Source organism: Enhydra lutris, unplaced genomic scaffold, assembly GCF_002288905.1.
Source record: "Enhydra lutris kenyoni isolate GAN:26980312 unplaced genomic scaffold, ASM228890v2 scaffoldscaffold64, whole genome shotgun sequence".
Classification (NCBI taxonomy): domain Eukaryota; kingdom Metazoa; phylum Chordata; class Mammalia; order Carnivora; family Mustelidae; genus Enhydra; species Enhydra lutris.
Window position 1 is genome coordinate 7,429,427 of NW_019154148.1, and position 71,729 is coordinate 7,501,155.

General features: G+C 44.9%; 2 protein-coding genes across 7 annotated transcripts in view; both read right to left on the reverse strand.

The window, feature by feature from the left end:
- The window catches only part of LOC111158877 (collagen type XXIII alpha 1 chain), a 308,540-nt gene extending 289,373 nt beyond the window's left edge, over positions 1-19,167 (reverse strand). The window contains exon 1 of the mRNA XM_022521174.1: positions 18,883-19,167. Coding sequence (XP_022376882.1) covers positions 18,883-19,167 — 285 coding nt within the window. The remainder of the gene's footprint in view (positions 1-18,882) is intronic.
- Positions 19,168-21,891: 2,724 nt separating this feature from the next.
- On the reverse strand, positions 21,892-56,983 carry LOC111158860 (CDC like kinase 4). Of its 6 annotated transcripts, XR_002641382.1 has the most exons (15): positions 56,858-56,976; positions 52,599-52,759; positions 51,737-51,803; positions 48,975-49,032; positions 47,619-47,841; positions 46,400-46,490; positions 45,937-46,003; positions 40,782-40,898; positions 40,525-40,691; positions 40,236-40,330; positions 39,845-39,974; positions 36,374-36,456; positions 32,644-32,723; positions 31,922-32,012; positions 31,166-31,829 (listed from the first exon to the last, which is right to left on the reverse strand). XR_002641382.1 is itself a non-coding variant. In XM_022521157.1 (13 exons), exons 2-13 carry the CDS (start codon positions 52,757-52,759, stop codon positions 31,689-31,691), a joined length of 1,446 nt encoding a protein of 481 aa, XP_022376865.1. In that variant the 5' UTR covers positions 56,858-56,959; the 3' UTR covers positions 31,166-31,688. The 6 variants fall into 6 exon arrangements, 2 of the variants coding, with proteins under 2 accessions (XP_022376865.1, XP_022376866.1); XR_002641385.1 differs by lacking the exons at positions 46,400-46,490; positions 48,975-49,032; positions 51,737-51,803 and adding an exon at positions 21,892-21,902 and having other exon boundaries at positions 31,291-31,829; positions 56,858-56,983; XM_022521157.1 differs by lacking the exons at positions 48,975-49,032; positions 51,737-51,803 and having other exon boundaries at positions 56,858-56,959.
- Positions 56,984-71,729: the final 14,746 nt, after the last annotated feature.

Here is a 71,729-nt window from a genome sequence, read left to right on the forward strand (position 1 = left end):
GACCAAAACTGGAACAACTTGGCCACAAAATAAAAAACACAGTATTGGATTATTAGCCAAAGAATAGGTTAGAAACCCATGAGTCCATCCTGATATAAATGACTGAATAAATAAGCGGGAAGAGACAAATCTTCCAATAATATATGTAGATACTGCCCTCTCCAGGAGGTGGAGCTAAATTCCCTTCTTTTTGAGTGAAGGCTAGATTCATTTCCTAAAAGCAGAGAAAGGAAAACTGACTTTATAACGTGGAAATCTGGCAGATACTACGTTAACCAAGTGGTCAAGGTTCATGTCACCAGTGATAAGTCATGCGACATCGTGGACCCCTGACATGACACCATGACAATGGCGATCTACCTCAGTGCTATTCTTCCCAAGCCTTCAGAGCCCAGTCTGATCATAAGAGCCACCCAAACTGAGGGACCATCTACAAACTACCTGTCCAGTATGTCCAAAAACTGTCAAGGTCATGAAAAACAAGGAAAGGCTGAGAAACTGTCATAGACTGAGGAGACCAAGGAGACATGACAATGGAATGCAACATGGTATCCTGGGTGGGATCCTGGAACAGGAAAGGGACTTCAGAGAAAAACTAGGGAGTTCTGAATAAAGTCTGTAGTTCCCTTTTTAAAAAATGGGCAAAAAAGAAATCATAATGTCCTGGGGCTCCTGGGTGGCTCAGTGGGTTAAGCCTCTGCCTTCCACTCAGGTCATGATCTCAGGGTCCTGGGATTGAGCCCCACATCGGGCTCTCTGCTCAGCGAGGAGCCTGCTTCCCCCTCTCTCTCTGCCTGCTTCTCTGCCTACTTGTGATCTCTCTCTCTCTGTCAAATAAATAAACAAAATCTTTAAAAAAAATCACAAAGCCCTTTAACACCCACTAAGATACAGCTTTGTTATTTTCTATAACACATCTATTTTTTTGCATTAAGGTGAAAGTCACACAGCATAAAATTAAAGTGAACAATGTGGAAGCGAACGGTTGGTGGCAAGTGCAACCACCCCTTTACCTAGCTCCCTCTTTCTAGTTCCAAAACATTCTCATGACTCCAAAAGGAAATCCTGTGCCCGCTAAGCAGCTGCTCCCTGTTCCTCCCTCCTCTGAGCCTGTGGCAGCTGCCGATCTTTCTGTCTCTATGGAGTCACGTATTCTGGAACTGAATGACATAATATATGACATTTTGTATCCCGTTTCTTTCACTTAACATAATGTTCTTGAGATCCATACTCTGTAGCAATGAATCAGCTTCATTCCCTTTTATGGCTGAGTAATATTGCACTGGGTGTCTATACCACAACTGTTTTATCCATTCATCTGTTGATGAACATTTGGGCTGTGTCCACCTTTTGGCTATTGTGAACTGTTCAGCGGTGAACATGAAGGTCTGTATTTGTTGGAGTACCGTTTTTAATTCTCCTGGGTATATACCTAGAATAGAATTGCTGGGTCATATGGTAAGGCCATACATTATGTTTTGAATGCCTACCAAACTTCTCCACAATGGTGGAACCATTTTATATTCCCGCCAACAATGTATGAAGGTTCCAGCTTCTCTCCATCCTCATCAACAGATCCTAGTGTGTGTTGAGTGGTATCTCACTGCAATTTGATCTGCACGTCCCGAATGCCTAATGATGTTGAGTATCTTCTCATCTGCCTGCTGATCATTTGCATGTCTTGTTTAAAAACATGTCTGTTCACATCCTTTGCCCATTTTTAAATAGGGTTGTCTTTTTGATGTTGAGCTATAAGAGTTCTTTACATTTTTCTGGATACTACATCTTTTTTTTTTAAAGATTTGATTGATTGATTTGACAGACAGAGATCACAAGTAGGCAGAGAGGCAGGCAGAGAGAGAGGAGGAGCAGGCTCCCTGCCAAGCAGAAAGCCCGATGCGGGGCTCGATCCCAGGATCCTGGGATCATGTTCTGAGCCGAAGTCAGAGGCTTTAACCCACTGAGCCACCCAGGTGCCCCTGGATACTACATCTTTATTAGATATATGATTTGCAAATATTTTCTCATATGATGTATCTATTATTAATCAGAATCCTAACCCTCTCCAACCAAGACACAATTTGGGTGTATTAAAATCATCTTAAAAATTGGAGGTGGGGGGGCGCCTGGGTGGCTCAGTGGGTTAAGCCTCTGCCTTCGGCTCAGGTCATGATCTCAGGGTCCTGGGATCGAGCCCCGCATCGGGCTTTCTGCTCAGCGGGAAGGCTGCTTCCTCCTCTCTCTGCTGCCTCTCTGCCTACTTGTGATCTCTGTCTGTCAAATAAATAAATAAAAATCTTTAAAAAAAAAAAAAATTGGAGGTGGGAAAAAAAAATGGAGGAGGTGGGAATGGACCCACGACTTCATGCTGGTCCTCACGTTACTCTCTGTTGAGATCTTGCTAGATTAATAGTGGGATTTTGTTACTAAGGAATTGGACCTGGTCCTTTTTTTTTTTTTTTTTTTTAAAGATTTTATTTATTTATTTGACAGAGAGAGATCACAAGCAGGCAGAGAGGCAGGCAGAGAGACAGGAGGAAGCAGGCTCCCTGCTGAGCAGAGAGCCCGATGCGGGACTTGATCCCAGGACTCCGAGATCATGACCTGAGCCGAAGGCAGTGGCTTAACCCACTGAGCCACCCAGGCGCCCGGACCTGGTCCTTTTTAGTTAATAGTAATTGTATTAGTTTTTTATTGCTGCATAACAAATTGCCACAAAATCAGCAGCTTCCAACAACACCTATTTACTAGGGTTTCTGCAGTCGAAGTTCTGGACACAAGACAGTTTGGTTCTCTGCTCATGGTTTCCTGAGGCTGAAATCAATGCATCAGCTGTGTGTTTCTTTCTGCACTCCTGAGTCCTCTTTCAAGCCCATGTGGTTCCTTGTGGTCTGTGAGCCCCATTCTCTTGGTGGCTGCTGGCCAGGGGCAGCTCTCAGTGTCCATAGGCTATGCACAACTCCTTGATTTGTGGTCCCCTCCACACACCCTCTCATGTTTCAGATCCCTCTGACTCCAGGAGGGGCCCAGTGCCTTCTAAGGACTCACCTGCTTATGCCAGGCCTACCAAGGATAAATGTTATAATGAACTCAGTCAACTGACTGCTAACTCAGTCCCGGGAGTGATCCTATCATAATCACTGGTGCTGCCAACACTGAAGGGGAGTACAAAGTGTGGACACGAAGGAGTGGGAATCCTGAGGGTTGTCTTAGAACTCTACCTGCTTGAGTAAGGTATCACAGTTAATAGTAATATGAGTATGCTGTGGTTATGTGCATATGTAAGCATATTTTCCTATAAATCTAAAATTACTCCAAAAAATTTTTAAAGCCACATCATGGATTTCTACTTTCAGGCAAGATACGGTAGCATAACTATATTTATCCTCCTGCATAAAATAGCACCATCAAAAAAACAAAACAAAACAAAAAACAACGAAAAAATCTGCAAATAAAACATAGGAAACACAGGTTTTGAAGACACTGATACCAAGCAGGAAAGGAGAGTGATCTCAGACAGAGAACAAGGGCTCCAGCTTCCTGCCTGGGGAGAGTTCCCAGGCTGCAGCACAGGGAGAGAAAACAGACATGGAGCCTGGCAGTCTTCTGAAGTTGGAGAGAGGAAGATGGAATGTCCATGATCGCCAAACTATGGAAAGAGCCCCGCTGTCCATTGACAGATGAATGGATAAAGACAATGTGGTGTGTATATATACAATGGAATATTACACAGCCATCAAAAAATGAAATCTTACCACTTGCAACAACGTGGATGGAACTAGAGGATATTACGCTAAGTGAAATAAGTCAACCAGAGGAAGACAATTATCATATGACTGCATTCATAAGAAACAAAAGGACCCTGGGATCATGACCTAGGGGAAGGGAAGGAAATGAAAGTAAGACAAAATCAGAGAGGGAGACAAACCATAAGAGACTCTTAACTCTGGGAAACAAAATGAGGGTTGCTGGAGGGGAGGCGGGTGGGGGGATGGAGTAACTGAGTGACAGGCATTAAGGAGGGCCCGTGATGGAAGGAGCACCAGGTGTTCTATGCAAATGATGAATCACTGACCTCTCCCTCTGAAACTAATACTACATTCTGCATTAATTAATTGAATTTATATAAAATAATTTTTTTTAAGATTTTCTTTATTTATTTGGCAGACAGAGATCACAAGTAGGCAGAGAGGCAGGCAGAGAGAGAGGAGGAAGCAGGCACCCCGCCGAGGTGAGAGCCCGATGTGGGGCTCGATCCCAGGACCCTGGGATCATGACCTGAGCCGAAGGCAGAGGCTTTAACCCACTGAGCCACCCAGGCGCCCCTATAAAATGATTTTTTTTAAAAGATTTTATTTATTTATTTATTTATCAGAGAGAGAGAGGGAGAGAGAGCAAGCACAGGCAGACAGAATGGCAGGCAGAGGGAGAAGCAGGCTCCCTGAGGAGCAAGGAGCCCGATGCGGGACTCGATCCCAGGACGCTGGGATCATGACCCGAGCCGAAGGCAGCTGCTTAACCAACTGAGCCACCCAGGCGTCCCTAAAATAATTAAAAAAAAAAAAAGAGATGGACCTAGGAGTCCAGGGATGCCAGACAGTTGGGGCTGCAGAGCAGAGGACCCAAGAGAACCAGAGGTCTGGGAGGGTTTTTTGCAGATGTTCCCTGGGGCCCTTATCAGTACATGCAGGAGGCAATGATGCGAGGCCAGGGGGAGAACCACCCAAAAGAACACAGGGAACAGCACCTAGCTCTTACACGGGACCGGGAAGGGTGCCCATTCCCCCAGCCAGATAGGTGAACCCCCTCATTCACACTCACAAATCAGAGTACAGCACCAAGAAGGGTCTTGCCCCTGAGATAGGGAGTAATCAGTCCTAGACTACACATGGCTCTGGTCCCAGCTAATGGATCCTAAAATCAGGACCCAAAGGATCTATTTCCAAACTGTAACCCAAACAGCTCACAAAAATTTACAGAAATACAAAAATATCAGGGGTGCCTGGGTAGCTCAGTTGTTAAGCAGCTGCCTTCAGCTCAGGTCATATCCCAGGTCCTGTGATCAAGACCCCCATCAGGCTCCCTGCTCAGCAGGGGGCCTGCTTCTCCCTCTCCCACTCCCCCTGCTTGTGTTCCCTCTCTCACTCTCTCTGTCAAATAAATAAATAAAATCTTTAAAAAAAAAAAAAGAAATACAAAAATATTCAACACCCAATGAGGTAAAATTCATAACATCCGGTGTCTGATAAGAAATTACCAGTGGGGTGGGGGAGCATCTAGGTGACTCAGTTGGTTAAGCAACTGCCTTCAGCTCAGGTCATGATCCCAGGGTCCTGGGATCAAGCCCCTTATTGGGCTCCCTGCTCAGAGGGGACCCTGCTTCTCCCTCTCTTTCTGTTGCTCTCCCTGCTTGTGCTCTCTTTCTCTCTGTGTCAAATAAATAAATAAAATCTTAGAAAGAAAGGAAGGAAGGAAGGAAGGAAGGAAGGAAGGAAGGAAGGAAGGAATTACCAGCAGGAAAACAGCCCTCATAATGAGCAGAAAAATCAGTGAGCTGAAACAGACCCACAACTCTCACATTAGAATTAGCCCCCGCAGACCATAAAACAAGGATTGTGACCACAAGGCACACATTCAGGGAGTTCAGCAGAGGTGTCAAAGATACTAAAATACCTACACTGAGATTCTAGAGTGAGAAGACAGGACAGAGGGGATTGATGGCAAGATTAGACATCGCAGAAGAGAAGATCAGTGAACCTGAAGACAGCAGCAAAAATTATCCAAAATGAACACAGAGAGAAAGAATGAAGGAAAAAAAAAAAAAAAGAAGGGCATCAGTGAACTTTGGGTCTTCAAGTGCACAGATAAGCAGAGTCCCCAAATTGAGGGGGAGAGAGAGAGAAAGAACAGCAAAAAATATTTGAAGCAGTGAGGGCCAGAACATTGTTCAAAGTTTGATGAAAAGTATAAACCCACAGATCCAAGAATCTCAGGGAAACTCAAAGACCATAAACATGACAAAAATCACATCAAGGCAATTCCTTCAAACCAGTGATCAAGGGAAAATGTTAAAAGCAACCAGAAGGAAAAGGATGCATTACGTGTATAGATAGAACTCCTGTTCTATTTATGCTGCTGGTGGGAATGTAAAATGATACAGTGGCTTTGCCCAACAACTAGGCAGCTTCTTGAAAGTTCATCATACACCTGTCAGACAATCAACCATTTCATTCCAAGGTCATTATAACCAAGAGACATGGAAGTGTGTGTCCACACAAAGACTTGGATACAAATGTTAACAGCAGCTTTATTTGTAATCGCCCCAAACTGGAAACAACCCAAATCTCCACTGAGGGGATAAACAAAGGACAGCCTCTCTGTATAATGAAATAGCACTTGGTAAGCAGGGGTAAGGAAAAAGAATGAACTAATAATATATGCAAAAATATCAACGGACCTCTTAATAATTATACTGAGTGAAGGAAACCAGACATCCTACCCCCTGAAAAAAAAAAGCATAATTTTGTATCATTCTTTTCATATAGATATAGATATATCCTTTTAACAAAAAAAGATGAAATCAAGAGTGAAAGAAATTAGCCACACCTGGGTGGCAGGTGGGAAGGGACAGAGTTCGAGGCGGGCAGGCAATACTTTTGAGGGTGGTGCAGATGTTCTCTACCTTAACTGCAGAGATGGGTTCACATCTGCACACATATGGTCACAAGGTCTCAAATCGTAATTTGAAAATATCTGGAGTTCATTATGTGTCAAATATACCTTAAAAAAATGATAAATGATAAAAACGAAACACTTTGGGGGCGCCTGGGTGCTCAGTGGGTTAAGCCTCTGCCTTTGGCCCGGGTCGTGATCCCAGGGTCCTGGGATTGAGCCCCACGTCCAGCTCTCTGTTTAGCGGGGAGCCTGCTTCCCTTCCTCTCTCTCTGCCTGCCTCTCTGCCTACTTGTGATCTCTGTCAGGTAAATGAATAAAATCTTTAAAAACAAAAAAACAAGAAACAAAAAAAAAAAACGAAACACTTTGGCCCTGGCTCCCACAGGCTTGGCCACCACCATCCCCTTGCCCTGGGGTAGGGAAGCAGGTGTCCTGGGGTCAGAAGGCATCACTTCACCCCACTGGGCTTGGGGGTTCCACGATGGGATCCTGACCTGAGCCGAGGCAGACGCTCAACTGACTGAGCCACCCAGGTGCCCCTCGTGCTCCCAGTTATGATTTTTCTAAGACACACATCCCTTCCTGTCAGAATCCACTTTCAAAGATTCACCGCACCAGGCTGATGGAACGAAATAACTATCCGCAGCTCTGGATGGGGAGTGGACAGTCTCCACCATGGCTTTCTAGAGACTGAGGGAGCCCTCAGGCTGCCCCCCACCCCCGGGGCAGGGCCTCCAAAGCCATCTCACACCCCAGCCCGCCTTCTCCCGCCATCCCGGTCACCAAGCCAGGCCTGTCACAATGCCCACACCGAGGTGGCCTGCTTCCCCTTACCCCGGCCTCTTGGTCACGTCCACGGGGAACGCCTGCGGTTTCTCCCGGCCTGTCATCTAATTCAACAGCATTTCGGGCGGCCCCGCGGTCCCCCAGAGTCCGTATGTTGAGGTGCTCAGCCCCGTACCTCAGAGTGTGACTGTATTTGGAGACCTGGCCTTTTAAAGAGGTGATTACGTGAAAAGGAGGTCAACTGAGGTGTGGCTGATGTCCTTCTAGAAGAGGAGATTAGGGCACACGCACACAGAGGGAAGACAGAGAGAGGACGCGGGGAGGGCGCGCTCAGCTGCAAGCCGAGGAGAGGCCTCTGTGGAAACCCACCCAGCCGACACCCCGACCTCCGGCTTCCAGACTCTACTTCTGTTGTTTATGGTCCCCTGACTGTGGTATTCTGTTAAGGCTGCCTGAGCAGATGAAGACAGACGGGGTCTCCCCAATATCCTACCCACCTGCTATGGGGACAGATGGCTGGGGACACAGCGGGGAGGCTAAAAGGACACGGACGCCTGGTCTGGGAGCAGAGTGAGGGCCCAGAGGCCACGGGAGGCACTGAGGGAGGATGGGGAGTGAGGGGACGCTGAGGCTATTTGGGAAGATGAACAAGAAGGATGCAGGGCAGCTGGGTCTGCCAGAGAGACCCAGCATTTCCAGAAGGGCCAGGTGCTAAAGAAGGGGCCGGGAGAAAGCCCAGGAAGGAATCGTCCCAGGACCACCTGCCTGGATGATGCATCTTTCTCTCTCCAGCTCACCCCATTAGAAGCCCTGGGTGTGAGACCTGCTATGGCTGGGGCGGGGGGCGGCAAGGGGCAACTTGAGGGCTCACTCATTGTCCTGGGAAGTGAGTGTCACTTCACCCTCAGGGAAACAGAGCAAAGCAGACACAGTCACCTTCTTTGCAGAGGAGGAAGTAGGGGCTTGGGTCCCCAGCCACCGCAGCCGGCTGGAGGCAGCTCAGACCCAGACCCACATATCGCTGCTCTGCCACCCAAGATAGGAGCTCGGAGGGCCCAGTGGAATGGGCTTTCAGGAGGACCCAGGTGGAACAAGCTCTGTGGTGCACACCTGCACAGACACGCCCATGTGCACGCCCACGTGCACACAAGCACACGCACTCACATGCATGCATCTATGTGCACATCCACATGTGCACACTCACATGCATCTGTATGCACACTCACATGTGTGTACACTCCACACGCACACATGCACCTATATGCACACACTCACACACAGGCATACTCATGCATACATATCTGCACACACTCACGTGCGTGCACACTCATTCATACATCTCCGTGCATGGTGTGCGTGCACACACTCACACGCGTGCACACTCATTCAGGAGTCTCTATGCACACACTCACATGTGTACACAAACATCTATATGTACACGTTCACGTGCATGCACACGCATGCACGCACATCTCTGTGCACACTCACACACATCTATATGCACACGCTTACACGTGTGCACGCTCACATGTACACTCATTCATGCATCTCTACGTGCACGCTCATGTGCATGCACACACATGCACTGATTCGTGCATCTCTGTGCACACTCACGAGCGTGCACATACATGCACAATCATTCATGCATATCTCTGTGCACATTCACATGCGTGCACACACTCACACATGCACACTTGCTCTCAAGTGCATACGCACCGTGAGAGCTACACACACTCTCGTGCCCTCCAGACCTCACAGCAGTTCACCCTCACACACAGACCACACACCCCAGTCCAATGGCCCCATGAACTAGCCCTTCATTTGACTACAGGACACCGTAGGGCTGAAAAGGCGCTGCGAACAGCAACGGAAAGGGCACCGTTACGTCAATGGACAGACTGCATTTTTGCGTGTGTGAAGATCCTCTGGGAGGCCCAAAGCTGGATAGGTTTTATTTAAACTGTCTCCTCAGAACCCCAGAAATCACTGTAATTGCTTTATGACTTGTTTCACAACGCAAAGTTGGAGGCAAAGTCCATTTTAGAAGCTGAAACTACCCATTTTGAAAGCACTCCCCCCCCCACCCCGATTTTGCGGCTACATCAAAAAAATAAAGATTTTCTCATTTACCGATGTGACTTGAAGCAGATGTGTGTGAGTCCTCTAATCCATCAGGTTAATCATGAGCATTTGGGGGGTGTTTGTGCCATGTTGCGTAACCGCAGGAACAGACTTATTATTTAAAGTGAATTTATTAGGTGTTTGGATGCCCTTTTGCAATGAAAAATCCATCTAATAATTTTCATGAATAATTAGGTTTTTATTTTGGTCATAAACATGAATGTGCGTGTGTGTGTGTGTGTGTGTTTAAACGAAAAATCTCATTCCACTTAAACGAGAAACCGGGGAGGAAAAAAATGGACTTAGGAAGCCAATTCGGTGCCTGGTTTTCCTCGGTAACCAAGCAGTCCGCTTCCAGTCACTGACGCAGACACCAGACCTGGGTTAATACCTTTTCCATTTCTCTGTGGCCTCTGGAGTCTGGCGGAATCCCAGTGTTGAAGGGACCATGGGGCCTCCTCTCCAACTGGCAGAGAGACATGCATGCGCCTTCTGGATCCAGGCAAAAGAAGCCTTCCGCTAGGAACAGCCATGCACGGGCCATGTGTGACGTCTGGGGCACTTTGGCATATCAGCTTGTTTAATCCCCACAGAAACCTCATGAGGCAAGTATTATAAACCCCATTTAACAGCCGGGCAAGGGCACCTGGTGGGGTGGGGAGCCAGTGCTCAGTCAGGGAGCGTCTGATTCTTGGTTTCGGCTCAGGTCCTGATCTCGAGGTCCTGGGATCGAGCCCCGTGTCAAGCTCTGTGCTCAGTGCAGAGTCTACTTGTCCCCCTCCCTCTCTCAAAGAAAAAAATTAAAAAAAAAAAAAAAAAAACAGATGGGCAAAACAGAGGTTTGGAAAAGCAATCATTGACCCCAAGTGACTCGGCTGGGAAATGGCAGAGCTGGGTTATGAACTCAGGTCTGCTTAAAGGGAAAGCGCTCCCTGCCCCCTACATGTCTGCCCCTTGCGGAGGATGTCCACGCTGGCAGAAAAGGCTGCTACTGCACCACCCATGATGACGGCTTCCCACGAGAGTCTACCCTAAGGCTGAGGGAAAGGGCTCGGGACCATGAGTCAGGTCACAGGTTCAGACAATCGCTCCTAGCTGGGGCCAGTCACTGCCCCCTCAGCAAAGGTGCAGCGCACTGCTGGGAGATTGGGGGGTGGGGTGGGAGGCTGGGGGGAGGCCGCAAAGTCCACGCAAACCCTTCTGCCCAGATGTGTACGAGAGAGGCCCTCAGTCACTGCCCTGCAGCCGTCCTTGGACACCCGGAGCATAGGGACAGGCCTTCCTTGAAAACTACATCTGCCAGTGCGGTTTTTTTTTCTCCCAGGGATTCTCGCTCCGTCCTGAAATCTGTTTCCAGGATGTTTTCTGAGGACCTGTGTCAACAATTAAAGATGAATCCTTACCCTACACGTGGGGACAATAGAATGGGGAAGGAGTCGGAGGTCGTGTGTGGCCTCCAGAGGGCACTCCCAGAAGCAAATTACACTTGCTCACAGAGTCTGGAACAAGTCACGGGGAGCACAGTGGGTGGCGAGGCCTGGCACTTCCCAAAAAGCTACTCCGGAAAGGGGTTGCCCCCAAACCGAAACGGCGGCCTGATTCAGAGCTGGGTGGTCGTTTTTTCTAGATCTCGTTTTAAGGCTTTCTTATTAATTGCCCTTTGCTTTCGACAACAACAAAAAATCCGAAGGAAATTCAAAATCCAACCAAAAGACAGACAGGATCCACGCTCGCCGTCATAAAACCTGACCTCACGAGGGTAGAGTCTGGGAATACCACAGGCGGATAAGTGAGCCTGGCCGGGGCAAACCAGGCAAACCAGGATATTCTAAAATTTATGAAACAAAAAATGAAGCCCCAAAGATATTCCTTTTTAGGCAGTTAACTTACATCCTAGAGAATAACAGGAGGAAGACACTTGCCCAGGGAAACCACTGGCCATTTTCCGTGCCGACAACAATGAGGAGGCCTAGATTCTTCATGGACCAAAAGACACAGATTCCATTGGTGGGATCAGATGCATTTGTGAAACATGACCATAAAGGTTGGGTAGCACCTGGAAAAATATTTTTTTTTAAAGATTTTATTTATTTATTTGACAGACAGAGATCACAGGTAGGCAGAGAGGCAGGCAGAGAGAGAGGAAGGGAAGCAGGCTCCCGGCCGAGCAGATAGCCCAATGCTGGACTCGATCCCAGGACCCTGAGATCATGACCTGAGCCGAAGGCAGCGGCTTAACCCACTGAGCCACCCAGGTGCCCTGGAAAAATATTTTTGACGTAAGGTCGGAATGCACACAAGCAAGATATCCATGGTTAGCTCTGGGGTTAGCGCTGGGTAGGTGTAACTCTGTCCCAGGATTGGGGATTGGATGGGGTGATGCAAAATGTTAAATAGTCCTTGTTTTAGGGTGCTGGGGTTATCAATAACAATCATGTGAAAGCAACATACACTTCAGGTTTTTTGTTGTTGTTGTTGTTTTAAAGGAAAGGCGGAAAGGGAAGGGTAGCCAAAATGGCAGGCTATTGGCCAACACTGGGTCTAACATCCTGGATATGGAGGTGGCCACAGTTCAGCAGTAGGGGCAGCTGGAGAGTCGGTGGGCGCGTGGCGAGGGGCAAAGACGGAAGGGTCTATACTGCCTTGCAAAGAGCAGGTTTGGAAGGATGCCGTTTTCTAGCAACACTTCCCAAAGCCTCATGTTGGGGTAGAGAATTAATTAGTGGGAAGGGAGAAATGGGGAGAAATCTGGAAGAGAAGAAGGCTTCTCTGAAGGTGTAGGATTGCATCAAAACCCTGTAGGGCCCTTAAGGTGAAGGGCAGGGGTTCTGGTGCCCAGAGCTCCACCCTGTGTTGAAACCTAATGCCCAGTGTGATAGTACTAGCAGGTGGGACCTTTGGGAGGTGAGGACAAGAGGGAGGAGCCTCATGATGGGATTAGTGGATTATTAAAAAGACCTCAGGGAGTCTTCCACTGCGTGAGGACACAGTGAAGATGGCCTCTGTGAATGAGGCAGCGGGCGTGGCAGGGGAGGGGCACTTATGCACCAGACCCCAAATCTGCCAGCACCTTGATCTTGTACTTCCAGCCTCCAGAACTATGAGAAATAAACATTTGTTTTCAAAACAAATGGCTATGCCATTTTGTCAGAGTAGCTCAAATAGTCTGAAACGGTGACCTCTGACCCCCTGTCCAGACCACTTCCTCTTCCAAGCAATCACACAAAATCGCCAAGGCACACGGTGCCAGGCAAGGCTGTGGCAACCTCCTAGCAGATAAAGTCCCTTTTCATTTATATTTTCTTTTTTTTTTTTTTTTTTAAGAAGTAGGCTCCACACCCAACACACACACCCCTCTGTGGGGCTCGGGAACGCACAACCCTCAGATCAAGATCTGAGCTGAGATCCAGAGTCCGACATTTCGTCAACCGAGCCACCCAGGTGCCCCGACAAATTCCCTTTCTAATTTAAGCCAGTCTGAGCTGGGGTCCCATCACATTGCTGTTTGAAGGTGCAAGAGTCCAGGGATGTGTAGAAAGGCTGAATCTAGTGGAGATTAGGCTCCTGAGGGGAAAGGAGACATCGAGCTCTGGGGACCATGGTTATAACTGAGCAAATTCTGAGGGGAATCTGGGGGCCACCGGGTGACATCAGGCTCCTGAGAAATGCCACACACACCCGCGGCTGGGGGTCAGGGAAGACGAAGAGGAGGGCTGTCTGGGCACACACCTAACAGGTACAGGTACGAGTCTGGGTGCAGCGATCTCCTTGTCCTTGTGGCCAAGCCAGCTCCTCCAGCCTCACCAGCTTCCTCTACCTGCTGCTGGGTGATACAGGTATTCCCATCCACCCAGTCACTGTGGGGTTAGAACAGCACCCACTGAAGGGTTACAGACCATGAACTGCCAAGAATGGGGCTGTGCCAGAGAGAATCCCCGAACACACCAACCTTGCCCTTGACTTTGGCTGGGGGCAGAGCTGGAGACAGGACCCCACAGGAAACAGAAATCTTGTGGCTGAGGAGTGTTCCCAAAGGGGCTGTGGGTATGAAAATGGTGGTAGGTCAGTGGATGACCACCTCCCCCCACCCCGCACACCCCCATCCTCTTCTGGGGTCACCTTCTACAGCACCCACCTGACTGGGTTGGTTGCTCCCCAAAACATTCCCAGTCCTCCTTCCTAACAAAGCCCCCATTCTCTTCCAGGGGCAACGTGCCCAGCCTTGGGGGAGGAATCAAGAACGGTCCAAGCCTCCTGTGGCAACCCCATTACCCTTGCCAGTGACAGGATGATGGCAATCATGGGCACTGGCTCTGGTCGATGGCCATACGGGGAGTCTTTTGAGAGGTGCTGGGAACCTCCCCCCCTCCCCAACTCAAACAAAAGAGAAAGCCTATCGACAAGAGGACTTTTTTTCCTGCCCCTCTCCCTTCTACCTCGGTTACTCTTGTGAGAAGATGTGAGCTCAGCCATCTTGGAACCATGAGGAAAAGCCAAGGGAATGGCAGACATGGATCGGGCCCCCACTGGTGGCGGAATCACTGAACTAACTCAGAACCGTTGACGAACTTCCAGGCTCCAGTGGTCATGCAAGATGATGCAACGACTGTATTGTGGGAGGCACCACGCTCAGCCACTCTGCCACTCACCATCAAAAGTGCACTTAGTGACCAACAACTTCCTCTATATTATTGTATTTGCTTGTCCCCGCATAGGTAGTTCTGAGCTGCCCATTAGGAAAGAGGATGCTGTGGCTCAGGAAGTTGAAGAGGTCAGGTGACCCACCTCGTAAATGGTAGGACCTGAGCCCTCTACCAGCTGGGATAAATTCATTCAGTTTTCGGACTATCCAAGCTCCGGAGCCATGCCTCAAACCTTCGAAACCAGTATATAAAGATCCGATCCAAACAGTTCCAAAATACATTTGTGAACGAAATGCCCTGACTGTTGGCGTTGGCTCATTCTAAACATGCTATTTTTTTTTTTTTTTTTTTTGAGAGAGATCACAAGTAGGCAGAGAGGCAGGCAGAGAGAGAGAGAGGAGGAAGCAGGCTCCCTGCCAAGCAGAAAGCCTGATGCAGGACTCAATCCCAGGACCCTGAGATCGTGACCTGAGTGGAAGGCAGAGGCTTAACCCACTGAGCCACCCAGGCGCCCTAAACATGCTATTTTTTAAGATTCATTTATTTGAGAGAGAAAAGAGATGAGTGGGGATGGGGGTGTGCAGTGGGAGAGGGACAAGCAGACTCCATGCTCAGCGTGGAGCCCAACGTGGGGCCCAATCTCACGACCCCGAGATCATGAACTGAGCCGAAACCACAAGGCAGACGCTCAGTGGACTGAACCATCCAAACACTGCTATGTTTTAGTACTCTGGTTTCTCTTCAGAGAGCATAAATCTTTCACCTTTTCCTCAACATGTTGCTACTTTATAAACTCTCCCAAATGGCTTCTCCCCCGCCCCCCAAAAAAACCCACACACACAAGGAGAAGGAAAGAGTAAAGGGAGAAAATGAGCATGCCAGGAAGTCACCGGAAAAGAACTTTTTGGTCTGGGAGCCAGGAAATGTCAAGGAAACAAATGTGGCTACGACTGACCCTCCCGTCTCCTGCTGTGCCAGTGGGATTCAAAAACTGGTTCTTTTTTTTTTTTTTAAAGATTTTATTTATTTATTTGACAGACAGAGATCACAAGTAGGCAGAGAGGCAGGCAGAGAGAGGAGGAAGCAAGCTCCCCGCTGAGCAGGGAGCCCGATATGGGGCTCGATCCCAGGACCCTGGGATCATGACCTGAGCCGAAGGCAGAGGCTTTAACCCACTGAGCCACCCAGGCGCCCCATCAAAAACTGGTTCTTTATTAACGCGTTCACCTAGAGTGGTCCTGACAAGTGGCAGGCCGCCGCAGAGGCCGAAAAAGCGGCATGTGATTCTGGGTTTTACGGTAATTTAACCAATACATATAGTAGTCGATGGTAGGGGCAGAAATTCTTGTCTTCAAACTGATTGGTCTGGACAATGGAAGACCAAGATCCAACAATAAATCCATTGTAAGCTGGAAATGCTCTCCTCTGAATACGGCTAAATATTTCTTTAATCCTTGCGTTAAATTTGTTACTGGAGTATGAAAGCTATTTTATTTACTCTAAAATTTAAGCTGGTGTAATAGTGTAATTATAGGTGTAACGAGTGGGGGGGTGATTACTCGGGAACCTATTTAAGGCACTTTAAAAACATAATATTAGATGCCTGCTGTGCATTCATATTTTGGGATCATAAGGAAGATATTATCGTTAATGATTTTTTTTTTTTATATTCTGCAAACCGTTTTTTTCATTTTGGGATCATGGGAAGGGTCTTTAATAGTCCCCAGTCAGCATGAATATTCCTTTTTTGTAGCTTGTCTATCTACATTATCGGGCACATCAGCCAGTCCCCCAAAAAAAGTTATGTCATAGTTCTGTTCCCAAGGGAACAAAGACATCGGGTCCCCTATTAACAGTGGCTTTTGTTGGCTTATTTTTGTAATTTTTTTTTTTCCTGACATTAAAGTTGTGTGTGGTTGGCAAGGATTTCTCTTCCTCAATTTGGATGTGGTTTCTGCCTCTGAAACTCTGAAAACAAGCTTGTTGATAAAGGACAAGCTGCAGGCATAACTACTTCAGCAACAGACTCCAAAGAGGCTTCGCTGGAAACAAATCGGAACTGAAAGCCATGTTCAAGTTCAAATGTTCTTCCCTTCAGAGATTTTCAGCTCAGTATTAATTTGTCCTTCCTATATAAGGGTTCAAGAAAAGTGCCTTTACATCTATTTAAAGCCAATTACCGGGGCACCTGGGTGGCTCAGTCGGTTAAGCGCTGTCTTTGGCTCAGGTCATGATCTCAGGGTCCTGGGTTCGAGTCCCGCACCTCCTACGCACACCCCCTCCCCCGGGCCTCATCTGTGCCAGGGGCTTACATGTCCCATCCAGTGACACTGTGAGTAGAACAGCTTGTTGCAGGAACAGACTGGTGCCCTGGGAGAGAGATGCCTTCTCACAGGAGTCCCCAAATAGCCAGAAGCTCAACTCCAAGTGCACTGAACCGCGGCATCTCTGAATCTTCATCCTCCAACCTGTGCGTCAAGCGCATCCGCTCTTCAACTAACTAAACCCAACTAAGCCAAGTTTAGTTACCTAGGAATACAGCCTGCCCACGGAAAGTCCTGCGTTCACGCTAGCCTGCGAGATGCCCTGATGAATTTCAAGTGGAAATCCCTGGATGTGAAATTTGCCCTTTGCCTTTCTAACCGAGAGCAGAGAGACTGGGACAGAGACGGAGAGACTTGAAGTCTCACCCAGGTGGTATCAGTGCCACCCGAGGGGGTCAAGAATGAAGCCCCTGCAGTCTCTCCTCTCCGATCCTTAATCCTCAAGATCCAGGACTTGGGGAAGCCACCCTTTTCAGCAGTGGTTGCTTTGCCAGGACATCGGCCCCGTTCCCACCACCATTAACCTGGACACAATTTGCAGGTTCCTTGTAAAAAGGTTTTACCGGGATTTCTGATGGACTCAGTCTGGGCTTGCGGTTTATTTTTATTAAGAGGGTTCTCCTCGGGGGCCTGGGTGGCTCAGTGGGTTGGGGCCTCTGCCTTCGGCTCGGGTCATGATCCCAGGATCCTGGGATTGAGCCCCGCATAGGGCTCTCTGCTCCTGCTTCCTCCTCTCTCTCTGCCTGCCTCCCTGCCTGCTTGTGATCTCTCTCTCTGTCAAATGAATAAATAAAATCTTTAAAAAAAAAGGGGGGGTCTCCTCTTGGAAAGAACGGCTCTGGTTATTGCACTAACAGATAGTAATGTTCCTGGGCCTCCATAAATCAACTCAACACCCTGGTCTCTAGGGACTTGCCAAAAAGATAATGGCCTGCAATTATGGAAGTCTCAGCACTTCAGTCACCAGTGGGACTCCGGGGAGACTTCCAAAGTCTGGGGGCACTTTCAAGACGAAAAGAAGGAAATCGACCCAAGAACCAGCAATTCTGCCCCCAGAGCATGCTGCTGGAAGAGAGGTAACACTGGCTTCAACTAAACTCATAAGAAACAAGTACCTGGGACTAGAAGGTGTGGTGCAATCTTCTCCCATTTCCCCCCAAATCCCAAATGCACTCAACCATGGATACACGATGGGATACATGAGTAAAGATCACAGCTCGCACAGCTGAGGGGAATGGGCAGTAACAGGCCAGGCCTACCTTCCTCTCCTCTACCTTGAAACCCTAGGGCTTTCCCCCACTACAACTGAGGGTGCGCCCCTAGACAGTATACTGGGGATCTGCTTTTCCCAGGAGGAAGGGGTGGCTCAGGCAAGGGAGGTGAGCACAACCAGGAGACCCCCTGGCCAGTCCACCCGCCTGTCTCGGTTCTCTGGGGAGGAGCACTGCTGCACAAAATGTGGAGTTTTTCACGAACATGATGGATGGATGAGGGTTTTGAGGTACTAAGTGTGACGTCTGCTTTGAAGACACACAGCAAGCGACCTTAGGACTCCTGTCACAGCGTCCCCTATGACACTTCCAACAAGCGCAAGAAATTCAGATGTATCTGCATCGCTTGGAAGCCAGAATCGTTTTGGTTTTTTTTTCTTCCCCTCATTCTACCAGGTTTCGTTGGCACTGGGTGGGCACTCAGCTCTAAGAGCTTCAGAACACAGCATCTCTAGGATGGAGGGGCTCGGAACCCTTTCCGGGGAGAAAGGTGGACAGGGAAGGTGAGGTGGGCAGGGAAGGTGAGGCTGGCTAGAACTCTCTAAGGGCCCCGCCGAGGCTTCCCTCCGCTGTGGCCGCCGGCCTGCTGGGGAGCCCGCTCTTCTCCAGGTACACCAGCACGGGGAACAGTGGCTGCCAGGCTCCCGGTGACGAGTCACCCACCCTACACTTCCCACACGAGCCAGGCACATTAGTCCGGCACCGAGGGGCCAGGCGCTCAGCGCCGGCGGGAGGCGACCGGTCCGAGCGCGCACCCCCGTGGAGACTCGACCCCAGGTCTGGCACAATTTCTAAGCCCGCAGGCATTCCTCCCTCTCCCTCCCCGAGGCTCGTTCCCGAAGCCGCCCGTCCAGCTCGCGTTTCCCGCGGCCGCTGCTCCCGGGACCGCGCGCGACCCCGCGGCTGGAGCGGAGACGCCAGGACCCCCTCGGGCACCGGCACCCGCAGCCTCCCGCGGCCGCGCAGGCCCCGGGTGGACCGGCGACCCCTCCTCAGGGAGACGGCCGCCCAGCCCGCGCCCAGCCGCTGACCCCGGCCGCCCCCGCGCCCGGCGCCCCTCACCTCGCGCAGAAGGCGCTCCAGGTGCGGCTCGGCCCAGGCAGCCAGGGCGCTCGGCGGCCCCGCGCGCCGCAGCAGCTCCCGCTCCTCCTCGAGCGCCGCCACCCGGCCCTGCAGAGCGGCCGCCTGGGCGCCCAGCAGCAGGCAGGCGGCTGCCGAGCCCACGGAGAGCAGCAGGCACACGGCGCTCACCGCCCAGGCCCCGGCTGCCGTCGCGGGACGCCCCACGCCGCCGCCCGCCGGGCCGTCCTTCCGCGCGTCGCCGCCGGCGCGCTGGCCCGAGCTCATGGCGCGCGGGTCGCGCGTGGGTCTCCGAGGGGGCGGTGCGAGGGAGCCGCGGGCGCAGGCAGGAGAGCCCGAGGCACGAGGTTGGCCGCGCGCGGGGCTTGGCCTCGGGAAAGCCGCGGAGCACGGCGCACGCCCCCCTCTCCGCCGCCAGCTCCTCCACAGCGGCCACTTTGGGCAGTTTCCTCTATGCAAATAGACCCTGCCAGAAAAGGAGCCGGGACCCACCCAGGGGAGGAGCGGCCCGGTCGGCCCCGCGCGGCGAGGGGCGGGGGAGGGACGGGAGCCGGCTCCTCCGAGCCCCCACCCACCGCGCGCGCCCGGCGGACCCCTGGCGCGGCGCGGACCTCCACCTCACCTGTCCCGGGGGGCGGGCTGCACCCCGCTGCCGCGCGCGCACCTCCGCGGCTCCCCAGGCCCGGGGGCCCCGCGATCCCGAGAGGACTGCCGTGCGCCCGGACACTCGGCGCCTTCTGCAGCCCACCTCTGGCTGGAGCATCATCCGTGTCTGGGGAAAATGCCCCTAGACTTGTGAATTAACCTTTGTGACACTTTTTTTTTTTTTTTTAAAGTTGAGAACTTCAAACCCCTTGGAAAACTTAGTGGGTCCGGCCTGGATGGTGCCTTGGCGCCGCTCGGTGGCCGAAAGCGATCTCTGCGCACTCGCGCCTAGAGACGCGGTCCGGGTTGCGATCTCACCAAGCAGAATCTCAGCGCTCTCACCATTTATTAGGTGCCAGACATGGGGTGCTGGGAGCAGAAATTGTTAAGACCTCGCCGCTGACCTAGAGAGGGTTTTCGTTTGAAAAAATCGAGACTATCACGCATGGAAAAGATGGGGGGGAGAAGAGCTCCAACTTTTGTTCAGCTGATGACTTCATTCCGTTGTGGAAGCACTGCTTGGCCCAAAGTAATAATCCAGTAGCAACACAGTGAGCTATCCCGCGGTCCTGCTGCAGACTTAGGTAGCAAGGTCTGAATGAGAACGAAGAAGCCCCCAGTCTCTCCAAGAAAGGGAAGAAAGGCTGGAAGTCAGGCGGGGTCTCTGCCTGGTCACACATTCCTATCAAGTGTACTCATATCCGAAAATGGGTCTCACTATTATGCTTCCAATATCGTTGGTAATACTCAAAGAAAATCACGCACTGCTGGCTTGGAACTTTGTGATTTGGGCAATTCCACAACCATTCATTCATTCATTCGTTCATTCAAGAAAAAGACCTGTTATATCTTCCCCTCATTCTCTGGGTGTCTGCGGATTATTCATGTCAGTGGCTAGATTAGTCATCTCTGAAAACTGTTGAGGACCTCCAGCTGGTATGTCCCTCCTTACTCCCTTAATTCAGAGGGGAAAACCACCTCTGAGACTGGGATAAAACAGAAGTGATTGGCGTCTTACTACCTCTGCAACTTCGTAGCCGTGACCTTCCTTAGGTAAATGGGGCTCATGTAGAACTTGGGGCTATGCTAAAATCCCGTGTGTACCCAATAAATAGGCTGAAAAGCACTCGCTAAGCAAACTAGATTGTCTACTCGGAAAGAGGCCTACACTGGATTATAAGTCTACCCACACATAGGCTAGTTGCCCATTACCTGTATTAACATTACTGTCTTTCCTCATGTTTGTAGCAGCGTTATCTACAATAGCCAAATGATGGAGGCAGCCCAAGTGTCCCCCGATTGTTGAATGGATAAGGAAGAGGTAGTATATCTATACAATGGACTATTACTCAGCCACCAAAAAGAATGAAATCTTGCCATTTGCAATGATTTGGAGGGAGCTAAGGAGTATTATGCCGAGCAAAATAAGTCAGTCAGAGAAAGACAAAGACCATATGATTTCACTCACATGTGGAATTTAAGAAATAACACAAATGGGGTTCCTGGCTGGCTCAGTCAGTAGAGCATACAGCTCTTGATCTCAGGGTCATGAGTTCAAGCCCCATGTTGGGCATGGAACCTACTTAAAAAAAAAAGTATGAAAAGGTGCATTGCTAATAAAGAACACTCTTAAAAAACAAAACAAAACAAAAAACCCTCTTCTTTATGGGTGCCTGGGTAGCTCAGTGGGTTAAGCCCCTGCCTTCAGCTCAGGTAATGGTCTCGGGGGTCCTGGGATCGAGTCCCGCATCGGGCTCTCTGCTCAGCAGGGAGCCTGCTTCTCTCTCTCTCTCTCTCTGCCTGCTCTCTGCCTACTTGTGATCTCTCTCTCTGTCAAATAAATAAATAAATAAAATCTTAAAAAAAAAAGAAATAACACAAATGATGACAGGGAAGAAAGAGAGAGAGAGAAACTGAGAAACAGACTCTAACTATAGAGAGCAAACTGATGGTTGCTAGAGGGGAGGTGGGTGGGGGGACGGGGGAAACAGGGGATGGGGAGTAAAGGGGGAGGTTGTTGTGATGAACACGGGTGATGTAGGGAAGTGTTGAATCGCTATACAGTACTCCTGAAACTAATATAAAAATGTATATTAATAACTGTAATTTAAATGAAAACCTTAAAAAAAAAAGCCAAGCTCATTGATCCACTAGGCCCTTGCCCTCACCTACTACCTCACTATCTGGAATGCTCTGCTCTCAGATCTTTGAACAGCAAGTTCTTCTTCAGGTCGTTCTCAAATCTCCCTGGCCCCAAAGGACCTTTGCAGGACCCCCACCCTAAGGTAGCTGCACCCACAGCCCCCCTCCAAAGGATTACTGGAGGGATCAGGCCCCTTATTGCTGTTTAAAGTTACCTTTCCGGTAGCAAGACCTTTGTCTTGCTGACCACTGTTTTCTCAAAAAACAGAACAGGACCTGACACATGGCTGATGCTCGGTAAATATTTGTCAAATGAATTAAGGCAAGGCGAAAATAGGTTTGCTGCCTGCAGCTCACTTTAAAGGCCAGAAGAAAATACTCTATGTTGTTTTTGTTAATTGGGGTCCTGGAAGGAACAGACGGCCTCCTGGGACCACAGACCGCCTGACTGTAAAGACCCTTCACAAAGTGGGGCAGTTGAGGGGAAGCCGACAGGGGAGGCTTCAAGAAGCCTCCTGGGGTAGCAACAGTGGGGAGCATTCCCATTCTTGCTGAAGGAATGAGGAGAAGGAGCTCTTGGGGAGACCCTGTGAATGCTTGGAGCTATAAAAAGGTCTGTAAGGGAGGAGCTGTGGACTCTGGTTAAGGGACACTGTGAGTTGGAAAGTGGGGGCTGGGGGGTGGATGGACAGTCTTTCTCTCCTCCTCCTTTGTGGTCTGCTGGGTCTCCTGCCAAACCCACAGGGCAGGGAGCCCAGGTGTTGGAGGGCAAGAGGGGAGCCTGCTAGATGGAAGCAGCTCTGTAAAGGGCGGGAAGAAAAAAAGAGTATCTTCACCACATTAACTTAACATGAATATAGCACTTAGCAAGCTCCATATGGCTATGGCTGTGTCCGAATGGCTAACCTGTCAGCACCAGGTGCCAATCCTCGGGGAGCCCAGCTGGTGGCAAAACAACTATTTTGGACTCCCTCCATCCTGGAAGGGCCAATGGTTTGCTCCTCATGGGGATAGCCAGCTAATCGGCTAGTCTTTCCTCTCTGTAGAGCTTCAAGCCATGACTGCTGTCCTGACAGACGTCCCGGTCCATAGGTATGGAATCCCATACAACATAGCATCAGAACAAGGGATCCACTTGACAGTGGGAGGGAGTCCATGACCATGGAATCCATGGGTCAGATTACATCCTGCACTAGGAGAAACAGCCAGGCTCACGCGACACTGGAACCACCTTCCAAAGGCACAGGAACCAACTCCTAGTATTCAGAGGTAAAATACAGGTGCAATAAAAGTATCCACTGGGGATACATTCCAAGACCCCCAGGGGATGCCCGATGCTGCAGATTGAACTGAACCCTAGGTAAACTCTATTTTTCTCCCATACAGACGTTCCTGTAATAAAGTTTAATTTATAAATTAGGGACCATAAGAGATTAACAATAAAAATAGAACAATTACAACAATATCCTGCAATAAAAGTTGTATGAAGGTGGTCACTCTCAAAATATCTTATTACACGTGCTCACTTTTTTTTTCTTTTTGGGTGATGGTGTGAGATGATAAAATGCTTTTGTGCTGAGAAGAAGTGAGGCGAACGACGTCGGCGTGCTGACGGAGCATTACTTTTGACCTTCCGATGATACCTAAGGAGGATTTTCTTCTTCCAGATGGTAGTTGACTGTGGATCACTGAAACCCCAGAGCAGGAAACTGCAGATAAAGGAGGACTCCTGTACTAGAAGTCTGCAGAGCGGCCTTTCCAGTCGTGTTCCCAATAAAATATGGCGGTAGGAACCAAGGAGCAGAAATGAGAGGAGTCCCACGCCCCCCATGACTCCCTGGGTGGCGGGGTTTGTACTGGCTGTCCTCACCACTGTGGGTCCTGCAGGGTTGCAGACGCTAGTTCTCAAAAGTGTTCCACTCTTGCCAGGGGATACAGCAGGGGTCCATTCAACCACAAGCTACATGCCACCCAGGGCACACTGAAATCTGTGGCTGGGAACCTGACGTCCCTGAGTCATCATTTTGGTGGCGGTGACTGGGCCTGATCAGCAGGAGGAGGTAGGGCTGCTTTTAAACAGTGGGGGCAGGGAGGAAGAGGCCAGATACCTGGTGATGCCTCTTTGCCCCCGTCTAACTGTGAACAGCAGTGGGCAGCCACACAGCCTCATGATTGACAAGGGTACAGACTTTCCAGAACAAAAGGGGCATTATAAAATATTTTATTAAAAAAAGAGAGATTGTTTGGGGGCAGATAGGGTTACTAACCACTGCAGAAGATCATAAGTAATGTTGATTATGAAAAAGTTCCAGGGGCACCTGGGTGGGTCAGTGGGTTAAGCCTCTGCCTTTGGCTTGGGTTGTGATCTTGGGGTCCTGGAATCAAGCCCCGCATCAGGTTCTCTGCTCAGCAAGGAGCCTGCTTCCCCTCCTTCACTCTCTGCCTGCCTCTCTGCCTACTTGTGATCTCTGTCTGTCAAATAAATAAAAATCTTTAAAAATTAAAAAAAAAAAGCAAGAGTACTTACTCATTTTTGTTTAATTACTGCTAAATATGGTTTAAATTATGCTATAAGGCTTAATGGGCTAAGCTAGAGTCCCCAGGGGAGAGGACCGAAAAAATTTTTTGAATAACCAAAGGCTGAAAAACAATTCCAAATATGATAAAAACTATAAACTCACGGATCCAAGAATTTTAAGGAACCCAAGCATAAAGAACATAAAGACAACCACACCACCAAGCATGTCATAATCAAATTGCTTAAAAATAATGGTAAAGAAACAACCTTACAAGCAACTAGAGGAAAAGAGAAAAAGACAGGTAGACTTTCCACTGGAAACAATGCAACCCAAAGTAGAGGGAAACAGTATCTTTTGTCAGGCCAGAATTCTATACCCAGTGCAAGTAGCTTTCAAAAACCAAAGTCTAAACAACTACTTTGATACAAAAGCTAAAAGGATGTATTAACAGTTAGCCCACAATAAAAATAAATGTTAAAGTGATTCAGGTGGAAGGAAAAGTGTGTGTGGGTGGGTGTGACACACAGGGAGAATTTTAGGTAATAAGCCACCAACAGAGGGCACCCGAGTGGCTGAGTCTCTTAAACTGCTGACTCTTGATTTTGGCTCAGGTCATGATCTCAGGGTGGTGAGATCCAGCCCCATGTCTGACTCTGCACTGGTCATGGTGTCGGCTTGAGGTTCCTCTCTCCCTCTGCCCCTCTCTCTGCTCACATAAATGATCTCTCAAATAAAATCTTAAAAAAAAAAAAAAAGATATAGGGAAGAAATTAAGAAATTATGAAATAATAGCTACCATTCACTAGCACTTTATGTAAATTATTTTGTTTAATCTTCACGATCACCCTTGGGAAGTCAGGTATTAGATGCCAGCTCACAGATGAGACTATAGAAGATCTGTACCCTGCCCACCTACCTAGGTAATCCCAGGGTGTGAACCCGGTCTCACTCTGCAGGCAAGCATTGCCATGCCAACCAGATTGGGAGACACACAAAATAAGGTCAATGATTCTGAAGCAATTTTAAAAACATAAAAAAGAAATAGTACAATCTTTTAAAAATTAAATTACTCTACCAATGACACGGGACTGTTCTTGTCATTCATTCAAAGTCGTACCTGCCCATGTTGTCTTCAGTTAAAAGTAAATCCAGCAGCTTTTAAAAGCACTGGATTTTTGGGGCACCTGGGTGGCTCAGTGCGTTAAGCCGCTGCCTTCGGCTCAGGTCATGATCTCAGGGTCCTGGGATTGAGCCCCGCATCGGGCTCTCTGCTCAGCAGGGAGCCTGCTTCCTCCTCTCTCTCTACCTGCCTCTCTGCCTGCTTGTGATCTCTCTCTGTCAAATAAATAAATAAATAAATCTTTAAAAAAAAAAAGCACTGGATTTTTGTAAATTAAAAAACAGAATAAAACAAAACAAATTTGATTTGTATTTCTCATGATTTGTATTTCTCATTGGGAACATTTTCAGTCATGGGGTAAGGGGAGGGGCATGGGAACACCCCCAAATCTACAATTAATCTTTAATTCATCTCATTATATATAACTACTGTTAATAGTATCTGAAAGAATGAGGTCTGTGAGGCTCCCGCCTCAAAGGATATTTTCAGGTTTCAAGCCTTCCTAATTAAATCTATGTCTGTCTTGTGATTATGTATGACTTCCCCCCATCCCCCTAATTGCTACGTTTAAACCAAACTAAAACCAGGAAAGGAGTGAATGTAAGAAAATGCACCTGAATAGTAGACATTCTTGATTGGTAAAAACAAACAAATTTCTTTGAAAATCCTATTCTCCATGACATTTCAGTGAAATGTCGCAACAAAAACTACAGGGGCGCCTGGGTGGCTCAGTGGGTCAAGCCGCTGCCTTCGGCTCAGGTCATGATCTCAGTGTCCTGGGATCGAGCCCCGCATCAGGCTCTGGAGCCTGCTTCCTTCTCTCTCTCTGCCTGCCTCTCTGCCTGCTTGTGATCTCTCTCTGTCAAATAAATAAATAAAATCTTTAATAAAAAAAAAAAACAAAAAAACTACACTTTAAGGGGATCAAAATAGAATTAAAAAAAAAAAAATCTTAGAGGGGGAGGGGCAGAGGGAGAAGGAGAGAGAATCCAAGCAGACTCCCCACAAAGAACAGAGTCCAACACGAGTCTCGATCTCACGACCCTGAGATCATGACCTGAGCCAAAAACCAAGAGTCAGGCACTTAACTCACTGAACCACCCAGGCACCCCTCAAAATAGAATTCTTGATGGTTTAGTAATTTCTGGTGCCATAAAGAACAATTAGCTAGGAAAAAAAAAGTTATCTGGGTTAAAATGTTTACAGAAAACAAAGTAACTGCTTTTTATTACTGGGACACTAAATGCCAGGTAATCTGCCAGATGCTTGTAATCACCCAATATTATTGATATTACCCCTAAGAAATTCCAAGTAACAAAGTAAAGTTACTTTAAATCATATGCTCCCCCAACACAGAGAAGAAGGGACTGACTTTGGAACCATGCTGTTAAGAAGTCTGAGCTCTTCTCAGTCGAGCTCTTCTCAGTCGTTAAGCGTCTGCCTTTGGCTCGGGTCATGATCCCAGGGTCCTGGGATCGAGCCCCACATCGGGCTCCCTGCTCAGCAGGAAGCCTGCTTCTCCCTCTCCCACTCCCCTGCTTGTGTTCCCTCTCTCACTGTCTCTCTCTCACTGTCAAATAAATAAATAAAATCTTTAAAAAAAAAAAAAAAGTCTGAGCTCTTTCAATTCACTGAACTCTTACCCCCAAGGAATTAGCTGATAGGTGAGAAATGGACACAAAGGGCTGGAAGCTTCTTTACATTATGGTATTTCAACCTGGAGGCTTGATTAGAGCTAGGTCTACCCAATGGTTTTAACCTCCACTGAGGATTGCTGCCTGGATCCATTATTTCATTAACAGTTGCAACATACTGCCTTTCTAACATCCCTTCTCTGTTTATTAGAAGGAATTCTATTTTTTAGACTCAAAATGGATGAAAGACCTCAATGTGAGACAGAAATCCATCAAAATCCTTCAGAACACAGGCAGCAACCTCTTCGACCTCAGCTGCAACAAATTCTTCCTAAAAACATCGCCAAAGGCAAGGGAAGCAAGGGCAAAATGAACTATTGGGACTCCCATCAAGATCAAAAGCTTTTGCACAGCAAAGGAAACAGTCAACAAAACCAAAAGACAACTGACAGAATGGGAGAAAATATTTGCAAACGACATATCAGATAAAGGGCTAGTATCCAAAATCTGTGAAGAATTTACCAAACTCAACACCCAAAGAACAATCCAATCAAGAACTGGGCAGAGACAAACTTTAAAAACAGACTCAGCATCAGATAAGGAATTATTTTGTTAGGATAATGGCAGGGTATTTTTTAAAACTCCGTTAAAAGGTAAACAAATATGGGTGAAATGATATGGTATCTGGCATTTGTACACAAATATGATAGGAAAATAGGTTGAGGAAGAGACAAAACAAAATTTGCCAAGTGTTTTGAACCTGGGCTGTTTAAGTATTTAGAGGTTCATCATTCTGTTGCATTATATATATATATATTTTAAGGTTTTGACAAATTGAGAGAAAGAGGGAGAGCACAAGCAGGGGGAGTGGCAGACAGGGAGGGAGAAGCAGATACCCCCTTGAGCAAGGAGCCCGAAAAGACTTGATCCTAGGATCCTGAGATATGACCTGAGCCAAAGGCAGACATTTAACTGACTGTGAGCCACCCAGGCGCCCCACTGCATTCTATTTTTAAAAATTAACTTACCAATATAGAAGTAGTCAGCTTCCCCACATGACTCAAATTAAGTGTATTCACATCACCTATATCCAAGTCTGGATTGACCAAATTGTAAAATGAACCTGTCCTTGACTTTACATTCCCTCTACCTAAAAAAATAAAACAAAACCAATTAATCAACCAAACAAAACTTGAGCTTAGGGATTTAGCTGGAGACAGAAAAAAAAAAATCAATTCTTAAGAATTAAAAATTGTTTTGGCCTATTTATTTACAAACATTCGATCTACTAAGCCAATTACTGACACTGCTCTTGGTGCTGTTATTTGAAATAAATCCTTCTGACCATATTTGAAAAGGTAGCTTGTTAAGAAGTACTGGATGTTTCCATTTAAAATACTTCATCTGTATAAAGTTTTATGGGAATCACAAACTTCAAATTGGGAAGGATTTAAAATGTCAGTGCACCTTCCTGACGAAGTTTTGTCTTCATTCATTTCCTCATGTCAAGATGAGCTTTAGGTACTGGTATGTGCCTACCTACTTAAAACATAATTTTAAATTCAAATGACCATACCATTTTAACCACTTTGATGGCCGAAGCTACCTATCGACTGTAGTGAAGAAACATGTGAAGGTGGAATCCAAGTAGTAAAACTCTCTATTAACCATTACTTTCCATTTCATCACAGCTCATTTCGCAGTAGAGCTATGAACAAGAATCGAACTGATGGAGTTTTGGACCAATGACGTGTGCTTTCACAGAAAAGTGGAATCAGGGAAACTTGAGAGTTAAGTCTCAACTCAGCCATGACCGAAGAGACTTGGCCAAATCATTTCCAATTTCTACAGCATCTAGCTCTTTGACATTATTCGGAGGAATAGTTTTCAATTTTATGAACTATAAAACTTCACAGGATAATTTGCTGCCAGGTGAGTAATAGCCGGTGTCAATTTTATTTACCTGCTCTGAACATTCTGATGAATGAGAACACCTGAGAGAGAAGCAGGAGCTGAAAACACTGCAACCACCTACTCAGCTGCACTTTAAAAAATGCCTCATAAAAACCTAACTTTCAAAATGGACCAGACTGAAATGTACTAACTGAGCCCATAAATTTCCTAGCAGCAGACATAGGCAGGCTTGGATTACCTGTCTTGGTGATGATTTTTTGGACCTGACACCAAAAGCGAGGGCAACAAAAACAATCATGAACAAGTAGGACTTCATCAAACTAAAAAGCCTCTGCGGAGCAAAGGACGTCATCTGCAAAAGCCCTGGTAACCAGAGGTTCCTCAAAAAGTTAAAAAAACAGAGCTAGGGACGCCTGGGTGGCTCAGTTGGTTAAGCAGCTGCCTTCAGCTCAGGTCATGATCCTAGCGTCCTGGGATTGAGTCCCACATCAGGCTCCTTGCTCGGCGGGGAGCCTGCTTCTCCCTCTGCCTCTGCCTGCCATTCTGTCTGCCTGTGCTCGCTCGCTCTCCCTCACTCTCTGACAAATAAACAAAATAAAATAAATAAAAGTAATAAAATTAAAAAAAAAAAAACAAAAAACCAGAGCTACCCTACAACCCAGCAACTGCACCGCTAGGCCTTTACCCAAAGGATACAAAAAACTGACTTGAAGGGATGGATACATGCACCCCTGTTTCTAGCAGCATTATCAACAGGAGCCAAACTATGGTAGAGCGCGCTATTGTCCACCAATGGATGAACGCATAAAGCAGATGTGGTATATGGATCTGACAGAGTATTACTCAGCCACCAAAACGATAAAATCTTGTCATTTGCAGCAACATGGATGGAGCTCAAGTACAATGCTAAAGTCAGAGGAAGACAAATATATGGTTTCATTCATACGAGGGATTTAAGAAGCTAAACATAGGACAACCAAGAAACCAGAGGCAAACCAAGAAACAGACTAGATGACAGAGAACACACTGCTGGTTACCGGGGCGGGGGTGGGGTGATTAGGTGAGAAACAGGTGACAGGAACTAAGGAGGCCACTGGCTGCGATGAGGACCTGAGCATCGGGTGTTGTATGGATGCAAGGAATTGCAGAATTCTACACTTGAAACTAGTACTATACTGTATGTTAACTGGAATTCAAATAAAAGCTTGGAACAAAAAACACTTTGTCACAACATACAGTTCAACTATTAAGAGGGCAGCTACTGTATGTGGACTGCATCAGAGGCCCACGATTAATTTATGCTGTGCTTCTGAGGCAGAATTTCAGCTTTCTTAAATTCCTAGTCAACTTCAAGAACAGGAGCCTTGGGGCACCTGGGTGGCTCAGTTGGTTAAGCGACTGCCTTCGACTCGGGTCATGATCCCAGGGTCTTGGGAATGAGCCCCGTATCGGGGTCCTTACTTAGCAGGGAGCCTGCTTCTCCCTCTCCCTGCTACTCTGCCAGCTTGTGCTCTGTGTCAAGTAACTAAATAAAATTAAAAAAAAAAAAAAAAAAAAGAACAGGAGCCTTGTTATATTGGCAAATGCCTCCGGTGAATAACAGAGGGGAACCCAGCCTGGTTTCACTGTTTGTCATACAAGAAAATCCCGTGAGTTCTATGTTTAAAACGTAAGCCAAACAACTCAAATCTTTGTATAATGCACTTACAAAAATGGCAGTATTTTTGACAAAAAAAAAACAACACACAAAAACCTGTACCTGAATAATCAGTTATGGTTTTTACACCAAAAAAGAATTTCTACCTGGCAGTTCTTCTTACTAAATTAAGTAACACTTACCATGTAGTTTCTACTGTGAAGACAGGTAACTAAGAAAAAATTCCTATAGGCAGACAAAAAGTTTCTCGTGTTAGCCAATTATGGTCTGGAATATTCAGCAGAGGTTTCTTCCCAGGTGTTTTCCAAGCAAATAGTTCTGCTCCACTAGAGATGTAACAGAAATCTAAACTGCTTCATGACCTTAATTGTCATAGGCTGAGGCTCAAGTATTTACTTATTACTTCATGTGATGTGGAAACTGATGTTCCATGATTTCAAAACTCCTCCACGTGGAATTAAAAATTAAATCCTCAGGCATCAGAATTCCTATTTGTTTGTGACCTGCCAGTCAGACTTGAATGTTAAATGAAGACTGTATGTGGTTTTATCAAACAACCTGTCACGATGGACCAACTAGAGGCCTTTCCACGAGCGCTACATATCATCACTGACATCACTCACTGAAGACAGAACACAATTCTTAAAATTTAATGAAATTCCAAGAGTAAACATTTTCCTATGGGTTTTGGTTTCCAATACCTGCCTATTGGGAATTAATACTTATTACCTGTTCAACAATTACAGAAAAAAAAATTACGAAAAGTTTTGAATTTGAGGTATATAAAGAATATTCATTAAGAATAAAGTAGTCAAGATTGCCTTTTACTCAAAAAAATCACTTCAAAGAGTTGACCTCCATGTACAAAAGACAAGATCAATCACATTTATCACTGGACACAAAGAATATTCCAAAGATTTTTTAAAATGGTAATTTCAAAAAGGAAAATTAATTTTAACTTTTATAGTTCATTCGTTATCAAGACCATACTTGCTTAACAAGGTAATTATACTATTGATACAAAACATACAGTATTTACACTTAACTGTACAAAATAATTTAATGTTTACAAAAATATTAGAATGTTTAGAGTTGACTGACACAGTCTTAAGTAATCTCTTCTAGAGAAGTATATAGTAAGACCACTGATTTCCATTTCATTTCTTGTTTAATAAGTCAAAGAAAGGATGCTGCAAGGCTTCGTCCAAGGTGATTCTTTTCACTGGGTCGTATTCTAACATTCTTCGTACCAGGTCAAATAGTTTCTCATGTTCTTCATCATGACAAAGCATAAATTCCTGGGGGGAAAAAACGTCCGTTTAAGAAAGAGATTTAAAAATAGTTTTTTAAAAACATTTTTTAAAACCACCTTGTATCTTTTCTCTTTTACCTTTAATGGTTTGCAGCGTCTCCTAACATATCGGCCAGCGGAACTGTGTTCATCCCAGTCTAGCTGGTTATGGTGAAAATACTTGCGTTTTCTATGAGAAAAAGCCTAGGTCAGTAAAAATAACTGAAGAGCCACATGTTTACCCTGCCCCCACTGGAACAGATGGGAGCATGGATGGCTCTGTAGACACACATACACATGCATACAATTTTTTCAAATCTCAGCAGTTACAGATCAGATACTTCATGGTGCCATCTTCCTCACTCTTGCACCCTCAGGGGTTTCAGCGGCCTACCTAAGTGGCTCATGAGTACCATACATAGACCAGCGTCGGCCTCCGGATCCAGTCCTCTGAGTTCAGATTTCACTAGATCTGGGAAGCCGTGACGAAGTTCTGTTTGCAAACCACTCTAGCATCTTGTCCAAAGGCAGACATCTAGCTAGCAGGAGTCCGGAATACAAACAGATCGAGAGGACTCCAAGATCAAGCTCTTTTTACTATTCTCTGTATTATGTTTTTATCAAGTTAGGAAAACATTTATGCAAAGGTTAACCTGAATGTAAAAAACACCACCTTTGTTTACTAGATCACGAGGTAAATACTGCATTACTTTAAAAATCTGACTGTCTGGGGGAAAAGAATCCAAATCTGAAGTCCTTGGGATAAGCACTGAGACCAAAGTTGGGTTCTCTGTAGTCTGAACACAGGGCACTACACGTACCTTGTTTTCTGAATCATGTGTGTTGGTATGGGTCCTAGTATTCGTTCCATCATTGCGAGGTGCTCTTTACTATCATGAGTCTAAAACACATAAGAAAAACGAATTTAGCACTTCCTCTTGTGCTACATGCACAATAAAGGAAAATACAAGAAAACAGCACTGACACAAAGGGCTAGATTAGACAGCTGCATGGCAGATATTACACTCTACTTCAAAGATGGAACAATACTGAGTGAGCCGTATTCTCCGTGGAAACCTGTAAAACCGAAGTCTTTCTGATACCCAACAGTAAGGTTCTGTATAGCAGAAGACATGGAATTTAATGTGAAACTGAACCTTTTCCTTACTTATTTTTTTTTTATTTTATTTAATTTATTTATTTGACAGAGAGAGATCACAAGTAGACAGAGAGGCAGGCAGAGAGAGAGAGAGGAGGAAGCAGGCTCCCTGCCGAGCAGAGAGCCCGATGCGGGACTGGATCCCAGGACCCTGAGATCATGACCTGAGCCGAAGGCAGCGGCTTAACCCACTGAGCCACCCAGGCGCCCCTCCTTACTTATTTTCAATTCATGCACTGTTTGCTGAAAAGCGACTAAGACAGAGTACCAGAAAACTGGTCTCCTCACTTACTCAGCTGCTGACCCCAAACTGGCCTCCACTCACCAGTGAAAAGCAACATGTTAACATCTACTCTTTTCAGGCAATAAAAATCCAGGGCCAGTAATTCTCACAACAATCCTGAGCTCCGTATATGGGAATGTGCGTGTCCAAGAAGCTGAGATACTAGCTCGCAAATGAGGAAAGGTGAATTATGGACCTAAGTCAAAACTCTTATTACTAAGTCACATAGGAGCAGAGCTCTGGCTGAAGGAGAGACACCCGCACACTTACAGCTGAGATGGTGAGCTCTCCGATGAGAGTCCAACAAACTTTTGTGAAGGTCCAAACATAAGTATTTTAGGCCTAGCTGGCCACAAATGGTCTCTGTCACATATTCTTTTTTTTAAAGCAGGCATCAGGCAGGGTATCATTTGCCAACTCTCAGTCTGAAGAGCAGAGGCTATGGGTAATGCTTTTTAAAATCTATCAACTACTGTTCCTAGCACCCCACCTCCACCACGTGGAGTCCCAAATCCATGACAGGAGCAGGTAATACTAGCTCCACACTTTTATCTTTATGTTTCTAGAATACCACAAGCCGGGGGGTGGGGGAGAATGGGGGGGAGGGAATACCACAAGAGAGTCTAAAAGGTCATCTGGCATCTTAGACCTTAATCACCAGCCTGCAGTGAACTGTTCCTTTTTCAGAATCATAGATACCAGCCGGTATTTTCTGATACCTTGTTTTTAACTGTTGTGGCTTGCTGAATCAAAGCAGCTCATTTGATACAAGTTCAGAGTCATTTCCTTCTAGAATTAACTCATCTTTCTTGGCTTGAGAGATACTGAACCCTCAACACCTAGCCTCATCCAAACCCTTCTGGTGTATTTTCACCCAAGAAATGTCATATTCAACAAGAAAACCATGCTCCTGAACACTGGTGGGGAAATGAGCACACACAGACCTCATCTTGTAATGGAAGCCCAGTGTAACACCCTTGCTCATGTTCTACAAAGAACTACAGACAGGAAAGAACTGGCTACAGTTAAGGACATTTCCCCACCATTTGTCAACCTGGCGCCGTCTCCTTCTTTCCAAGGAGACCAAGTTCTACACTGATGTAACTGAAGTCCCTTTGCTGGGTTCCTCTGGGGCTCTTTGCAGTAATAGCACATCCCTTCAGAGTGATTGCTCAGAACAGTCTTCATTCTTGCAACAGATGTGGCAAAAAGCTAGCTCCACATTTAAAAAAGAATTCCTTAGTTTAAGACTATTTTGGAGTGTGGAACTTAAAACAGAAAACATGTATCCTCAAGTGTTAATGATTTGCACTTAAGACCTCAGAGTGATTTACACTCACAAATCATGGGAAGCAACTTTTATAGGTATCAGAATGAAGGTGGCAAACCGTCCGCTCAACTTTTTCTGACCCTCAGCTTACCGCCACAAACCAGATACACCACCTCCAAAAACTCACTCGTGACCATGGTTCTAGATCTCAAACTTGTCTATAAATTCAGGGTACTTTTAACAGGATTGCAGGGGATTAGCAACAGGAGAAGGCTGGTGACAGGCCCCACAAGGAGAGACACACATTCTACCACAGCCACCACCTAGTGACTCTGAACTCCTCACACTTCCCCTTCACCCTGCATTGCCCCTGACTTCAAGTCATCCTCAACAGGAAGCAGAATGTGCCCAACCGGCACCCCCATCACTCCCAAAACAGATCACAACACTTCGATCACACTACAACCCTACTGAAACTTCGTCAATGCTTACACAACTTAAAGCTTCTAGAAGACGGTTAAATTTCAGATGTAAGAAGAATTATGACAGAAGAAAGCAGGGACTTAAATAAGGTTTCCTGCTTTGTTTTGCCAAGTAAGGATTTTAATTAAAAAAACAAAAACAAAAACAAAAAACTGCCAACAACTATTATCATCACTCCTTAAAAGGGACATTTTAGTACCAAAAACAAACAAAAAACCTGGAGGAATAATCTCCAAATAAATGCCAGAATGACAAACTCACAAAATCATTTTCACTTTGGATTGGTCTAATATTCTGGATAACACTAACTTCCAGGAAATAAGTACCTTTCTATCCAAACAGGTCCATTAGTGAGTCGCTGCATCATTTTCCCACTTATGCAAGATTCTGACAGCACTGTTTACAACTCCCCAACCAGAGTATGTTCTTTTTTTTTTTTTCTTTTTAAAGATTTTATTTATTTGACAGAGAGAGAGATCACAAGCAGGGAGGGAGGCAGGCAGAGAGAGGAGGAAGCAGGCTCTCCGCAAAGCAGAGAGCCCTATGCGGGGCTCGATCCCAGGACGCTGGGATCATGACCTGAGCCGAAGGCAGAGGCTTTAACCCACTGAGCCACCCAGGCGCCCCCAGAATACGTTCTTTTATGCCTCCACACATTTATGGGTCCAGCTTCCTCTTCCTGAGCTGACCTCCACGTTTTCTGGTTTTCTGACAAAGCCCTCATCTTCCTTCTAGCGCTGGCTTAAACTCCCACACCTCCTCAGTGACACCTTTTCAGAGGAATCGAACTGTCCATCTTTCCTGGGTTCCCACTACACTTTCCACATTGTTCCATGAGAGCAAATACACCACACTGTATTGTAAGCTCTCCCATGTCTATCTTTTGCACGACTTCCTTGAGGACAGAGATGTTGTCTTTTCATCTTTATACACCTAAGTGCCTTGAAATGTGCCTAGGGGGTCACAGATGCTTAATACAAACATCTCAAATACAACTTATTCTTCCTGAATCACTTTATAAAAAGAACCAAGTGACTTGGTCATGGCCACGCTGACAGTCAACATAACCAGAATGGAATTAAAGCCGGCCACAATAACACTAAAACAAACTTATGCAGGAACTCAATAAAAAAATGGAAACACAAGACAATATGAACTCCAATCACATGCAAAACGCACTACGACCATTCACTAAGAGCAGTTCCCCCAATTCTGGTTTTAGAGAAGAATGACCATTTTCCATATGTAAATTTTAACCTTAAGAAGAACACTACAGCAACTTGTCAATATGGAGGCCTAAATTTTCATATGCCTTTAACACTGAGAATTATGAAATGCTATTTATTAAATACATACCTGAAAGACTGTGAAACCAAGGTAATATTCAATAAGAATGCAACCTATGCTCCAAACATCACAAGGCTGGGACCAACCTAAAGCTGTAAAAACAAAAACACATACTTGTTTTGTTTTTAATTAATCTGACAGAGAGAGAGAGAGAGAGAGAGAGAGAGAGACAGACAGCACACACATAAGTAGAGGAAGCAGCAGACTCCCTGCTGAGCAGGGAGCCTGACGCGGAGCTGGGTCCCAGGACCCCAGGACCACCACCTGAGCCGAAGGCAGATGCTCAACTGACGGAGCACCCAGGTGCCCCCCAAAACCCAACACTTGTATATGCAACAATTTTTAATTGCCAATGCCCTACAGCCTTCCCTGTATGGGGGCCCTTTTCACCTAGCCCATTTGGGAGAACAGGACAGTAAACTTAGGGTTTACATTTTCAGTTTTATATAAAATGTTCAGTTTTATATAAAATTCAGTATGTTCTCATAATTCTCCATATCCTTACAACAAGTCAGTGCTTTAATCTGGGGGTGGGGGCATTTTATGTAAAATAAGAAAACGGCTAGCAAGTATTTTCCACAGCTAACTACCGATTTGTACAAATACTCCATCAACTCTGAACCGCATGCAATGGGGAGCACGGTTATACCCAGTTCATGGTTGCTCCAGGAAAATTTACATTTTTATAGCAAATATAGGTTGACAATCATCCTCAAAATGTAATTACTAACCATTTATTATCAGCTTAAAGGCAGAGTTTATTTCTTGCATTAGAAAAATACCACAATTTTACATAAATTATATAAAGATTGTAATGGTATTGTAAGCAGTTTCACTATAAGCAGAATTATAGAGCCATTTACAGTTCACAGGATCTACTTATTCTACTTATATATGTACTTTTTAGGTTATCGGTACGTGATTTCACATATACTTTCTCTTTCACGATTCTCAATGGCAGTACCATTCAGGAAAAAATAAAATACCTAGTCTTCTTAAGCCTACTTAATTGGAAAGGAGAAAAAAAGTAAACCGTACAGATATTTTCAACTTCTAAAGATCAAGTACTTAATAAAATAATAATGTATAAATAAAACCTACTGTAAAAGACATCCCAATTACTTTCAGTAACGAAAAGCACATTCAAAAACTTCACTATGACTTAGTCATTTTATTTACTTGTATCTTAATTTAGTCATTTTCGTTAATGCTCACAATGCCTACCATCTGAACAAATGGGTAACAAATGGATTCTACCTACAGTGACACATAAAAAAATCTGCAAATGATAGATCTTAGACCTAAAATGAAGGTTTTCTTCTCCAGCCACTCCCATCTTCTAAAGCAGCTTTGTTCCCAGATGACCATAACCTTCTGCCACACACTGTTCTAAACCATCCCATTCTCTGGGAAGTCAGCGCTCGGACTCTTTGGGATTTCCCACCATTCACGTCTACCTACCTCTCTCAGCCTCATCCATTTACTACCAACGTGCAAGGCAGGCGACCAACTGCCCTCCTCAATGGCAGCCCTTGATTTCATCTTCCTCTTCAACCTAATTCTGCCTCAATCCTCAGGATCAGTAATCCAGAAACACAAAGGGCCCTTCTAATTGCCCAATCTGCTGACTTCTTTTCCTCAAGGGCAATAACCCCAATTCCGGATTTATAGCAGCTATCTAGTATAGCCATACTTGGAACTGTGTTACAGTCATTCTTAAAAATTATTTTATTTATCCAATCTAGGAGGCTGTTAACAGAAAGACACACAACTATTTTATGTACTAATAACAAAAAAAATGCCAGTTACTTTGTATTGTGTGTGGGGGGGGTAATCTGCATCTTAAAATTGACAACATAGGAAGTCGTATCCTTTCAAGATCTGAAAATAGCTCTCTGTCCATAGACTCTTCCCATACTTCTTTTGCCCTCACTCAAGCCTTTAGTCCTCAACCATGAATACACTTTCTAAACTACTGCAACACAATAGGTCCTTGCAGACCATACTAAGCAGAAATCCTATTATCATCCATTTCAAAGAAAAGTTCAGGACCTGTGCTATCCAACACGGAAGCCACCAGCTAATATGAGGCTATTTACAGCTAACATTTAAACTAATATAAAATTTGAAATACAGTGTCTCAGTCACACTACCTACACTCCAAGTATGCAGTAGTCCACATGTGGTGAACAGCTACCATACTGGACACTGCAGATACAGAACATTTCCACAGAAACATGGAAAGTTCTACTGGCCAGCACTGCATAATACTCTCAATTTCCTTATGCTTTTAGCAATCCTCCGCTCCCAAGTAAAATTGTTAGTTTGTTTTCCTACTCTTATTCTGAACTACCAACTCCTGTTGCACAAAAAAAGGTGAAAAGTACAAACGGACTCTGCAAAAATGTTCTATCCAACCTCAGTTGGACCTTTTTGCTAACAAGCCTATTCCATGTAACCATGTCTCAAGAGCACCTGATCTGAACTTCCTCCCATGGTCTCTGAACCCCCTACCTCCTCTCCGACACTTCTCCACTTTATTAACAAGACCTGGTCTCTGACATTTTGAGGTGCAAGATACGCACTCCCTTACTGAAGTCCCTCTATTTTTAAAACTCGGTACCTTAAAGTAATTTTCTTCTTTAATCTTTCTCAAGTCAAGGATTATCAAACTGCTCCTCTTAGACTGGCCCCTCTTTCTTCTTGACCTCCACCTGCCCTTTACCTACATGTCTGCCAACCAGACCTTTAGCATTTCTACAGCACCATGCTATTGTAACATGAAAACTGGTACCCCCCCCATCACTTCACACTGCTGTGACATACTTTGTCACTAGAACTTGGCCTTTTATGATCTCGTGTGGTTAACTTGCTTAAAAAATAATCACTTGGGGGGCACCTGGGTGGCTCAGTGGGTTAAAGCCTCTGCCTTTGGCTCAGGTCATAATCTCAAGGTCCTGGAATCGAGCCCCGCATCGGGCCCTCTGCTCGGCGGGAAGCCTGCTTCTCCCTCTCTCTCTGCCTGCCTTTTTGCCTACTTGTGATCTCTGTCCGTCAAATAAATAAATAAATAAATCTTTAAAAAAAAAAATCACTTGGGGGGCACCTGGGTGGCTCAGTTAAGCATCCAACTCTTGATTTCAGCTCAGGTCTTGATCTCAGGGATGTGAGTTCAAGCCCTGCTCTGGGCTCCATGCTGGGCATGGAGCAGAACATGCACACATACATAAATTTAAAAAGTAAAAATTAAAAACAACAACAAAAACCAACCACCTAGAATGTCTTTACAGATGGTATCACATTTTTCCCGTTCAGGAAAAGTATTTGTAGCCATGTCCAGACAGTTTTTCTTAGGACAGATAATCTATTTTCTGTACACTAAGAAAACCACACCCATCCCTCTACCTGTCCCCTAACAAAAGATGTGGAGGAAAAAAAAATCTCTTAATTATAGTATCAGGAAGGATGGTGTCCACTGACCCAGAATGACCTCTGGAGCTCTGTAATGCCGTGTAGATACCAAAGTACTATGATGTTCATCATCATACGTTGCACTTCCAAAGTCAACAACCTTGATATCTGTGTTTTTCAATGTGCGTTCATCACGTTTCTAGAAAGAAACAGTTGAGTCAACATGAAGATCAGTAAAGACACAAAATACTTTACAGCACTTCAAAAGGCATGCACATGAATTAACTTTTTGATTTTCAACATAACTCCATGAGAAAGGTAAAGAAGGATTATCCTTTTTTGGTTAAATATCAGGATATAACCAGCCTCAGAAGTGAAAATAAAAGTTCCTCATCCAAGATCACCAAAACAAATTAATTTTAAAAACCACCACCAAAATTAAAATAAAACTGTAACTTACCATTTTAGAATTATATTTGACTACATAGTCAGACTTCACAAATAAAATATTTTCAGGCTTCAGATCTGTATGGGTTAACTTATTATGATGCAAAACTACAAGAGAACAAAAAGACATTATTAGTTTCACTTAAGTATTTCATCTGTATTGGGGGACATATAAGATTAATAGTGGTATAGGAATTTCATCTTTACCTATAACGTGTATTTTTAGTAACAATGTTTTGACATGTTGCTTGTACAATGAAAACTTAATTTTCTGGTGTTTAAAATTTATCAAGTATACTTACAATTTATAGACTGGCAGATCTGATACGCCATCTGCCTGATGTGGTCAATTTGAAATGGTAGAAAGCTATTTTCTTTAATGAAATCATAGGTACTAAGTCCCAGCAGTTCAAACACAATACAAACATGACCATGATGATCAAACCATTCTAGCATCTGGACACATCGGCTAAAACAGATCAAAATAAAAACAAGTCAGTTCACAGAATTCTGGTTATTTTAGGCAACAGGAGAGATCACAGTTCAAGTTCATACTTACAAGACACTATTGGGATCAGTACTATTTAAATGCTCCAATACTTGGATTTCTGAACGAGCTGCTTCACGGTATCGACCTACATTTTTTACAATTTTCACTGCTACATGCATGCCATCCCTTAAAAACAAAATTAAGATGAAAACCATTTATATATAGAAGCAGGATGAAGACGTGTCCTCTAAAGCATAATCTTACTGAGTATCAATTACTCTGTTATTGTTCTAAAAGTCTTTCAGGACACCTTATATCCAATTCCATATTACATCCTTTCAAAACAACCTGACAAAACACAATTTCTATCAAGCAATTAATTCCTTAATACTCAAAAATTTTAATGTTTTCAGAATTTTACATTTACCTAGACTTCATACAAAAGTTAAAAAAAAATAAAAATAAAACCTCAAATAGAACATGCTACTGCTAAAAGCATATGCTCAGACCCACCCTGTGCCAGAAGGCGCACAGGTGTTAGTGACGAAGACAAGGCTTGTCCCTATGCTCCTCAGTCAAATGGAAAAAACAGACAGATGAACAACTTACAAGGTCAGAAGTGCTTCGTATGAGCTACTACACAGCGAAGAGATGGGCGAGCCTAACAATTAGGGGGCTAAGGGAGGCTCAAACTTATTCAGAGAAGAAGCTGACACATGACTGAGCCCTGAAAAACAGCTACCAGTCTTTAAGATTTGGGAGAAAAAGTGAACATGTTCAAACAAAGGACAGACCACCAGTAAGTCATGAAGCCAGGAAAATGTTTACTATATTCACTGACTCAAGTGAAGAGAAACAGCTAGTGTGGGGCACAAGCTTTAGATCAGGGTATCTGTAATACTTTCTAAAACGTATCAAGTGGGGCGCCTGGGTGGCTCAGTGGATTAAAGCCTCTGCCTTCAGCTCAGGTCATAATCTCAGAGTCCTGGGATCGAGCCCTGCATCGGGCTCTCTGCTTGGTGGGGAGCCTGCTTCCTCCTCTCTCTCTCTCTCTGCCTACTTGTGATCTCTGTCTGTCAAATACATAAATAAAATCTTTTTAAAAAAATGTAAATAGGGGCGCCTGGGTGGCTCAGTGGGTTAAGCCTCTGCCTTCGGCTCAGGTCATGATCTCAGGGTCCTGGGATCGAGCCCCGCATCGGGCTCTCTGCTCAGCAGGGAGCCTGCTTCCTCCTCTCTCTCTGCCTGCCTCTCTGCCTACCTGAAATCACTGAAAAAAAAAAAAAAAAAAAAAAAAAAAAAAAAAAAAAAAAAAAAAAAAAAAGGTAAATAAATAAATAAATAAATAAATAAAACGTATCAAGCCACGCATGCTCTTGAGGAAATGGATTTCTTCAAATTCCTTTTGTCTTCTTTTCTAAATCTGATCTTTCTGAAGATGAACCAGCACTCAAACCTTTTTTTTTTTTTTTTAAAACTCTGGTCCTGCCACTTTACACAAGAAAAGAAAACTTCATACCCCCCATTAGTATAAGATATGTGCCGTAGGGGGCGCCTAGGTGGCACAGCCCATTCAGCAGCCAACTCTGGATTTTGGCTCAGGTCATGATCGCAGGGTCATGAGATCCAGCCTCACATCTTGCTAGGTGAGCACCGCAGAGTCTGCTTGAGATTCTCGCTTTCCCTCTGTCCCTTCCCTCAGTCTCCCTCAAAATAAATAAATTAACCTTAAAAAAAAAGAAAGAAAAGAAAAAAAGAAAAGATATGTGCCCTAGACTGTAAAATGAACAAACCTACCAACCAACCTTGAGTTTTCTAGTGGCTGGACAGCAAACCTTTTTTCTAAGTCTGGTGGTTTCCAATTCACTGTTTTCAAAAAGCCCCAGTGAAACTGTGCCCTGATAAATCATTAAAAACTTATTTTCATGATAATCTCCCTATGATACTTGGCATGTATCTCAAGACTTCAAAGAGTTGCTATGAAACTTCTATGACAAAACTCCTTCTAGTATCATCTATGTATGACCCAAGTTTTCTCAGTGCTTATTAGCTCTGGGAATGAAAAATTAATAAAGCTGTTAGCTAACACTACTTCAGTAATTACAATGAACACTTGTATACTTTCAACTTACAGATTACATGTCATCTTTTAAAAAAAAGGAAACAGGGTGCCTGGGTGGCTCAGTGGGTTAAGCCGCTGTCTTCGGCTCAGGTCATGATCTCGGGGTCCTGGGATCGAGTCCCGCATCGGGCTCTCTGCTCAGCAGGGAGCTTGCTTCCCTCTCTCTCTCTGCCTGCTTCTCTGTCTACTTGTGATCTCTCTCTGTCAAATAAATAAATAAAATTAAAAAAAAAAAAAAAAAGGAAACACCTTTTTAAAAAGCTATTATTTATTTATTTGGTAGAGAGAGAGAGAGAGATCACAAGCAGGCAGAGAGGTAGGTGGGGAGGGAGGAAGCAGACTCCCTGCTGAACAGGGAGCCCAATGTGGGGCTCGATCCCAGGACCCTGGGATCATTACCTGAGCTCAAGTCAGATTAAGCTTTAACCCACTGAGCCACCAGGAGCCCCCCAAAAAGGAAACATCTTAAGCACTTGAAGTATGTTTATGAATACATGTATTCCTTTTTTTTAAGATTTTATTTTACTTATATGAGAGAGAGAGACACAATGAGAGAGGGAACACTAGCAGGGGGAGCAGGAGAGGGAGAAGCAGGCTTCACGCTCAGCAGGGAGTCCGATGCAGGGCTCGATCTCCATGATCTCAGCCGAAGGCAGCCGCTCAACCACTGAGCCACCCAGGCGCCCCCATGTACTCCTTTTTTTTAAGCCCAAACTAACCCAATACAAGACACATTTCCAATTAACTTTTGTATTTAGGTCAAATAAATATAAAAATTTGCAAAGATTTCTACTTAATTGAATACCATTAATTGGAGTATCTCAAATACAATTTGGAATCTCAAGAAATTTTATTTTATTTTTTAAAAGTTTTATTCATTATTTGACAGAGATGACAAGTAAGCAGAGAGGCAGACAGAGATAGAGAGAGAAGGAAGCAGGCTCCCTGCTGAGCAGAGAGCCCGATGTGAGGCTCGATCCCAGGACTCTGGCATCATGACCTGAGCTGAAGGCAGAGGTTTTAACCCACTGAGCCAACTACTTTATGATGAAAAATTTTAGATGTCATTTTAGAGATGTGCAGTTGAACTGAATTGCTTTAAAGAGGTTCATTTATAAAAAGTTTGCAAACTACAAAACAGAGATCTGGAGAAAAATGTTAAAACAAGACACAGAGGGCCAAATCACAAAGGGTTTCATATTAAAGAATCTGGCCTTTATTCTGCAGCCTTTAAATAACAGAATTTCTTCAAAGTTAAGAAGCTAACTCAAGGGGTGCCTGCGTGGCTCAGTTGGTTAAGTGTCTGCCTTCAGCTTGGGTCATGATCCCAGGATCGTGGGATCAAGTCCCACATGGGGCTCCCTGCTCAGCGGAAAGCCTACTTCTCCCTCTTCATGCCGCTCTATTTGTGTTCTCTCTCTGTATCTCTGTCAAACAAGTAAATAAAATCTTAAAAAACAAAACAAAACACCCAACTCTAATATGCAGATTTGGGAATAAAGGTTTTTGTTCTGTTTAAGATTTTTATTTATTTATTTGATAGAGAGAAATCACAAGTAGGCAGAGCAGCAGGCAGAAAGAGAGGAGGAAGCAGGCTCCCTGCTGAGCAGAGAGCCCGATGTGGGGCTCAATCCCAGGGCCCTGAGATCATGAGCCAAAGGCAGAGGCATAACCCACTGAACCACACAGGTGCCCTGTGTTTTTGGTTTTTTTTTGCCATAGAAGCTTTTATTTCATGAAGTCTGAAAAAACAATGTACAAAATCCGCATAATATAAAGCACAACTGTGATAAAATGAAATTCTTCTAGTAATATCTAGTACTTCATAGCAGACTTCTTTTCTAGTTGTAATTATGAATCATTCCCAAAAAAGCTAGAAGGTTCCAAAACCTTTTATTTTTAAGATTTCATTCATTTGAGAGGGGGAGAACAAACTCGATTATAAGCATGAGCAGGGGGAGGGGTAGAGGGACAAGCAGATGCCCCACTAAGCCTCCCTAATGGGGGCTCGATCCCAGGACCTGGAGATCATGAACCTGAGCCAAAGGCAGACACTTAACCAACAGAGCCACCCAGGAGCCCCTAGAAGGTTCCAAAACCTTTAAAACAGAAGATGTTCCCTTCCAATCCTTAATGACACTCCAGGGTAGACTGCTTTTCGCTAGGCCATTTCTTCCACTGTGTGATTTTCAGATGGGGAATATATGTTTCCCACTGAGATTAGAAAAGCTTTATTGGGCGCCTGGGTGGCTCAGTGGGTTAAGCCGCTGCCTTCAGCTCAGGTCATGATCTCAGGGTCCTGGGATCAAGTCTTGCATCGGGCTCTCTGCTCAGCAGGGAGCCTGCTTCCCTCTCTCTCTGCCTGCCTCTCCATCTACTTGTGATCTCTCTCTGTCAAATAAATAAATAAAATCTTTAAAAAAAAAAATCTTTAGAAAAAAAAATTGTCTCTGCTATTCAAAACTAAAGCAAAGCACTCTAAATCTCAAATAAGGGTCAAGGCCTAAGGTCTAGGAAACCCCTTCACTTGAAGACCCACTTTAATTTCAACAAACACCATCCATAGAATCTGTCAGGTTTTTGTTTACAAGATTTTATTTTTAAGTAATTTTTACACCTGCCCTGGGGCTCAAACTCACAACCTGGGAATCAAGAGTCGCACACTCCACCAAATGAGCCAGCTAGGTGCCCCCAAATTTGTCAGCATTTTTTTTTTTTTAAAGATTTTATTTATTTGTCAGAGAGAGAGAGAGGGAGAGAGAGCAAGCACAGGCAGACAGAATGGCAGGCAGAGGCAGAGGGAGAAGCAGGCTCCCTTGCTAAGCAAGGAGCCCGATGTGGGACTCGATCCCAGGACGCTGGGATCACGACCTGAGCCGAAGGCAGCTGCTTAACCAACTGAGCCACCCAGGCGTCCCATTTGTCAGCATTCTTGATCAAAATCCACATTCTTGGTAAATAACTCAGACACAGTTCAAGAAATTCTGGGTATTTACACCACCCAGGAAAACACGTGGCTAATACTTAAAATACCATTTCATCTAAATGATGGATCCTTCCCAAGAAATATCAGAATGTGCAAAAAAGAAAAAAACAACTTACATGCCATGATCAATGCACTCTACGACTTTGCCAAAGGCCCCTTCACCCAAAGTGTCCACGATTTCATCTAAAGTAAGGGAGGAGAAAGACGAGTAAGTACCTGAGATCAAATTATCTAGTTATTCAAACAATGAATACTTAAGTGTGGAATATTTTCAAATGATCTCTATCAAAGCATAACTAAGGTTCCAGCACTCAAATTATTTTATTTTCAGCTGCTACAAAAACAATTAGATAGAGCTATCTTTCTTGCTCTAATCTCAAATTCCATTGATTATTTTGGAACTTTAGAGTAGAAATATTTTAAATTCTACAGAAAAGAAGAAATACAAAACAACAAACAAACCCACAAAAAACAAAACAAAAAAGCAATGAAGAGTTCTTTAGCCCCCCGCTGACAAACTATTCTTAAAAAGATTATTCTGTCTGCAAAGTTAAAAAAGTGTTGAAAAATATTCTATACATCTTGCTCTTAGAACGTCTCCACTTTGACAGATCAGGTGACCCTCCTCATCATCCTCTATACTCCTGGATCTTTTCCTTCGGTGGCTCTTCTGGAACGGCAAGTGGGCAGCACCAAGATCGTCCAGCCAATCAATATATCAGAGTGAATTCAGGGCAGAATACGCAATTCATTCAGCGGGGAGATATTCAGGCATTCAGATAAGCACCAGGCCACGAACAGTTGGCAGGAGCAATTTCAAATTCAGTCCCCAGAAATTCACAGGGCACAGTTTATGTTACAGAAGAAAAACATGGCAAGGAACAGATTTTCAGATAAGATACTTAAAGTGGCAATAGAAAAAAACAACACATTTGTCTCTTTAAAATACTGATTTAATTGAAGTCTGAAATTTAAAGAATGCAATGTCATGATCTACTAATCTCTTGCTCTACAATAGCATATGCTGTGAACTGAGATGTCTAGGTTGTCAGGAAAAGGTTTTAAAATGTCAAGATTAGTTGGAATGTTTATTTAGCAATATTTTAAAATATACATAAAGTAAAAGGGGAAATTAAAGCTAGTTAATTTCAGCATTCAATCTAATAATCAAAGCTACCTCTACTGAAGAAAACTTGGGTAAGAAAACAATTTATTCAAAGTTTACAGATTAAACAGGTGAAGATGTCTGAGTGTAAAAAGAGGCATACTTTTGGCTAATACATTTTCCATTCAGCACCCATTTCAGAATTTCAATGGAACTAGCTATGGACAATGACGCACTGTACTCTGGGACTTCCCTACCTAGAGAGTAACAATAGTTAAGTATCCGTCAGAGCAATGTTATAGATTTGTTTCCAACTCTCAGGAAAAGGGCTTCTTTTAAAATAAAAAATAAAAATAAATGAATAAATAAAAAGCTTAAGATGAAAGAAAAGATGGGTGCTTCATCTTTTCATAAAATTATATTACGAAACTTAAAAATTTTTTTAATATTAAAATCAAGAACTCATGATCTGGACTGCAGAAAATGAGTAAATGTGGGCAAATGAAGGCTACCTAATAAATACAGATTAGCTATGAAAATCTGGATGTTTAAGGACTCAAATAATATAAACACAATTATAATATATCCAAATAATATTATATGTATATATAAACTTTTTCAAACTTACTGGATTCTTAAGAGCTTTTACACACAAATAAACATCCACCCAAATAAAAACAAAATCAATCATACCGAACGTGACTGATGACTTGAACAGTGTCTATTACGCTTCCTTTTAGGACTGCTTCTCCTGCTTCGGACCGAAGATTTACTGCAATGGACTCGATAACCGCTTTCAACGTCTCTATGATAATGTCTAGGTACATAGCCTTCGCAGTAGTCATTTCTGTATTCATCAACGTATCTCCGGTCCCGATAATCTCTCTCATTCAAGGACCTCGCTTCTAAATAATGACTGCGAACACAGTAAAGGATTTCAAATCATTCTCTTCATTCTGCAACAGTGTAGCTCAAACAGAACATTCAATAATTCCTGGTTAAACAGCTAACTCAATAAAAGAAAAAACCTCAAATTGATGGGATTAGTTTATACTTATCTCACAAACTTAAGACATAATTTTGCTTTAACCAACAAGTGGGTTCACATTCTCCATCAGATACACTGCTATCAAACACCTCACATCAAGGAACAAAGCTTGAGTCAATTATGTTATGCTCAGGGTTTACTAAGTGTCCCTTTACCTTTTGGAGACAATTAAAACAGAAAACTTCACAAAACTACTCTTCTGCAATTTATCAGTCTTATGATATATGCATCCGTAACTAAGCTCACTCGCTTTCCTCACAGAGCCATACAATCAGAGGCAGGCAAAAACAGGATTCCTTTCTCTTTTAATATTAAGTGAATTTTAGTTATCTCTGGCACACACAGAATTCTTTCATGAAAGGTGTACTAGAGCTAGCAGGAATCTTACATGTATTCCAATCCTTTCATTTCACAGATCACTGAATTAAGAGCCCTAGAAAGAAAAGGATTTGCCATGGTTGTAGAGCACATTCTAACTATTACATGGGCCAATTTTACTACACATATCACCCATCCCATCTCCTCTCCTCTCCGTATTCCTAGCCTTCTGTTTTTCCTTTTGGAGAAACAGACAACACAGCTTTTGAAGGTTGCCTCATGTGCCAAAGACATTAAAATACATTCCCCACAAATGAGAAAAGGATCTTGTAATTGCTTGCCTAGGATTACAAAACACCCACCCGCACCACCCCTATTTCCCTTTGTGTTTCTCATTTCCTGTCGTTCCTGCTTGCAAAATACTCAAAAATTCTACATGGGAAACCTTATCATCTAGTGCCATGGTGCTTAACTTCTGAATCTACAGATCCCTTTAAAAATCTGATGAAAGCTACGGACCCTCTCCCCTAAGAAATGCACAAATGCGTAAACAAAACTCGGCAAGGAATTTCATAGAGGTCACAGACCCCAGGAAGTCAACAGATCCCACTTAAGTAGCCTTGATCTGATGGAAAGAAAAGGACATAGATTCAATTGGCCCAGTTTCCCGTCCCCCTCTCTACCTGGGATGGTGTCCTCTTCAACAGAGTGCGAAGCTTCAAGAGGGATGCACATGGAGCACTGAGGGAGAGAGGGGACACCTGCCCAGTCAGACAAATCAGCTAAAAGAATCCTGACAAGCAATGGAGTGACAGATGTTGACTAGTTGCCCTCACCAACCTCATTCTTTCCCCAGAATATGCTGTTGTTCTTTTTCCCAGGGGGGGCTGGTGTAGGCAGAAATAAAAGGAAAGCATCTCTAAACTCCTACACAACAGGGCTGCCATCAAATCCAGGCTAGGGAAATGCAGAACCCCCTTTTCTCCCTTTTGTCAGTTTCAATCTTAAGTTCTAACCATTGGAGAAACAACTCAGGATATTACGATAAGAATGTGGGTCTAGGTCAGGGATCTGATCACTTGGCCTCAAACTGTCAACGAGAAATCTACAATACATCAGGCTAGAAATTACCTCACTATCAAGGGCATCCTTTTTAATTCTGTAAGGCATCCCTTCCATATAAGTCCAAAGCCTATCAGAAAAAACTAATGCTAATAATCTTTAGCTGAAATAGTACATAAAACTAGAGCTGCAGTAATCCATAAACAAATTACAGACTGACAAACATGAGGTGAAATAAAGCCATGAGGATAAACTAGAAAGATGAGGGACCTCTTCAATCTGTAACAACCACGCTTTAGAGATCATGTAAACAAAGTCTACAGAATTATAAAGGCTATGTATGGACAGAGTGGACAAGATGAACAGACTGATTTAAATTCTAAAAATATTCACTGAACGTCCAGTGAATATTTCACTGTGGTCCTTCAAAATAGCCCTACAGGCATTCGTTTTTATTTCCACACAGGTCCTGTGGAAGATAAAAAAATATATATAAGGCAAAATCCTTGCCAACAAATGAACAATTTGAGATTACTAACATAAAAACAAAACTCGACAATGCAGGAAATGCTGAAAGACTGCATGAGTGCTTAGGATCATGGGGGTGGGGTGGGGAATGGGACTTAAAATGCTTAAAATGGTGAGAAGACTTCATAAAAAAAGCAGAGTTGCATCTTAAAGGGACGTCAAGATCTGGACAAAGTAGAAAGTAGAAGAAATGCCAGGGGAGAAGAATGGTATTAGTACCATCTCACATTAACAGATCACAACAGTGTTCTGGGAGATGGGCTGTCTATGTATCGCCCAGAAAACAGTATGTAGACAATTAAAGCAAGACCAATATTCCACATAGGGGAACAAACAGAGGCAAATAATATAAGCAGGGAACAGATCATGCAACTCTTGCATGCCAGGCTAAAGAGTTTAAAATGGTGTTTTCAAAGGGTGGTCTTTCTTCAATATTATCTAAATATGAATTATTAAAAATGAAGATATCTGGGCCCCAGGTCAGAATGACTAATTCTACATCTGGTAATATGCATTTAAAACATAACTCTGAGGCGATTCTGTTCATTCTCAAATTTGAGAATCACTGGTTTAAGACTTGACACTCTAGGTTACGTAAGAAGACACTTAAGAACTTTTACCACAATATACAAAGGCATTGTTCATAGCCACATGAGTCTTAGTGATATAGTACAGAACTGGTTAAGCCTGTACCAACGGAGACCAATTCACAGGCTACCGCCAAAAGACAAATCAGAAAGAAAAGACACTTTGCAATATGTATGAAAAAAAAAAAAAAAGGTTAAAAAAAAAAAAAGATATACAGTAAAAGCTCTTCTAATCAGTGCAATACTCTGAAAGAGAAAAAACATGTATTGGACAAACTCACTAAAACCTTAAAAATTCAAATTAAAACCACTATTCTTGGCCTTTCAAAATGCCAAGACTGGCAGGAGCATTGGAAACATGTTGTAGGATCTGGTACAAACTTTCTAGGGGAAAAAAAACATGAATATGTAGCAAGACCTTTTAAGAGTTCACACCCTTTAACTTAAAAATGTCCCTTCTTAGACCTATTTTCAGGAAATAATCAGAGGCAAGGACTTGTAAAGAATGAATTTTTTTTTTTAAGAACAAATAGTTAGAAATTAATGGGGGCCTAGCAACCTGCCAAGGTTACCTTCTTTACAGTTTACTGCAGTTAGAGACCTGTAGTAATTCCAATTATTTTATAAAAAATACCACTGTAAAGTTTCTTAATCTTCAAAAAATACTATTAGAATATTCCAGATTATTGGGGCGCCTGGGTGGCTCAGTGGGTTAAGCCTCTGCCTTAGGCTCAGGTCATGATCTCGGGGTCCTGGAATGGAGCCCTGCATCAGGCTCTCTGCTCAGCGGGGAGCCTGCTTCCCTCCCCTCTGCCTGCCTCTCTGCCTACTTGTGATCGCTCTGTCAAATAAGTAAATAAAATTAAAAAAAAAAAATAATAATAATATTCCAGATTATGGAGCGCAATTACCAAGAGACACCTCTAGTGCCGACATCAAAGAAGCAGCTTGGCTTACTGGTTAACTGGGAACATGAAAACTGTTTATCGCTCAAATCTTCCTTCCTACATATACAATAACAAACTTAGCAATTATTAGTACTATGATGTTAAGCTTCACAGGGCATTTTTATTTGTTAATAAAAGGGTACAGATGTTTTCCTGCAATGCACTAATTAGCTCAGGTCACTGTCATCCTGGTGAAAACTCTCCCTCTTCCCCACGTGACAGTATGTGATGAAGAAAGATTAGTCTACAGTGACTACCAACAAGATCATTGTTCCACAGAACAAGTCTGTTTTAGCATGGAGAAGGAAAAAAATTACATACTGTTTTTTAAAGTAACCCCAGCTGGCTAATTTAGAAAGCAATCTGGCAAACAGTCTCAATGGAACATCTGTACAAAACAAGGAGAAAACACAGAACCAACAAAACAAATGAGAAAGGGAAGTTAATGGAAGACAGACTGAAAGAAATGCTACTCACCTAGCCTTTCTTTAATCCTTTAGGAACTTTAAAATTTCTTTAATTCTATATAAATGTATCACCTCTGAATTTTACACAGTAAGCATATATTTAAACAGGACACATGCTATTGAAACATTTACACTGAGGCCCTTTCTTAAATTACTGGTTCTTACAATAACCAAGCTTCTAAAAATCCTACACACCTCCACTAGCCTTATCTACAAATATAACCTATAGAATACAGTTTAAGTGACTAAGCCCCCCATGCACTTTACCATTCCCAAGCAGCGCATGCTGGTTTTCTCATCTGGATTAACTCTCTCTACCCCCTCATCATCTCTCATTTGTGCAACCATAAATGAGCACCCTAAAATACATATCTCCTCCTACATACCAGTTAAAGGCACTCACTGGGCATCCTATCATCACTATGACTAAATTGTTCATGGCTCACCGCCCTGACTACACTGCTGGCACCTGGGACTCAACTGTCTCCCACCAGTCCCAGACAGACATCAATAAACAAGAGTATGAACTGTTTTATTCATAGCTGTAGCCTCAGCACCTGTACAGTGTCTAGCCTATTAACAGGAACTCAATGAACATTTCCTGAATATTTGTTGACTTAATGAATTATAAATCTGACAAAATAAAGCTATATAGGCTAATAAGGAATCATTAAAACTACTAGTGTTAAAATCCTACTAATTCAAAAGTAATTTACCAATCAGATTCTTTAAACTGGTGATGTGGTTTACAATGTCTGTTTTCTTGCGTACTACTGTGGGACCTCCTCTTCCGTTTGTGACTTCCGCTGTAGCTTTCATGTCCCCAGCTTTCTCTGCTATCCCAATCAGGGCAGTGAGTTCTTTTGGAATGCCGCATCTGTTAATGGAAAGGAAAAGTGAGCTGTGGAGGCTATAGATATGTTTAGTAAATAAAATATCAGACATTATTTAATTATAAACACTCAGCACATGAGCTCATACTGGTTCTAAAATATTTGTGGGTGATATTTCCCAAGGCATGGGGCACCATTTCCATTGTATGTCAGATGACTGTAAATGGCATACAAATCTAGTACCAAATGATGCAGGACACTGTGAGACCTTAATAATACATTTTCTTGGGGCGCCTGGGTGGCTCAGTTGGTTAAGCAACTGCCTTCGGCTCGGGTCATGATCCCGGAGTCCTGGGATCAAGTCCCACATCAGGCTCCCAGCTCCATGGGAGTCTGCTTCTCCCTCTGACCTTCCCTCCCATGCTCTCTCACTCTGTCTCTTTCAAATAAATAAAATCTTTAAAATAAATAAATACATTTTCTTTCAATTTTTCTAAATAAATGCTCAGTTTGGTGTTTATCTCCAACTAACCTTTGCCAACTGCTATTGTAAACATAGTGAAAGAGCCACGATTCAGATTCAGAACGCCAATAGACCATATCCAGTTAGAAATTAATAACTGGAGGAGTTTTAACTCACTTTTATTACATTTTAAGGTGCTTTTTTTTTTTAAGATTTTAGTTATTTATTTGACACAGAGAGAGATCACAAATAGGCAGAGAGGCAGGCAGAGAGAGAGAGGGAAGCAGGCTCCCTGCCGAGCAAAGAGCCCCATGCGGGGCTCATGTGGGGCTCGATCTCAGGACCCTGAGATCATGACCTGAGCTGAAGGCAGAGTCTTAACCCACTGAGCCACCCAGGCACCCCTATTTTTAAGTAATCTTCATACCCAACATGGGGCTTGAACTCACAACTCAGAAATCAGAAGTCGCATGCTCCACTGACTAAGCCAGCCAGGTGCCCCTTACCTTCTTTTTATAGTAAATGATCTCCTGATCAAGTTATTAATATGAATTCTTTAAAACAAAACGTTAACTTTTATGGACTATTTTTTTTTAAAGATTTTATTTATTTATTTGTCAGAGAGAGAGGGAGAGAGAGCAAGCAAAGGCAGACAGAACGGCAGGCAGAGGCAGAGGAAGAAGCAGGCTCCCTGATGAGCAAGGAGCCCGATGTGGGACTCGATCCCAGGACGCCGAGATCATGACCCGAGCCGAAGGCAGCTGCCCAACCAACTGAGCCACCCAGGCGTCCCTTTTATGGACTATTTTAAAGAGAAATATCCTAAGTGTCATACGGCTTTGGCAAAATTCTGTAATACACACAACTAAAATCAGAGAAACACTTAGGGATGCTAAATATAGGGGATGACATTTTAAAGGTACAGAAGTTTCTTTTTTTTTTTTTAAATGCACTAGAGTTCCTTTTTCTAATCTCAGAATGACTCCAAGCTTTGGGGGAAAAGGTAGGACACGAGTTGAACACTGTATTCAAACACAGAAGCTGAATAGCAAAACAAAGATCTATTTATAAATGCATTTTCTCAATCCAACAAGTTTATTTTCCAGATCATCTTGCAATTACATACTGATGACTGAAGAAACCAACCAACCTACAAGGATGCATATGGTCAGTGAAATCAGATGAGGATAGTGAGCAGTCCGATTTCCTGCCTCCATCTACAACCTCAAATGTGTGTGTTCCTTCCAGGCTCAGGATCTGTGTTCTAACAGTGTAATCACTATCTGCTGCTCCCCATCTTAATTCTTTTACAAACCAGTTAAGTTTTTAACAGTGACACCCAAACTGCTCAAAGGGGGAGCTCTGCAATTCAAAAGCTGAAAAAAAAAAGATAAAATGGAGCAAATTCAGCTTAGTTTACTGCCTTTAGCTTGCCCAAATGACTCAGTAACAAGCAAACAAATTCAAGTAAAAATTTAAATGATTTCAAATGCATTTAAAACAGACTTGAGGGGCGCCTGGGTGGCTCAGTGGGTTAAAGCCTCTGCCTTCGGCTCAGGTCATGATCCCAGGGTCCTGGGATCGAGCCCCGCATCAGACTCTCTGCTCAGCGGGGAGACAGCTTCCTCCTCTCTCTCTGCCTGCCTCTCTGCCTACTTCTGATTTCTGTCTGTCAAATAAATAAATAAATAAATAAATAAATAAATAAAATAAAATAAAACAGACTTGAAATGAGGCAGCTGCAATTCTCTTGGGAGGTATTCCCTAAGAAAATATTTGTATCATACCTTTTGCTTAAAAAAAAGAGAAGGCATTGGTCAGGTCTATCAAAAATTCTAAAACGTGTTAGGATTCTCACTGGGTATGATTAAGTGAGCATTCCAGTGTGACAGAGTCACCCTCAAAATGAGAAATTGAAGTGAATGACACTACAAATTAACTTGAGGCAAAGGCCAACAGAAAAGCCATCTAAAAATATGTGTATTTCTAGTGGAATTCTTCCAAATCTTCCCTTCATCACCCCAACTGTCTTTTAACCACATTAGTAATTCTTCAAGATAGCTTGGTTAGGCGTTCTTAAATCACAGCCAGCAAAATTACATGGGATGACCAAGGATTATTACCATGACTATCCATTACGATTGCCGTTTTTGGAAACATCTCTGCTTTAGCTTTGTGGGGTGTTTCCCCCGGTTCTGTAAGTCTGCCAAAACCACCTCACCTCTAACAACGCAGAATTCTCAAAGACCAAAATTATCAATACCCAAACATTAAAATAAGAACCAGCACCCTGGGAGGTCCAGAGATTTTTTTTTTTCCACTTCTCTAGTCAAGTTCAGTACTTTAAATTTAATCCGGCTGTCATGAAGTTTTCCCTTACTGATTTTGAGAAATACTGTCTGAGGAGGCAAAGAGAAGATCTACAGATCTCCCAGATCTACATGTTACAGATAAAGTTCCTTCACATCCACACAAAACCGGGGGCGGGGGGGACGGGGGGACGGGACACTATTGATAATTATTACTCTACCTTCAATTAACAAAGAATCTTACACGTGAGAATCACCACCTTTCAGTGAATGGATCCACTTAGCAATGGATTCTCTCCCTGCCCTTTCATACCCCACGATTTTATGCTGTGTACATGGCTTTATTTATTTATTTATTTAATTTGACAGAGATCACAAGTAGGCAGAGAGGCAGGCGGGGGGGGGGGGGGGGGGGGGAGGCCCCTTGGGCGCGGCCCCCCCCCCCCCCGAAGCGGGACTCGATCCCCAGACCCTGGGCTCAGGACCTAAGCCGAAGGCAGAGGCTTTAACCTTTTAAGCCCCCATGTACAGGGCTTAAAAAAAAATAGAAATGGGGGGAAAGTTCCGATTAGATGGCTCCGGAAGGACTGCACTTAACCATTAACGAGACGCCGGGAGGAGTGTGTGCCCGAAGCACAGTCACACCAGGACGGCTATAAAGCAAGACCAGGCTGGAGGGTAGGGGCAGGGGTGGGGGGGACGCTCAAGGTAATCAAGGACAACCTGAGGCCCAAGTTTCGGAAATGCACATCAGCGCAGCAACGCTATGCTCCGTTTCGGCGGGGATGGGGGGCAACAACAGCGCTGCACGAGGCATCAACCCCTCCACAGTTGGCCTCTCACGCGCACAAGCTCAGCTCCACCACCTGGACTCACAGACTTGCAGTTCCCCGGACGCGCAGTCGGTCCCCACCCCGCCCCAGGCACCTCGCCGGGGCCTCTGGCGCACTCGCAGCTGGGGCTAGAGGCTCTGACTCTGGAAAACCCCCGGAACGCTACCAATGGGCAGAGACCGGGCACTCTGAGGAGAACTCGATCTCCGACTTGCACAAGCCCTCAAGGGCGGCTCTCAAAGGGTCTTCCGGTCAGGTCCTGGCTCTTGCCGGCGGCACGAGCCAGGGCTCCTGGAGCCGCGGTGCGAGCGGCCGGGGCCATCAGAGACGAGTCAGCGACGGAACCGCGGCCCCGCCGCCCCAAGACTTTAAACCTACCAGGGCACCTGAGCAGTTCTAGGTTTCAAAGGCCACCAGCGGGGCTGTGCTCCGAAGAAACCCCGATCGCCAAGGCCCCGAACTGGGTCGTTTCTCCGACACCTGGCTTCGAGACTTAAAAGAACGGAAACGGCCCACCCAACCCACCCAAGACCTCACCTCCGGAAAAGCAAAAGGCCTTCTGGCCGAGAAACGTCTCCAAACCGCCGTCGTCTCTCTCCAGCCGCTGCGACAAACACCTTACAAAATGGCGGCAGCGCCGTCTCCTCACAAACCCCCGGCGGCCTCTAGCACCACTTACGCCGCGCGAACGCGCCTGCGTGACAGAGGCTCGCGCGCTCCCGCCGCTTCGCGTAAGGGGCGGGGCTTCTGTGACGCGCTCGGCCCTCCACACTGCGGCTGCGCGGCCCGGGCCCACCCAGCCCGGAGGCCTGGGAGGGAGGGTGGTGGAGGGGACCTTTGAGGTTGTTTTGACTGCGGTGGAGTCTAGATGGGTCTCTGAACTAACGTGATGGGATGAGTCTGCTCCTTGAGGTGGGACCGAGTGCGGCATCCCTCGGCAGGGCCAGCGGTGGCCGCGTGTCCTGCTGTCCTGCTCAAGTGGACCGCACTATGGCCCTTGAGCTGTCGTCCCTCGGTCTCCTTCGGTCCCAACAAGCCAACAGCCAAGCCCCCAAACCTGCCCTGTGCCAGGCCCGGAGCTGGTGCTGGGGGTAGTTCAGTGAACAGGATAGGAGAAGTCCGGCCCGCTTGGGAGCTTCGGGTCTAAAATGGAGTGAGATAAATAAAGAGGATGACTCAGAAAACAAGCTCAGGTTGCTTCTCCTTTTGAGGCCCGTGCTCCTCATCAGAAGTACACAACAGGGGCGCCTGGGTGGCTCAGAGGGTTAAAGCCTCTGCCTTCAGCTCAGGTCATGATCCCAGGGTCCTCGGATCGAGCCCCACATCGGGCTCTCTGTGAAGCAGGGAGCCCGCTTCCCTTCCTCTCTCTCTGCCTGCCTCTCTGTCTACTTGTGATCTCTGTGTGTCAAATAAATAAAATAAAAAATCTAAAAAAAAAAAAAAGAAGTACACAACAAAAAATGAGGAAGTTTCCGGAGAGGCTCCTTACAGGGTTCTTCCTGTTGTGGTCCCTGGTTCCCCCAGCTGATGGTAGCTGGACAATTTCCCTAACAAAGCTCCCATTTTTGTGTCCCTGCTGGGTGGGTTTAACCTAGGCAGAGTTAGCTAGCATCTATTAGCTCAACTAAAGTATTTTGCAGTTCTAAGAGTCCCTAGGCGATTCTCCATTGTGTGTAAGGAAAAGAGAACCAGTCGGAGCCCTAGGAAACGCTTTCAAGGGAAGGAGGGAAAGAGCCTGGGTAGGAATGATCAGGAGGAGAGGAGAACCAGGAATATGGTCAGAGAAAGCGGTGGGAGAAGAGCTGAAACGAAGGAAAATCTGGCAGTGCCAAATGCTGGGAAGGGGTCAGATATCCTTAATACTGAAAAGTGTCAAGGGGATTCTGTATTCATTCTGATGAGGATTTACTGGATAAATGGGAAAGCCAGAAATCAGGTTTGGAAGGGCAGGTTTGAACGGGTTTGGGTATAAACTAAATAGCATGTCGAAGACCGGAGCTCTTGTATATTGTTAGGTGAAAGGAAGTCCCTGTAATTTCGTGATCCGATATCCTCAGAAACCTGCGCTACCTACTTAGGATAACCAAAGGCCTTCAAAACGTGAAGTAGAAAATACGTAAGTCCTCATGGAGATCATGACACACTTCAAGAACTGAAGTGTTAAAAAGATAATTGGAAAACTGGAAATGAAAATTCTTTGTGCTATAGAATGAAACGGACAATATTATTCTCATCTGGAATAGGCAACATTTCTGTAGATAAAACTTTAAATCTTGCCCATCCTTCCAGTACATCTCTGAGATGCTGCCCCGGACTAGATCCGTTCCCTTCCTCTTGACTATACGCCAGTTAGAGATGAGGTCCCAAAACAGGTAGCCACAGCATACTCTTATGCCTGGAGCCACCAAGATTTGCCAACCAATTTTGCCCAAAACGTGAAATTTACTGGTTCTCCAACTGATTACCCATACTGCATCAGGGACATCTATCAGATGGAGTGTCGAACTGAGTGGACTGGGCCATCTTGCAAGGTAAAGTGGGGTTCAGCTTGCTGCCTATATAGAGGCATAAATTAAAGATGGCACCAAAGAAAACTTGCTTTTTTTTTCCTTTTTGCTAAGAAATTTTTGTCTCAAGAGGATATAAGACAATGTGGTCAGGAGCACCTGGGTGGCTCAGTGGGTTAAGCCTCTGCCTTTGGCTCAGGTCACGATCTCAGGGTCCTGGGATCAAGCCGCACTTCAGGCTCTCTGCTCAGTAGGGAGCCTGTTTCCCCCTCTCTCTGCCTGCCTCTCTGTCTACTTGTGATCTCTCTTTCTCTCTCTGTGTCAAATAAATAAAATCTTAAAAAAAAAAAAAGAGAGAATGTGGTCAGGACCATGCACAGTGCTGCTCAAACAGCAACACAACGTTCGTTACAAGGCAGCCCAGTGAAAGGCTTGGACAGTTTGGGGTCCAAGTCTTGATTTCAGCTCCGGTCATGATCTCAGGGTAGTGGGATCCAGCCCCACATTGGACTCCACGCTCCCCCGATTGTGTGTTCTCTCTCTCTCTAAATCTTAAAAGAAAAAAAAAAAAAAGGCAGCCAAATGGAAAGATACCTACAGAGCCATTTATAGACATCACAGAAAAGTGTTACCCAATAGCAGAGTCTGCTTTGTTGTTGCTGTCTTGTTTTAATGTCATGTGGAGTATTTATTTTTTTTTTAAAGATTTCATTTATTTATCTGAGAGAGAGAGAGCATGAGAGAAAAGAGGTCAGAGGGAGAAGCAGACTCCCTGCCGAGCAGGGAGCCCGATGTGGTACTTGATCCAGTCGCTTAACCAACTGAGCCACCCAGGCACCCCTCATTTGGAGTATTTAATCTTAAGTGTTAGGTACCTGGGTGTTAAGCATCTGCCTTCGGCTCAGGTTGTGATCCGAGGGTCCTCAGGTGGAGTCCCACATCCGGTTCCCTGTTCAGTGAAGAGTCTGCTCTCCCTGTGCTCCTCCCCCCACCCCCACTCGTGCTCGCACTCTCTCTCTCTCCCAAAAATAATTAATTAAAAAAAAAAAGAAAAACTTAGTTTTGAAGAGCAAGCAGAGGAATGTTCTTGTATAATCTAGCACCGTTATTCTACTTGCTTAATTCCAGACATAGAAAACAGTCATCTGGGGCACCTAGGTGGCTCAGAGGGTTAAGCCTCTGCCTTCGGCTCAGGTCATGATCCCAGCGTCCTGGGATCAAGGCCCACAGCAGGCTCTCTGCTCAGGGGGGAGCCTGCTTCCCCCCTCCGCTCTCTGCCTGCCTCTCTGCCTGCTTGTGATCTCTGTCAAATAAGTAAATAAAATTAAAAAAAAAAGAAAGAAAGAAAAAACAGTTGTCTATGAGAGCAGAGTTCCAGAGAAAAAGTCTAAATGATCAAGTAAATTAATTTTAACCAAACCTTATCATCTCTATAGCAAAACCTTTACAAAGGCATAACCAATCCTTTTACAGGGTTATAACCTGTCTTAAGTTGCCTATTCCTGATAATTACCAATCTGTGTTCAATTAGCTTTTTCATTTGTGTTTAGCTATCAATTAACTACCCATTATGTGCTAACCACTGTCGCCTCATTTAATAATCTAAACAACTCTGTAAAGTGATCGAACTTTGGTTACTTGCTCTAGATCGTGGTTAACAAATACCAGAACCAAGATTCAGTCTTAGCCTTGCTTGCTCCAAAGTACTTGTGTTTAACTATTTTGCTACGTGCTTCAACTCCTAGAACAAAGCATATAGCAACTTACTTTCCTTAGTGTTTATGGAAAATATGCCGAGCCCATCTTTCAGTAACACCAAAGGGAGTCTGTCTTGAAAAAAAAAAACCAACTACTCTCCATGGTGATGTATCATGGAGGACTGCTTATGATGAAACAATGGGTCACATTATCTCCAGCCCACCCCGGTCATCAAAGGCCTCAGCAGGCCTCATTAACTGTTTGACTGCAATTTACAAAGGACACACCTGCATCCCAAGATGGATAACATCCCCCCGTTCCTTCCACATTTCCTGATACTGGTTGTGAAGGGATTCACCCAGCACAGGATTTATAAGCCGGATTCAGTCCCACCAGACAGTGCTAGAAGAGTTCACTGATACACAAACCACTTTGCTCCGTGTATGCGAGGAGGGGAGTCAAAGAGTGCTGGAAGGGATTTAATTTAGGGGTTCAGGAAGGAAAAGGATAGGCTTTTTTTGTGAATTTCCACTGCCTCCAAAGAAAGGGCTTCCAGAGCAGGTCAATAAGTTACTTTCTCAACCCCTCCTTACCAAGAGTCTCAGCTGTCCACCACCCAGTGAAACCATGGCAGGGAAAATATATTTACCTAACTCCTGAGTGTCTTCTGAACGTTGTAGAAGCCTACATGGAAGTATGAAAACATGTCATATATATTTGTCTTCGAATCTTCTGGGGTTTGACCCTTTTACTGTAGAATTGTCAAGTATTTTTTTTACTTTTTTTTTCTAAGATTTTATTTATTTGACAGAGAGAGAGGGGAACACGAGCAGGGGGAGTGGGAGAGGGAGAAGCAGGCTTCCCACTGAGCAGGGAGCCCCACGTGGGGCTGGATCTCAGGACCCTGGGATCATGACCTGATCCCAAGGCAGACACTTAACAACTGAACCACCCCGGTGCCTAGAATTGTCAAGTTCTTATGCCATGTGCTTATACCACACACTGATCTGGGTGCCAAGAACACAAAAGTATACCAGACAAAGTATTTGTCCTCGGAGAGCTTAGATTCCAGTAGGGGAGAGAGAAAGAAAATAGAATAAAATATTTCAAACTTTTAAAAAGATTATTTTAGGGTACCTGGGTGGTTCAGTGGGTTAATGCCTCTACCTTCAGCTCGGGTCATGGTCCCAGGGTGCTGGGATCGAGTCCCACAACAGGCTCTCTGCTTCACAGGGAGCCTGCTTCTTCCTCTCTCTCTATGCCTGCCTCTCTGCCTACTTGTGATCTCTGTCTGTCAAATAAATAAAATCTTTTTTAAAAAGACTATTTTAGAGAGAGGGAGATAACAGGGTGTGGGGCAGAGGGAGAGGGAGAGGGAGAGAGAATCTTCAAGTGGACCTCCTGCTGAGCGTGGAGCCCAGTGCGGGGCTTGATCTCACAACCCTGAGATCATAACCTGAGCCAAAACTGAGAGTTGGGCACTTAGCCGACTGAGCTACCCTGGTGCTCCCAAATACTTCAACATTTTATATATGTATGAAGGAAACCAGCTGGGGACTGAAGGAATAACTGAGGAGGGTCATCTTTAGGTAGGATAAGAGAAGGAATCTTGGCAGATAGGACAAGCGGGGCTAAAGGGAGAGAAGAAAGTGGTCATGGGAACAGTGGAACAGAAGCCCACCGGAAGCCCATTTAATTCCATAAGGCAACAAGTGTGAGGATACTCTTTGACATTTAGTGATGGGAGGAAATGTAGATGTTCCTCACTAGGGAAGTGGGTAAATGAAATGGTACACAGTTGATCCTTGAACGGTGCAGGGTTTAGAGCCGCAGACCCCTGCTGCACATTTGAAAATCTGTGTGTAACTTTTGACTCCCACGAAACTTCACTACTCAGAGCCTATGGTGGATGGGAAGCCTTACAGATAATGTCAATAGTCCATTAACACATTTTGTATGTTACATGTATTATACACTGTATTCTTATAGTAAAGTGAGCTAGAGAAAAAGATGTTAAGGAAATCATAAGGAAAATACATTTACAGTGCTGCACTTTATTTATTTAAAAAAACCTATGTATAGGGACGCCTGGGTGGCTCAGTTGGTTAAGCAGCTGCCTTCGGCTCAGGTCATGATCCCAGCGTCCTGGGATCGAGTCCCGCATCGGGCTCCTTGCTCGTCAGGGAGCCTGCTTCTCCCTCTGCCTCTGCCTGCCATTCTGTCTGCCTGTGCTCGCTCTCTCTCCCTCTCTCTCTGACAAATAAATAAATAAATAAATAAATAAATAAATAAAATATAATTAAAAAAAAAATAAAAAACCTATGTATAAATAGACCCATACAATTCAAATCTGTGTTGTTTAAGGGTCAGGTATATACTACACATCAGTTAAAGGCAATGAACTAAATTTACATACAGCAATTCAGACCAGAGAGCTTAACACTGAGTGAAAAAGAAAATGCTATTTGTAATGCAATGTCAATTTTGCTGTTTTTTTTTTTTTTAAATTAAACTATGCTACATGTTTTCAAGGATACATATATATTTAAATAAGAGACTTGGGGCGCCTGGGTGGCTCAGTCAGTTGAGCATCTGCTTTCGGCTCAGGTCATGGTCCCGGGGTCCTGGGATGGAGTCCTGCATTGGGCTCCCAGCTCAGTGGGGACTGGTTCTCCCTCTCTCTCCCTCTGCTTGTGTTCTCTCTGTCTCTCTCTTTCAACTGAAAAAATAAGATCTTTAAAAAAACAAATGAAGTAGCATATGCTTTCTCAAATCTCTACCATTGGCTTTGATATGGGGGTATACTGTTTGTTGATCCTGTTATATGTGGGGTTTTCTCCAACCTAGCTTGTATACACTTGCTCCAGGCTTCGTGCTTCCTCTTTTGGCCCTAATAAGACTTTATTTATTTGTCGGAGAGCGAGAGAGAAAGAGCAATCGAGCACAAGCGGAGGGAGAAGCAGGCTCCCTGCAGAGTGGGGGACCCAGTGTTGGACTCAATCCCAGGACCCTGAGATCATGACCTGAGCCGAAGGCAGACACTTAACCAACTGAGCTACCTAGGCGTTCCCTTCTTCTGGCCTAATTCTTAAGCTTTTATGTCTTCTCTGGTTCTCACCTGGCTCCCTCTCTTGTGTTTTCCAAAAAGTGGTGCCAAAACTCAAGTTTGTGGTTTCTCCCTTGACCACAGGGAGGGAAAGACCCTGGCCTATTTTCTGAGAGCGCTCAGTTTACCAGACTCGTTCTCACTGCTGTACTTGGGAGCATGCATGTGGAGCTGTCCACCCCATAGAACTATGAGGAGGTGCCCTTGTGTCATCGTCCTCTCAGGTTTTAGGGATTTTTTTTTCATTTTTACTTACCAGTTTTATAATTATATAATTGCACCATCAAAACTGTGAGACAAGGTATCTTAGAAGATATCTAGATTGTATTCCTGTCCCCTCCATCATTTTTCTTCCATTGTCTTCCAGACCACTGCTTTATTTTATTGGGGCTTTGTCTTTTTGTTGGGTCTGTCTTTTCTTCTATGAAACATGCAAAATTAGATATATATGTTTATATGTTTTATATTCATTATAATATATAATTCTATCTCCTTTCTCTGATGAAATTGCAATACACACTGTTCTCCATCTTTTTTTCAAGAAAGTAATATATTCCATGGATCCATCACTCCATTGTGGAATTTATGGAGATTTTCTTATCCTTTTTAAAGCTGCATAGAGGGCACCCAGGTGGCACAGTTGGTTAATCGACTGCCTTCTGCTCAGGTCATGGAGTCCTGGGATCGAGTCCCACACTAGTCTCCCTGCTCGGCAGGGACTCTGCTTCTCCCTTTGATCCTCCCCCCTCTCATGCTCTCTCTCTCTCTCTCTCTCTCTCTCTCTGAAATAAATAAAAAAATCTTAAAAAAAATAAAGCTGCAGAGAATAGAATTGCTCTATATAGATGTACCATAGTTAATTCAACTGGATTCCTATTGATGAATATCTCGATGTATTTGGAACTTACATTGCTACTTGGATGAAAAGTATGTCTTTAAATCAGGTTCCAAATTCCTAATCGCCACACACCACATTTCTTTTTTTTTTTTTTTAAGATTTTATTTATTTATTTGACAGAGAGAGAGAGAGAGATCACAAGTAGGCAGAGAGGCAGGCAGAGAGAGGAGGAAGCAGGCTCCCTGCTGAGCAGAGAGCATGATGTGGGGCTCGATCCCAGGACCCTGAGATCATGACCTGAGCCGAAGGCAGAGGCTTTAGCCCACTGAGCCACCCAGGCGCCCCACACACCACATTTCTAATATCTTAGCCCAAGCTGGACCTGTTGAGCTGATGTCATTCCAGGGCACACATGTCCAAGACCAGCTCTCCCTGAAACTACGAAGGGAGCCAGCCTAAGGCCCTTCAAACCATTCCTCAGCCCCCTACTTCACTGATGATGAAGTCCTCTTCTGCAAATGTTGGATCCTGGCCACAAACAACTGCTGACCAAAACTCATTGCACAAACCTTTGGTCCTCTTTCTTTTGGGGCTTCAAAACAGTGATGTCAGAATGGGGGCTCCCATCCTTCAAGAGACCGTTGGGACTCCCATCTGCCGTGTATGTTTAATCTCAGTATCCCAGTATCCCTAAGGGCTCAGCTATCCACCTGGGTGCTCAAGGAGCAGCCTCTTCTTTTTGTGTCCCTGACCTGTGCCATCAGGACACTTCCTGGATGTCTTCCCATGGCTGATCATCTGGTCTAACTCACCAACACCTTTCCCCTAGGCTACCGAAAGGTTCTCGTAACTGGTTTGCCTGGTCGTTCTACAATTCAATTCAGTTTAGACCTGGCGATAGAATCAGATTCCCCAAGTCCTATAGGACTGGCCTTTCGTGCCCTTTCAGATACCAGTTGCAAACCCATGTTACTTCTGAGCAACAGTCTTCTGAGCGACCAGCTGTTGATCGGAGGTTCCCACACCCCTCTGTAGACTTCAGCTGCCAGGTTGCTAACCTGTATTTCTGACCAGCGGGCTATAAATCAGAGGTGACCTCCTTCCTTGGGTTCAGTTAAGGTGTTAGAGTGGTGCACAGAACTCAGAAACATTTTACTTCCTGGATCACTAGTGTGCTATAAAAGGATGTGACTCAGAACAGCCAGAAGGAAGAGATGTGTAGGGTAAGGTTCAGTGGAAAGAGCAAAGAGCTTCCATGCCCTCTCTCGATGTCCCACTCTCCCCAGATCTCCACGTGCTCACCAAGCGGAAGCTCTCTGAAATGCTTGAGTTTTTATAGACATGTGGTTGCATGGGCATGATTGATTAAATTGTTGGCCTTTGGCAATTGATTCAACCTCTAGCCCCCTTTCGCTCCCCCAGAATCAGGGAGTGGGACTAAGAGTTCCAACTCTCCAATCACAGGTTTGGTTTCCTGGCAACCAGGGGGCACCCTTAGGTGGGAATCAGAAAGTCACTTCATTAACATAATAAAAGACACCCTCCGGCTCTCTTAGGAAACCTTGTCACTTAGGTGTTTGAAGTTCTGCACCAGAAATAAAGATGAAGATTGTATTATTTCTTATTATAAATCACAATAGCACGGAAGCTGAAAAGTCAGCCTTAGAAAGGTCAAATGATTTCCAAGCCACCCACAAGCGTCATCAAAAAAGAAATCTTTTTTTTTTTTTTAAGATTTTATTTATTTACTTGACAGAGATCACAAGTAGGCAGAGAGGCAGGCAGAGAGAGAGGAGGAAGCAGGCTCCCTGATGAACAGAGAGCCCAATGCGGGTTACGATCCCAGGATTCTGGGATCATGACCTGAGCTGAAGGCAGAGGCTTTAACCCACTGAGCCACCCAGGCACCCAAAAGAGCTCAGATCTTTAAAGGTATATAATAAATTCCAGCACAAACAACATAAAACTGACACTGGCATAGAGTTAAAAAAATATAAATATATATATATATATATATATACACACATATTTTATATATATATATACATATATATAAAAGATGGAAAGAAGCAGGAAAATCTAACTCACAAGGAGATTAAAATTAACCAATAAAAATAATGTTAATCAATTAATCAATAATAATTATTATAATTATATGATTATGATTAATAAATTAATAAAAATAGTTCTAGAAAAGACATGGATGATAGAATCAGTAGATGAGGGCCTTCAACAGCAATTATAAAGATACTATTCTCACTTTTTTCGAGACAGTAAAGGAAAAATCAGGAGCACAAAGTGATTTTATTGGGGTTCTTCAGAGAAACAGAACCAACAGATCTTTGAGTGTGTGTGTATATGTGTATGATTTATATAAAAACATATTTTTATAAGAACTGGTTTGTGTGGGGTGCGTGGGTGGCTCAGTCGGTTAAACACCTGCCTTTGGCTCAGGTTACGATCCCAGTGTCGTAGGATCAAGCCCTGCATCGAGCTCCCTGTTCAGTGGGGAGCCTGCTTCTCCCTCTCCTTCTGCAGCTCCCCCTTCTTGCACTCTCTCTCTCCCTCTCGGTCAAATCTTTAAAAAAAAGAAAAAGGAAAAGGAAAAAAGACCCGGCTCGTGTGATTATGGAGGGTGGCAACTCCCAAAATGTGCATGCAGGGACAATCAGAAAGCTGGGGAGCTGGGAGAGCCAATGGTTAGTTCTATTCCCAGTCCAAAGGCTCTCAGCAGCAGCTTCCATTCAAACAGAAAGTCCTAAATTCTCACTTACTCAATGCCTGGGGAACCTATGGACTTACTTCCATTCCCCAGCATTGGCGTATTCCAGGCATTCAGGGACCCTTTGATGGACGACAGCAGTTGATAACTCTGCCTGCATTTCTCCAAGGATAAAATCCAGACTACTGGGGCACCTGGGTGGCTCAGTGGGTTGAAGCCTCTGCCTTCGGCTCAGGTCATGATCCCAGGGTCCTGTGATCGAGCCCCACATCAGGCTCTCTGCTCGGCAGGGAGCCTGCTTCCTCCTCTGTCTCTCTCTCTCTGCCTGCCTCTCTGTCTACTTGTGATCTCTGTCAAATAAATAAATAAAATCTTTAAAAAAAAAAAAATCCAGACTACCCTAGTCCCTCGGGCCCCTTCCTGGACATCATCACATCTCATCCGGATCCTGCCCAGTACACATGCTGCAGCCATGTTGACCTTCATTCATTTCCAATATGGTGTGCAGTACCTTTGGCTCATGGCCCATAGCTCTTCCCCCTTTGCCTTTCCCTCTCCCCTCCATCCATGCTCCCAGTCACCTAACTGGTATCAGCTCTCAGGTCTGATGAGCAATGCACGGCCTCCCTGGGAGGTCTTCGCCGACTCTGAGACTCCCCACGGATCACGCGAGGTGTTCTGCCCCCCTTTAGCTCTTCGAGAACTTTATAAGTGTAGGGTGCCTCCTTTCCTATTCCTCTGCAAACTTGCTAACACCAAGGATCTTGTGCTCACAGCAAATGAACCAAATGCCCTGTGAGAACGACGCTGCTTCTCACTGTGTGCACTGAAGTCCCTTGGAGGACTTTTCAAAATGCCTAAGCAGGTGCCTGGGTGGCATAGTTGGTTAAGCAACTGCCTTCGGCTCAGGTTATGATCCCAGAGTCGCAGACTGAGTCCTACATCAGGCTCCCTGCTCCACAGGGAGTCTGCTTCTCCCTCTGACCCTCCTCCCTCTCATGCTCGCTTTCTCTCTCTCTTAAACAAATAAAACCTTTAAAAAAAATATTGCCTAAACTAGAATTCTACTCTTCAGCCCCGGGAGTGATTAGTACATGGTGGGATTTAGGTTGTTTGTTTAAAAAGTTTTTGCGCTTCGTTCTAATAGTCACAGTTTCGAGAACCATGGCCCTGGAGGTACCGAGAGATTTTCAGTGGGCTCTGCCTAAATTAGCTTATAGCATTCAGCGAAACAGAGACTTCATTAGCTTCTCGACACAATGTGGTAATAGGGGAGAATTTCCTGGAGACCCTCTAAACTTTAAAAAAAAATTTTTTTAATATTTTAATTATTTATTTTGAGAAAGAGAGAGAGTGCTTGCACACAAGCAAGTGTGGGGAGGGGCAGAGGGAGTGAATCCTCAAGCAGATCCCCACTGAGCAGGGACCCCGACTGGGCTTCATCCAAGGATCCATGACCTCAAGACCTGGGCCAAAATCCTGCAGACTTGCCGCACAGATTTGGTCAGCTCTCGCTCATCAGACATGATCCAGTCCCAGGTGAGCCTGACCAGCCTACAGTCTACAGTTCCCGCTGTTGGTCAGGGGCATTCAAGGTTGAGATGTTTCTGCTCTCAGTGGTAAATCGCTCTTTGTCCTGTTCTCTGAGATGATGCTAAATCGTGACCGATCTGATGATCGGTCTCGTAATAGTGATTCACAAACACCAGAGAAGCATAATACGACTTCGGAGACTTTGTTCTGAAAGGCAGAGTCCCACATGCCGCCGCTCACAGGTGATGGGTATTCCTGGGCCAAGTCTGTGCCCCAGGATACCTTGCCATTCACACTGGTTTCTGGGGTACCGCGGAGTGAGAGGTAACCTTGACTTCTGGGTCTTCAAGGGAACATAGTACCATGATGTTCCCATGACACACTTGGCATACTCCATACTGTCATATGGTATGGACTTGTCCCTGGAGTCCTGGGACAGATGGGGAACAGGGAGCTGGTGGTTGAATGTATGGGTCTTGAGGCCCTGGCCCAGGATGCCCCCAGCCTACAGATGGGAACACAAAGGGGATAGTGCCTAGATCCCTTGGAACACCTGGGGCATCTGCTTCTTCTGCCCACCTCATGGATCAGAGACCAAGAAGACTGAGCATATTCAGGGCCTGGGAACCCACGGGCATCTGCTTTACCGCATAGAGCCCCAGTCAGCCTGGAGAATGACTCTCAGGAAAAGGGCGCTGAACCCAGACCAGGCCACTCAATCTCAGTAAGGTGTGTCAAGCACATGCATGCCTGTAAGTGACCAACAGACTCCTTTATCTATAAGTGTCCCTTATGTGCAGAAAGAATGTTGGGGAGAGGAGAGTGAGGAGAGTGACATCCTAAGTCACCCAGGAAGCTGAGTTCCAAATTGTCCCTCGGCTGTTGTCTCCATTATTCTGGGATCCTTCCAATACCCGCCCACAGGTAGAAAGAGAGGAGGTCTGTCTTACACAGTTTCAATTTTCAATTTCATGACGAGTTTGAGGAAGAGAAAGAGTCATGAGTATTGGACTGTGATTTCCTTTGTCCCTCAAAGGTCAAGCTTCAAACTGTTTATAAGACCTGGATCTTGTTCAGGTCATGAAGGATGCCCTGGGATGGTCAAGGAGTCTCAGTGCAGGAGGGAAAGGGGAGAGGTGATGAGTAGAAAGACAGGTCCCAGATTCCTGAGGAAGCTGAGCACCCTCTCTGCCCTTTGCTCTGTTTTAGGGTCCCACCCAAGCCCCAGTCACATGATATCTCTTATCTCTCAAGCGGAATTGGGGTCTGGGTTCAAATTTTCTTAAAGTTCAGATCTGGATCATAATCAGAGAAGGGTTCTATCCGTGCTGCTAGGGACTCTGCAGGGATGAAAGGCAGGAAATGGGCATGGACTTGACCATGGAGGGTTTGTGTTTGAGGCCTTCCGTTATGGTTTCTGAGGATTCTCTGTGTAGCTAACATGTGTGGGGGTCCCAAAGCCTGTCTCCAGATGGAAGGTGGGTGGTGGTCCAGGCCTGGATCAGGTAATGGTGAGCTGACCTCCAGGTCAGCTGCATCTGTACTGGGAAGACTTGAGAGAGAGAAAGCCACATAGAGAGTTCATGAGGACATCACCCACCCTCCTGAATCCTTGCCAATGACCTAGCCACGCCCGGGGGCCATGTCCACTCTAAGAAAGCCCAGGGGAAGAGTTCTTTAGGATGAGTGCTCCATGGGCAGGATAACTAGCTTTAATGGAACAGAATGACTATACAGTGAAATGTATGCATTCTGGCTATTGCAGAGAAAGCCTTAGGAACCTATCCCTGGGGAGATTCTTCTTGGGGCTGGAACTGGAGATGAGCACTTTGGTCTTTTGACTTCAATGCCAGTGGCTTCCATTAAGGTACTCCCCTCAATAATTGTCTTCATCTTCCTCCACTGGCAATGAAACCTCTGGTTTCTTTGAAGCTCCTGGTTCTCCACCCTCCAGACATCTTGACATCAGACAGGAATACAGCCTTGGGCAGAGAGCCTCACGGGTGTTGATGCACTCATGATATCCCTCACCCCCATCAAAGTCCCAGCAGCCTCCAGGGCCTTTCCTGTGCCCCAGTCCATCTCCTATACTCCACTGCCTCAACACTGCCCATGGCCATGAACCCTTCCTGTCTGATTCACGGGCTGAGTCCCTGTTGAACACGCATAAGAAATCTCCCAGCTATTCTTGTCCTCCGGCTTCTTCAGAGAAACCAGTGCGTTTCCAGCCAGCAACACAGCAAACTCCTCCCTGACAGACTTGGTCAGCTCCTTGGCAGGACCCAGGTCCTCTGTCTGTCTGTGGGCTCATTGTCCACTTTGGGCCTCTCCCAGTGGCTGGGCTGCCTCTTCCTCTTCGTCTCTTGGTCCCGTTCTTGGCCTGGCTCTAGCTCCCTCTGTCCTGAGGTCTGTCATTGTCTTGGTGTCCTGGTCACAGAGGGCACTTAAGCAGCAATTTCTTTTCAAATATGTTCACGTTTGACTTTGGAGGTTTCTTTTCTTTCTTTCTTTTTTTTTTTTTTTTAAAGATTGTATTTATTTATTTGACAGACAGAGATCACAAGTAGGCAGAGAGGCAGGCAGAGAGAGAGAGAGAGGAGGAAGCAGGCTCCCCGCCAAGCAGGGATCCCAATGCTGGGCTTGATCCCAGGACTCTGGGATCATGACCAGAGCCGAAGGCAGAGGCTTTAACCCACTGAGCCACCAGGCGTCCCTGGAGTTTTCTTTTTTCCTGCCTGCTCTTGCCCCTCCGTCTGGGTGGTGGGAACGCTGCTTCGGGGAGGAAAGGATCTGGGTGAGCTCGCTGATGACCATGTTGCCTTGGTCAGTGTGGATTGGGCTTCCGAGGTAGGGCAAGGCGCCTTGCTGTGGATGGGGCGGGAGGGATACTCGTGGGAGCACAGGCCTCCTTTGGGCCCATCCCATGGACCACATGGCCTGGTGGGACCATCTCGTGACTCAAGAGTGTGTGGTAAACTCTGGCCTCCAGAGGTGTTTTATTTATT

Bases quoted from the DNA above. Each gene is read 5' to 3' on its own strand.
- LOC111158860 (XM_022521157.1), bottom strand. From the start codon at position 52,759: ATGCGGCATTCCAAAAGAACTCACTGCCCTGATTGGGATAGCAGAGAA. The intron at 40,692-40,781 runs GTAAGTATGAAC...GATCTGTTTTAG, and splicing joins ACTGATCCCAATAGTGTCTT to CCGATGTGTCCAGATGCTAG. The intron at 32,724-36,373 runs GTATGTATTTAA...TATGTGTTTTAG, and splicing joins TTGGTTTCACAGTCTTTCAG to ACTCATGATAGTAAAGAGCA.